The 69,921-nt window shown below is 51.9% G+C and overlaps 1 protein-coding gene and 2 long non-coding RNA genes across 8 annotated transcripts in view; all 3 read left to right on the forward strand.

The window, feature by feature from the left end:
- The window catches only part of GRXCR2 (glutaredoxin and cysteine rich domain containing 2), a 3,241-nt gene extending 2,367 nt beyond the window's left edge, over nucleotides 1-874 (forward strand). Inside the window, exon 3 of the mRNA XM_014888292.2 lies at nucleotides 695-874. Coding sequence (XP_014743778.2) covers nucleotides 695-874 — 180 coding nt within the window. The remainder of the gene's footprint in view (nucleotides 1-694) is intronic.
- A 3,520-nt stretch (nucleotides 875-4,394) lies between these two features.
- Nucleotides 4,395-8,551, forward strand: LOC148221940 (uncharacterized). The gene is made up of 4 exons (XR_015807088.1): nucleotides 4,395-4,495; nucleotides 4,876-4,940; nucleotides 7,452-7,522; nucleotides 8,330-8,551. It is a non-coding gene; the product is annotated as an uncharacterized LOC148221940 (long non-coding RNA).
- Nucleotides 8,552-25,005: 16,454 nt separating this feature from the next.
- Nucleotides 25,006-57,945, forward strand: LOC148221941 (uncharacterized). 6 transcript variants are annotated; one of them, XR_015807090.1, is made up of 6 exons: nucleotides 25,006-25,578; nucleotides 25,698-25,780; nucleotides 41,181-41,317; nucleotides 50,890-51,051; nucleotides 53,762-54,035; nucleotides 54,606-57,010. It is a non-coding gene; the product is annotated as an uncharacterized LOC148221941 (long non-coding RNA). The 6 variants fall into 6 exon arrangements; XR_015807092.1 differs by lacking the exons at nucleotides 25,006-25,578; nucleotides 25,698-25,780 and adding an exon at nucleotides 57,428-57,945 and having other exon boundaries at nucleotides 40,067-41,317; nucleotides 54,606-54,975; XR_015807093.1 differs by lacking the exons at nucleotides 25,006-25,578; nucleotides 25,698-25,780 and adding an exon at nucleotides 57,436-57,945 and having other exon boundaries at nucleotides 40,067-41,317; nucleotides 54,606-54,975.
- The last annotated feature ends 11,976 nt before the right edge of the window (nucleotides 57,946-69,921 follow it).

The following is a 69,921-nucleotide window of genomic DNA, read 5'->3' on the forward strand; positions in this document are numbered from 1 at the left end:
CAGCTGAAATAAGGTTGTGCCTTACATGTGCTTTCTCACGGGGGAGTCTTTGTTGGTCAGAATCTCAATTAGTCTGACCATGATTTGATCCCACAAACCCTGATGCTGTCATGTGGAGCTGGTACAGTTTCGTGGGGCTGAGTCTGGTCTGTACTGAGCACGGGTCACCTCGGTCCTTCTGCTCCCAGGAATTTCGAGGTGGGGTTTGAGAGAGGCAGGCACAAAGGACAGCTCAAAGAAGGTGTGCAGGGTGGTGAGGGGACAGCTCAAAGGTGTGCAGGGTGGGGATCAGGGATCAGCTCAAAGGTGTGCAGGGGGGTGATCAGGGATTTGGGGGGAGAGGATGATGGACAATCCCTGGAGAAATGAAGTGTGGCTCAATCCTGAGGCTGCAGAGTGGGAATGGTGTGGTAAGAAATGACAGGAGGATGGGTGGAGCTGTGCAGAGCAGAAGGAGTTTTGGAGTATTGGGTGTTTTATTCCCAGTCACACGAACTTCTCATTTTCTAGCAGTAGCCACAAATTGTCCCCAAGCACGTGGGAGCCCTTTGGTCGAGGTCCTGGCTGTGGAGAGCTGGTTGTCACAGGCACAGCGGTGTGTCGGGAGCACCCGTGATGGCAGAGTTTCCATCTTTCTGGAATGTTCCTGGCTGTGCTATGTCTCTGACGGGATTTTCCCCGCTGTGTGTTGCAGGAGGGCAGCGCTGCACACGGCTGCTCCCAGTGCCGAGGCTCAGGCTGTGCTCCCTGCTCGCTGTGCCATGGAAGCAAGTTCTCCATGCTGGCCGACAGATTCCGGGAATCCTACCGGGCCCTGCGCTGCCCGGCGTGCGACCAGAGCGGGCGGCAGCCGTGCCGGGTGTGCGCCGCCTGAGCGCGGGGGGACACTGGGGACAGCTGGGGACACTGGAGACAGCTGGGGACACTGGGGGTGTTCAACCTCCCTGGGGACAGCTGGGGACACTGGGGGTGTTCAACCTCCCTGGGGACACTGGGGACAGCTGGGGACACTGGGGGTGTTCATCCTTCGCTGGGGACTCTGGGGACAGCTGGGGGTGTTCAACCTCCCTGGGGACAGCTGGGGGTGTTCATCATTCACTGGGGACACTGGGCGTGTTCAACCTCCCTGGGGACACTGGGGACAGCTGGGGACGCTGGGGACACTGGGGGTGTTCATCCTTCCCTGGGAACAGCTGGAGGTGTTCAACCTCCCTGGGGACAGCGGGGACACTGGGGACAGCTGGGGGTGTTCAGCGGTCCCTGGGGACAGCTGGGGGTGTCTGGGGACACTGGGGACAGCTGGGGCGTTCAGCGGTGCCGGCAGTGAGCGCTGTTTACCGGAGGGAAAGGCGCTCTGTTCCAATGTCGCTGTGTCGCTCTGGCCCTGCCCAGGGCTCCGCAGGGTGAGCCTGTCCCTGACCCAGAGGAAAAGCAGCTCTGTAAATGTCCCCGAGCCGGAGCTTGGCCCAAACTGTGGCCCCGTGTGCTGCTCTTGCTCCACACTAATCCCGTGCTGACATCTGCAGCAGCTAAACTGCAATTAGTGACGTGAAGCAATGATGGGGATCCTTGCAGGCTGCCAGAGCACAGGGGCTGTGAGAGCCTGGGGCAAACAGACGAAATGGTATTTTTTCTCTAAAGCATTAACTTACTACTCTTTTACATTCAGGGGTGATGTCAGTGCAGCCTTAACTCCCGTGCTCCCTCTGACACCCTGGGGAGCTGGAGGCTGCAAGCCCAGGCACGATAATTTACAGCCGAGCTTCTCTTTTCCTGTGGTAGGTTACACGGTTTCTCTGCAATACTGAAATTATTCAAAATAATGCTGTTCTAGCTCCTGCACTTCCACGTGTCTTCTGCTGGAATTGTGCTGTGGGTGCTGAGGGTTTCTTTTCTTAAAAGTGCATCAATCTACAGGAGATACTTGATCAGCTTCATTCATCAGATCAGTATCCACAGTGTGAAAATATGTTGTCCTTGGGGTATCACTGAGGGCAGGTGAGACTTCCCAAATCAGAAATTGCTGCCAGGCAGACCCCTTCCCTCAAATACAACCTGACTGATCTCAGTTTGTCGGGCTCGATGGAGACTTTGCTGGCTTAAGGTAAGAAAGATAAGAAAAAAGTAACCAGGCAAAATTGCCTGATAGTGTTTACAACAAAACCAGACTCAAATATGCACTTATAAAATCAATATTTATTGTTCTTTGGTGATGGTAATGTTTGTCAGGCAGTGTCACTCCTCCTGGCTGTGTCAGCTGTTCCCATGGTGTGGAGCTGTCCCAGGGTGTGCCCGCAGCAGGAGCCGAGCTCTGCCCTGCTCAGTCCTGCCCCACAGCTCCCACTGTCCCGCACTGAGCCGAGCAGGGATTGCCTCCCAACGGGCTCCTTTTATTTTTGGCGATATGCCTGCTGGATTTACCCAATAAATGCTCTTATTTCACATGGCAGAAGTTTGAGCTTTCCTGCTGAGCTGACTGCAATGGGCTCCTTGTCACGTTTCTGGTTTTATTTCTGCTGCATTCAGAGCCCCCATCCCTCCCCACTGCTGGCACAGGGTGCAGGGCACAAACTGAGCACAAACCTGGCTCTGGCCACGGCTCTGCCCACCAGAGTGTCACAGTGCCCAGGGCTGGCATTGTCACAGTGCCCTGCACGGTGCAGCCTGGCTCCTGCTGCCATCCCTGGCTAACCTCCTACCAAAACCTGGCAGATCTTTACCAGCTGGATTACTTTGTGGGTCAGGGTAGGAGTGGAAGATGATGTGTTGGGCTTCTGCCAAAAAATAACAAGTTTTTCCAGTTTGCTGAGAAGGTGGCACTGGATTTGCTGAACTCACCAGGCTTCTGCATGTGATCTCAGTGGGGTCAGCTGAAGTGTCTGATGAGAGTGGTGGATGAAATACAGGAACCTCTAAAATATGTGGTGGCAAGGCTTTGGTTTAATTGATCACCTATGTTTTCTCTGGTGTTTAATGGCTCAATAATAGAAGCAGACCCCTGGAGTGCTGGTGAGCTCTGTACCAAACCCCAAACTTCCTGTGTGTGGCATTCTTTTACAAAGGCAAAACTCAAATCTCACAACTGCCAGCACTCTGAACAGTAAATACAGGCAAAGATTTTTAGTTTGCAGTCTATTTCTCTTGTTAACTCTCTACAGCTGTTCTCGGCTTGCCTTAGAACAGGAGCACGCAAAAAGGCATCTAAAGTAGAAAACAAACCCAAGAGCAAGAAAGCAAGCATTTCGTGTGCTGCCCTGCTGCGGGAGTGCAGAGCTGTCGGGAAGGCTCGGGCAGCCTCTCTCACTCGCTGTTGTTGGCTGCCACTCCATGGTGAGCCCATGGATGTGCTCCGAAACGCCTGGGAAAACGTGGAGCAAACTTGGAAAAGAGGAGTCAGGGCCCCCTCCTGCTGACTTTCTGGAGTGTTTGGCAGCTCAAGGGGAAAGGAGAAGCAGAGTCTGGGCTCTTTGTTGTGAAGGGTTTGAGCCAAATCAGCTGGAAATGGAATTGTTTCCTGTGTTACACATCCATGGGAAGCAGGGAGGGTCCCTGGAGCTGAGCAGCGCCAGGAGAGCAGAACTGGGAGGTGAAATAATCCTGGTTTGGACGTGGTTGCAGAGTGTTCTGCATGGCTGGAGCCCAGAACAGAGCAGCACTGCAGAGGAGATTCCCAGAGCTCCTAATAAATGCCCTGGCTCTCCCTGCTGGGACTCTGCAGGTGGAGCCCTGGAATGTTGTTTGGCTGCAGAACAGGGTGGGGAGCTGTGACCAGACAGGTCTCAGAGACCAGAGCCGAAGCTCTTGGGGCTCCTCAAGGCTCTGAGTGCCAAGACATCTCCTGGCCCACAGAAATCCATGTGTGGCCTCAGATTTTGTGTTTCAGCTCCAACTTGTCCGTGAGGACGGAGCACAGAGGTCCCTTGGAGAGTGGAAAGAGCCGTTGTGGGGTTTGGGTTTTTTGGGTGATTGCAGGGGTTGTTTTAAAGTGAGTCCATGACCTGGGAACAGAACATTTCGTTCAAGTGCGATGAACTGATCTGTATTTGAAATATGCACATCTGTATGTGAGAGGCTTCTGTACTTATCAATCTTTATCACAGTGACTAATCTGTGCAGTGGGTTTTTAGTTTACATTTACTCACAGCCAACACCCTTCCAAAGCAGAAAACAAGTGGAGGAATCTGGAAAGCTTTAGCTGAATTTGCAATATCACTGCCTTATTTCCTTGCAGTTAAAAAGGAAAGAATTGGAATATTTATAAATTTAGACATTATTATTTTTGCAAGTCTTTGAGGCTGTCGTTTTGATTTATGTGGGCTACATTTGATTTGCATGTAAACCCAGCCCTCGATTGCTTTGAAATCTTTTGATTTTACACAAACTGTTGTGTGTGAGCTGCAGTGATGCCTCTGCTGCAGAACTCTGTGCAGCCCCAGTGACTCCCAACAACTTCTGGTTCCTGCTGCTGCTGGAGATGATGGCACAGCCAACAAAGGTACGTGGGGTCTGAATTCCCAGGATCTGCAATAATGCCCAATGCAAGCAGTCCTGCTTAGTGGAAAACGATGCATTGGCTGGATGATGAGGGAGAGCACAGAAATTCTTGTTTTATTTGCTGGGTTTTGTAAGTGGGGAATTGCTGGTTCTGGGTGGAGCAATGTGAGGATTGGCCCTGGAACCACTGGGACCCCCATGCTGAGGTGCTGAGGGTTTCTGGAAACGCTCAAAGCCAACAGTGGGGTGGGAAAAATAATTCAGATCTGTGGGTGGGTTACAGGCAATGTCAGCTTTGTGGTTGCTTTAGGCTGACTCCGTGTGATGGAGGAGAAAATTCTTTGAAATAAGCAAATCACTCTGGAAATAAATTTATTACAGGAGCTCTTTAAGGACTTTAGGAGAAGCGTGCACGCTCTGTCAGGATCCTGTCCTTGTGTCCCAAGGTTTGGCATCCCGAGGGATGGAGAGCGGGGCGGGGGGGACTGAGGCGGCCGAGGGAGGGGGTACCTGAATAGGAGATACCTGAGCCGGGGGGTACCTGAGCAGGGGTGTCTCTCCCTCTCCTGGGGTGTCTGTGTGTCCCGGGCTTTCTCTGTCTGTCTGTCCCGGTCTGTCTGTCTGTCCAGGGCTGTCCCGGGCTGTCTCTGTGTGTCCCGGTCTGTCTGTGTGTCCCGGGTGTCTGTGTGTCCCGGGTGTCTGTGTGTCCCTCCCGGGGTCCCTGTGCGGTGCTGCGGGGCGGCCACACGGTGGCGCTGCTGGCCGGGAGGTGCCGGGAACCGAGCGGGGACAGAGGGGACGGGAGGGACGAGGGGACACGGGGACAGAGAGACAGAGGGGACAGAGAGACGAAGGGGACAGTGGGGATAGTGAGACGAGGGGGACAGAGGGGACACGGGGACAGAGAGATCGGGGGGACACGGGGATAGAGGGACAGTGGGGGCAGAGGGATAGAGGGATAGAGGGACAGAGGGACGGGGGGACACGGAGATAGAGGGGACAGAGGGACACGGGGACAGCGGTGTGCAGAGGGCTGGGGCTCCTCCCCTCTCGCAGTGATGACACCTGCTTGTAGAGCTGTGCTGCTGTTTCTTTCTCCGTGAGCTGTAGCAAATGGAGCCTGTTTCAAGCCTGGCTGACACAGGCTGCTGTCCAGGGAACGTTTCTGTAAATGGCTCCTTGTCTGACAGGACTGGGCCCCGCAGGGTGCAGGGTACATCCACAATGTGCTGCTGCCATTGCAAAGCAGCACGTGCTGCACAAACCTCCAGTCTTGGTATAGAACAGGCCTTGAAACCCTTGTGCCTTTTAAATCAACTTGTATTCTGCAGCAAGAAAAAACAGTAGAGCTCGGTTTATTGAACAGTTTTCTTCTGGAGTTCTCAACCTTTTTAGCTTAGAACACAGGATTCCTTTTACATCAGAATTTTGTTATATCGGAGTTTTGGAGCACCTGTGATTGCACATCATAACTGCACGATGTAACTGTGTTAGCCTTAAAATGCAATTTCCCTGCCTCTCCTAAAGCTTCTGTTTTCTTTCCTGCCAGGCTGATGGCAGTATTTCTTTAGCCTGGCATTTGCATTAGTATGGAAGTCACAGTAAGGTTCTGGTGTTATTTGAGATCACTGAATTATCTTGTGCTTTACAATGCAGTTTGTCATCCAGGTCAATGCTGATTCCTTTTGCCATAGGGAGTCAGGTCCCTCCTGTGTCTCACTGCTGGCAGAGTGCTCATCCTCAGGAGTCCTGCTTTGTGCACGCTTTCCTCACACAGGAGAGTGCCCTACAGCAGCCTGCACAATTCTGGGATGCATTAACAGTTGTGGAACCACGTGGGAAACGAGTGCTTAGGGCTTGGGGGGAACAGCCCACACTCCTCCCACACTCCTGCAATCAAATACTCATTTTGGGTCAAGCAGCAACTCTCAGGCATTATATTTTTTATATGATTTAATCCCCGGAGTTTTAGCCCCTACATTCTTTGTCATACATTTCGAGATGCCTTTTGGTTCAGGGGTGGTTTTTGTGCCGGGTTTGTGCTGTCTGAGGGTGCCCAGGGAGGGGTCACACACCAGCACTGCCCTTCTCTGCAGCTGCAGGGAGCTGCTCATCCCCAAAACCACCCCTGTGCTCATCCCCAAAAACACCCCTGTGCTCATCCCCCAAAACACCCCTGTGCTCATCCCCAAAACCACCCCTGTGCCCTCTGCTTCACGACATCCCCACGGTGTGTTTGCTCCAGCTCAGGAACCAGACCCAGTGGAGTTCTGTCTCCCAGACCCCACCAAACGCAGCTGTGGGAGAAGGTGCTCCAGGATCCCAGAGAATTCTGAGCCCTGGGCTGCCTGCCAGCTGGCTGCTCCTCCAGGAGCGTTCTGTTCTTCATCTGGGTCATTAAATATTAAAAGGCAAAGTGATTCTAAAAGCCAGCCGTTTTTTAGAAGTACTAAATAACTGTAATTTGTTTCCTAATAGATAGTTTTGTCCTTGTCACGGAGTCCAACTCAATAGGAAAAAAAGTGTGTGATGAGGCAGGACTGCTCTGGAAATCCCGTGCACAGGGTGAGAACAGCAGCTGGGTGGGGGCAGGATTAAACTAAAGCTCAGTCTGTGTGCTGGGGCTGCGGGAGGGCTCCTGTCCACAGCCTGGCACTGCTGCAGGGCCCAGGGGTGGCTGCCAGTGCAGTGCTTGTCCCCTGGGCTGTGTCAGGGCCTGGCTGGCACTGCTGGGTGCAGGTGATGCCTCCTGATGCCCACAGGCAAAGCAGCAGCAGCAGCACTGAGTTATGCTTAAAAAAACAAAAAAAAAGCCTTCCCCAAGTGCTCTGTAATTTGCCAGCGTTTCTGCTTGTACATTTGCTGTGCTATAAAGTCTCCCAATTCTTTGTTTTTATTTAAAAAATGGTAATATATGCTGCTGTGACTCTTCCCTTCTGATTCTCTTGTCTCGTCAGGTTTGCATTTGGGGATTACTTACTGGAGACTTGCAATGTGCCAGAATGTAATTCCTGAAATTGTAAGGAAGGTAATTTAGTCAAGTTGTAAAACCTTAATGTTTTGCTGTGGTTTGTCTTGTTTAAAGGGATCACATTTCCTCAAAAGGCTTTTTTTAAGACTTAGAGGAGCTGCAGTTGAGAAGTCCAAGCCTTTCCCCTGGTCCCGTGGGTTCCTGTCCCAAACTGGCTCCTGTGCAAGGGTGAGCTGAGCTGCAGGGTCTGGGCAGTCCTGGGCTGGGGGCCCTGGGTGGGGACAGCCCAGCTGCTGTGCCCTGCAGAGCCCCCACTCCTGCCTAGGCCAGGACACTGCCCCAGTTCTGCAGCTGATTCTGCCCTGGCCTTTGTTTTCTTTATTTTTTGTTTGCTTGTTTAAAGCTGTGATTCTTCCATTCCCCAGATCAGGCTGTTAATCCAACCCTAACCCAACACCTACTGGGAAAAAGAACTTGACTTAGAAAAGAAACTCAGCACTGCAAACTCACTGACATGGACACGGGGTGTGCCCTGCAAGTGACGAGTCTGTGAACTGGGAGGACTGGGAGGGAACTGGGAGCCCCCAGCCTGGGGCGTGCTGGGCACTGGGCAGCCGAGCCCCTGTGCCAGACCCTCAGAATTTTTTTTTTTTTGGTGGCCTTTAGAATGCTTTGCTAGGGGTGACAGGGGTTTGGGAAAGATTTCTGGGGCTCCTGAAGGCGTGTGGAGCAGCAGCTGCAGGTGTCCCCTGCCTTGTCCACACCCAGGGCTGGGCTCTGGCCAGAGCACAAATCATTGCTGCAATGAATTTTCTGTGCAGCCACAGCAGGGGAGGCTCAGCTCTGCTCTGCTCTCCTGTCCAGCTGCAGATGCTTGCACAGAAGTTTAAAACTCATCGACTCCCTCCTGTTTGCTCAGCGTGCTCCTTCCCAAAGCCTCTCCTCTCCTCTGGGGGTGCCTGCTGTGCCCACAGGCTCTGCCGGAATCGTCCTTGTGACAGTGGAACCTGCAAATGTCTGCATGCACATCTATGGCAGGATCAGAGTGGAATTTCTAATTCCTGTAGCTTTGAAATGAGCAGGTATGTGATACATGTGACTGTCTTTAAAAAAAAAAAAAAAGATTTATTTCCAGCTGATGTCAACCCCATTAACTCCCACTTTGTTCTGGTGTCTCTTGTAATTTGTCGTTGCTGTTCCCTGGGAAGTGTGGCAGGGCTGTCCACAAGCTCCACGTGACTTCAGAAAGCTCTGAGGGTATTCAAGAAAAAAAACTTCACAAGAAGTTAAAGCCTTGTGGCAGAGGCATTTTTGAAAGCCCACCCTGGGATGCTGAACACATTCCTCTGGCTTTGTAAATGGTTTTGTCTGCAGGGACACCGTGTGCTCTCTGTGCATGGTGGCCCTGGGGCTGGAGGACTCTCAGGGCTCACTCACCCCGGCCTGTTCCAGGGATGTCCAGTTTGGGAAGCCACTGTGCCCACTGGGGGCTGTGCCTGCCCCTCTGCCCAGCCCTCACCCCGGGCGTGGCTGAGTTTATCCAGTTTAACCCTCACATCCTTTCTTATTCTCAGCTAGAGACAGCAAGTCCTGCTGTCCCTGATGGAACTGGGGCAATTCAGGTGACACTTGCTCAGTCCCAAACAGCCAAGTGAACCACAGCACAGCTCTTCCTCTCAGGGACAGGTGCAACTTTATCCTAAATAAACGTGGATGTGGTGCTGCCAACTGCTCCATGTTCTAGCAAAGAGAATTCTTGAATTCTTCTGCTTCCAGGCAGGACATATAAACATCTGGAAATACCTAGTGGCAAGTAGGCATTACCATAAATAAATGATAAGCCATGGAAAAGGCCTGAGGAGGCAAATCCGTGTATCTGGAGGCCAAGGAGGCACCAGAGTTAGCACCAGGCTGGACTCCTGCCACTGCCCCAGTGCTGCTGTGGGGATGCAGCCTGGAGAGCTCCAGGGCTCCTGGGCCCCACTGCTGCAACATCCCCAAACCAGATAATCCCCAAACCAGATATCAAACCAGAAATCCCCCAACCAGCTATCCCCAAACCAGAAATCAAACCAGATAATCCCCAAACCAGAAATCAAACCCGATAATCCCCAAACCAGATATCAAACCAGAAATCAAACCAGATAATCCCCAAACCAGAAATCAAACCAGATAATCCCCAAACCAGAAATCCACAAGCAGGTCTGTGTTTGGCAGCTGCTCCCCCTGCTTGCAGGTGCCTGTGTTTGGTCAGGGGCAGTCTCTGGAGCACCTGGGCTGTGCTGGGTACGAGCTCACCTGGGCAGGTGCAGGGAGGGATTTGGGAAATGCTCTCAATGCCAAACCAAAGGTGAGGGATCAGACTCTGCTGGGACTGCCTGGATTCGTGCTGAAGTTGTGTCCTGTCAGATTGCCCTGGGTCTGCACGGCTGATTCCTGTCTTTCTGCACTGGAGAATTGTGTGCAACCTGAATTTTTGGTGTCATTTGCTGTCCCTCAGTGTTTGGGTCTGGCTGCTTTCCCCCTCCTCCCTGGGAACCTTCCTTCACTTTCCATTTTGTGCACCTCCTTTGCCCTCAGATTTCCCTTCCTGCCCAGCACTTCCCTGGTCTCACAGCAAGGTGGGTGCAGGGTGAGAAGTCTCGGTGCTGGGGAGAGGGACCCGTGGCTGGAGCTGGAGCTGGGCATTAAAGGGCTCTTCCACACAAAAGCTCCCTCTTTTGAAGAGCTTTGCATTGGATGTAACTTTTAATTTGGTTTTGAAAGCCAGGCAGGCTTTGGAAGCTCTCCCTGACACTATCTGAACAAGGATATTGCTAGACTTTTTATACAAAAGACACTTTAATTAAACTCCCATCATGAAAACAATTAGACCAAATTTGCAGTACTTAACTAGTCAATAATTTAGTAGTTGGAGCTCATTAATAGACTTCTCCCCGTGCCTGTGTTGTGCTGCTGCAGGGCTGCCAGCTGCCTGCCAGGGGATCAATCTGGGGTCAATATCTCCCCAGCCTCCCTCTCCTGTCCCCTGCCATGGTGGCACTGCGTGAACACAGGAGCTCTGCCACAGCAGCTGGTGCAGGGCTCAGTTTTGTGCTGCTCTCCCTCCTGCAGCCCCTCTGGTGGCTCTCGGGGTGTCCCTCTGTCCCTGCCCTGTCCCCTCTCTGTGTCCTGTCCCTCTGTCCCTGCCCTGTCCCCTCTCTGTGTCCCCCTGCCCCTGTGGCAGTGCTGGCCTTGCCAGGGGACATCCCAGCCCCTCACTGCACTGATGTCCCTCTGTCCCCTCGTGTTTGTCTTTGGGGCTGTTGTGCAGACGAATCCCCTGCTCAGGGAGGGAGCAGCAGATTTCTAATGCAGTTTCCTCGATGTTCACTGAGCAGACAGGAAAAGGAGCAGCTGCTCTGCCCTGTCCCTGTTCCTCAGGACAGGCAGCTGGAAACTCACACAGTCAGTTTTGGAAACAAGGTGTGAGGAAGGTAAGTCATTTATTACTTGAATTTCTTCCTGAATTAGTTTCTATTTTTTTCAAATCACCAGATTATCTGCGCTCAAAATTAAATTGATGTTTTGTGTCTTGATTCTTTACATCTTTTAATTGATGAAAAAATGCTTGACCCTTTCTTTTGTCTACAGAGAATAAGCAGAACAGAAATGGATTACTTTTATTATGGTAATCGTTTTGTTTCAAATACATTTTAGAACAGGGCATGTATAAGTGTACCAGTTTCTGTAATTCATTCTCATTCCTGATTTCCCCCAGGCATTGAGGCAGTTCTTCTTCCTAATGCCTCGTTGTAGCAGCTAATACTGCAATAACAATTTGTGCTTCTATAGCACCTTTACACTGGAATCGTCAAAAGCAGGCCCTGGGAATTTACATCATGTCAGCATCTTCCCCCAGCCTCAGCTGGGTTTTGCAGCTGGATGTATTTACTGCAGCCCCAGTCTGTTCTCCCAGAGGTGGGCAGGTGTAGGATCCCAGAGCCTGTGCAGACAATTCTGCACTCCCTGGGACATTCCATGGCCCTGTGCACACCCCTGTGGTCTGTGCAGACAATTCTGCACTCCCTGGGACATTCCAGGGACGCTCCTCTCGTTGGTGCTTCTGCAGCTGCTGGTGCTGCTGATGGGAATGTGCTCGGGTTCCATGGCTGGTTATCCCTGTGCTCGGGTTCCATGGCTGGTTATCCCTGTGCTCGGGTTCCATGGCTGGTTATCCCTGTGCTCGGGTTCCATGGCTGGTTATCCCTGTGCTCGGTTTCTGTGGCCCTGAGATGTTTGTGTTGAGGCTTGGAAAGGCTGAAGGAGCAGTGGCAGCACAGAGCCACGGGTGAGCCGTGGGTGGAAGCTGCCCTGGTGTCCCCGGGGCTGCAGAGAGCCCTGAGCAATGGGGGCTGTGCCTGCAGGCTGGGGAGGGGGCAGCACGGGCACACCTGGCCAGGTGAGGTGAGGGCTCTCAGCAGCAGCAGCCGGGTCTGGGCACCCCAATCCCCCCCGGCTGCTCCTCGGGATCCTGCCCTGCTCAGACACACAGATGCCATCAGTGACAGCACGCTGGGGACATTCCCAGCTCTGCAGTGTCCCCTGCAAGAGTGGCAGTGATTGAGAAATGTTCTCCTGGCCTCTGTTCACTCCTTATCTGCCCCTTTGCCCTCCTGCTGCAGCAGCGCTGCTCCCTCCCCTGCTGCACTGCTGGGACGTGTGAGCCCTGAGCCCGGCTCAGCACTGAACCCAGCTCAGCCCTGAGCCCGGCTCAGCTGATCCTGACACCTCTCACTCTGGGACGTGTGAGCCCTGAGCCCGGCTCAGCACTGAGCCCAGCTCAGCTTTATCTGCTGATCCTGACACCTCTCACTCTGGGATGTGTGAGCCTTGAGCCCAGCTCAGTTTTATCTGCTGATCCCGACAGCTCTCACTCTGGGATGTGTGAGCCCTGAGCCCAGCTCAGCCCTGAGCCCAGCTCAGTTTTATCTGCTGATCCCGACAGCTCTCGGTGCTGCCTGGGCTGTGGAGAGGGGGCAGATAAGGGAGTCAGGGCTCAGCAGAGTGAGAGCAGGAGATGGAGCAGGGGATGAGCTGCGTGGTGAGCAGGAGAAAATACTGTGTGAATATTAAATCTTGTGCATGGCTGTGATAAAGCTCGGTGTGTTTACACAGTCCAGATTAAATATCTGTATTTTATAGAAAGGGAAAAGTTATGCTTCGTAAAACTCCTCAAGGACACCAAAGGCACTGATTTGTTTAATCGTTATTTTTGTAACTGAGACATGAGCCTGTTCTGTGGGTAGGGTGGGGGTTTTTTAATGCCTAAAGGACTGCCAGTGCCATTTCACAGCTCCTCACATTTGCCACATTTCTCTTATTTTATTCCAGCTCTGAATAAAAATATATGAGTAAAAGTTGTCCTGCCCCACTGCGGGGTTTTTGGTAGAAGTCACAGTGCATTTGGGTGGAAATCACAGCATTTATATTTATTTTTTATTACATGCTCAGAAAAGGTGTTAATGAATGATGTGCACCCACATTATTGCCAAAACCTTTCTTTGTGAGTAGTTTGTGAGTCTGAGCAGATGTGTCAGTAAATCCCAGCCCAGCCCAGCCTGGGTCTGTGGTGGGAGCACGATTTCCTCCTGAGAGGGCAAAGGAAGCTCTGGGACCTGCAAAGTTTCCAGCCCAGGACGGGTTGTGGTGTCCCAGACAGCCAGGCCTGTGTGGGGCAATTTTTAAACTTTATTCCAACATTCACTTGTCCAAGGTCAGAGCTCCCGACCAGGGTGGGGCAGGGGAAGTTGTGGGAGCAGCTCTGAGCCAAGTTAAGGCCACACAGTAAAGAATCCTTTTGCAGGAGGAACCTTCTGCTGTGTTGATTCATTATTTATCCCCTGGAAGTGCTCCAGCATTTCTCCCATTTTCACTTGGTTTCCTTTTCAGGTTCCTTTTGCTTGACTTGAACACATGGAGGTGGCAACTGACTGCAGGGTGAGGTGTTTGTGAAGAGCTGAGCTCAAAAAATTAATATTGAACTGGACAATGGCGTCAGACAGGGACAGGGATGGAGCAGGACAGGGACAGGGATGGAGCGGGACAGGGATGGAGCAGGACAGGGATGGAGCAGGACAGGGATGGAGCAGGACAGGGATGGAGCAGGACAGGGATGGAGCAGGACAGGGATGGATCAGGACAGGGACAGGGATGGAGCAGGACAGGGATGGCAGTTTGGCTCTGCAGGAGCTCAGTGCTTCCTCCAGGGCTCTGCTCCAAGGCCTGCCCACCAGGGAAGCTTTTAGCTGCAGCACTGGAGTGCAGTTTAATGGGCAGGTGATGTTTGTTGTGCATTGCAAGTGCATCCTTGCCCTCTGAGCACTGCAAATTCAGCTCCCTCAAGCCTGGCCTCCTGGGGCTGGGATTTGTGTTTGAACTTTAGTTGAAAGGAATATATTGATTAGGTTTGATTTAGTTGTTCCTTGCTGAAAAGACACCAGGTAATGACTTCACCTGCCCTTTCCTATTTTATTCATTTAATGGAGTCCCCTCCTTCCCCTTCTCCTCCCGAAGACTCTTTTGCCTGGAAGTCTGCAGGGAAGAAGAATTGGGAAGAAACAGAAGAAAAAGCAGTGGTCACAGTGCCCAGGTGATTGATTCCATAGGAAACTCCCTTGGCAAACCTGATGTCATTCAGCCTGGCAGGGGCATGTCCAGCTCGGGCTGAGGGACTGAGTCCTGCCTGTTTTCTCTGCTCAGGTGTGTTTGGTGCTGCTCTGCTGTGCTCTGGGTCCCTCTGGGCCAGGTGTGCCTGTGGAGCCCAGCAGGGTCCGTAGGAAATGGATCTGTTTTGTATTGGCAGAACAAAACACTTCCCTTCACACTTCTTGTTTGGGTTGGCAACTGATTCTTGTGAATTGGGACTCTGAATACTGAGCAGTAAATATTTATGAAATGTAATGGCCAAGACTAAATACATTCATTAGCATATTTATTCTTATTGAGTTGCTGCTTTGTGTGCCTGAGGAAATTATCAAATTGCTTCTATTTGAACTGCTACACATCATTTTAGGACTGGCATTTTCAGCCTCACATCACTCTGGATTTTGGAATTAGGGTGAGGAAGCATTTGTGTCCACCCCTAGCCCCAAAGTAAGTTTATGAATAATAGAAGTTCCAGAAATGCCTTCTGTTGCCAGAGCCCCAGTTCCCCAGGAGCAGGAGGTGAGTGCAGTGCCCCTGCTGAGGTGGGGCTGCCTCTTCAAAGTCCCTTCCAGCCATCCTATGACTCTATGGCAGTGTTTTCCTCCCTAATGAAAGTCACATTTTCCAAAAAAAGAAAGTGTGCCCAAGACTGGATCCTTTCAAAGGGAGAATAATTCGATTTGCTCCCGAGATCCTTAGGCAGGATCTGTCCAGAGCTGAGCACTACAAAACTCCCACGTTTGCTGCTGCCTTGTAGCAGAAGGTGGTGAGAACATTTGTGACATTTGGAGGGACATTGCTGCCACCTCGGGTCACCACCCTGGCTTTGGGACAACACACACACTACATTTCACTGGGTTTTTTTAACTGCCAGACACCCTTCGTGTGAAATAGAAATTGTTGCAAAAGTCAGAATCACCTTTCCTTCGTGCAGGAATGCAATGTTTTGTTTCCTTCGTGCAGGAATGCAATGTTTTGTTTCCTTCGTGCAGGAATGCAATGTTTTGTTGCTCACAGGGTCAGCCCTGTGCCTGCTGCCTCTGCAGGGTGTTCTGGGGTTCTCTGGGCTGGGGGCGCTCCCCTGCCGGGGCTCTGTCCCTGCTGCAGACACAGCTTTGAGGAAGGTTTTATGGGCAGAGCCGGGGGCTGTGCACAGACTGAGCTCACACTTGCAGTGGTGACTCCTCTGATTTCTCCGTAAATTCCTTCATGCTAATTTTTCTCTTCCTTTGGCTTTGGCTCTCATTTGCTTCATCACCGGCAGAGGCACAGCCAGGCTCCCTCTGGCCCCTCAGCCCCGTGCAGGGGATGCCGGGGCTGTGGAAGTGCCAGGGTTTTATAACCTGGGTTTTATACCCTGGGTTTTATACCCTGGGTTTTTTACCCTGGGTTTTATACGAGATTCCCATTGACACCACGGGAAAGACCTCGCACCCCAAGCGCTCTGCCTTGATTGATTCCTTCTCATTACAGCCCTGAATTATGTGCAGAGGGAAATGACAAGGCTTTATTTCGCCTGGTGCTTCATCTTCCCACAAAACGCCCCCGATGAAGCTGCTAATGGAAAAGCTTTTAACCTGGGGCAGGGGGGCTGCGTGTCCGTGCGGGTGAGGGGAGATGTGCAGGGCCAGGGGGGATGGTGTGCAAGGCACAGGGGGGATGTGCAGGGCTCAGGGGGGATGTGCAGGGCTCAGGGGGGATGTGCAGGGCTCAGGGGGGATGGTGTGCAGGGCTCAGGGGGGATGGTGTGCAGGGCTCAGGGGAGATGGTGTGCAGGGCTCAGGGGAGATGGTGTGCAGGGCTCAGGGGGGATGGTGTGCAGGGCTCAGGGGAGATGGTGTGCAGGGCTCAGGGGGCTGCTGCCACCTCCACTGCTGTCCCCAGGGCACAGGGACTGGCACAGCGCTGGGGAGGAGCTGCCTGCACTGAGGAGAAGAGACAGGACAGGCTTGGGAGGCAGGGATGCTCCATCGTGCCCTGGATTCCCCAGTGGGCTCCAGAGGGCAAAACAAAAAACTGATTCCCAGGGGCATGGGCGGAATTATCAGGCAAAGCTTTCCCTTCCCAGCCAGGCAGAGCACAGAGGGCTGGGGCACTTCCAGCTGCATCCTGTGCCAGCAGTGCTTCTCCCCTTCTACAGCTTGTTGGGTTTTACTTTTTAAGCCTACAGCGTTTTCTAATGATGAAAAAGCAGGCTGGCTGGGCATCTGGGGAGAGAGATGCAGCTCTGAGGAAAAAGATAAAGAGCTTCTGCAAATATTTATGTACAGAAAATCGAAGGAATGGTAATGAACCTCATTTCCAGAGGAGCTGGATGTGTTTGTGTGGCTGGAGCAGGTGCAGGAGGGGGCAGCAGGCTGGGCTGGGTCAGGGGACAGCCAGGGACATTCTGGAGGTGAGGGGACAGGTTTTGTGCTGTTCCCTCCTGCTGCAAGCCCCAGGGCAGTCCCTGCACCGGGCAGGAGCCTCTGCCCCTATGGGCTGGGCTGGGGGATGCTCCAGGGCTCCCTGAAAGCCAGGGCTGGATTTGATATTCTGAGATGACCCTGAGCCCATTTGCACCCACAGTGTAAATTTGTTCCCTCCAGTGTTTCTACTAAGAGGTGCAAATATCTGGGAAATTCCATATTGTGCAGTGACCTACTTTACAGCTTTTTAAAAAGTACTGGGAAAGCTGCCAAGGAGTCAAGTCTTAATTTTTGTGAGGCAGGGTGTTTGGTGCTGCCTGTGTGCCCGGTTCAGCTCTGGGGTGAGTGTGCTGTCCCTGGGGACCCAGCACTGCAGCCTGAGCCTGCCCAGCTTTTCCACCTCTTGCTTCTCACCCAGCTCCTGGTGAGAAAATCCAAACTGTTCTCCTCAAAGCCTGTGTTTGGCACCCCTCGGGCTGTGGGGGTGCTGTGGCTGTGCTGGGGTCTGTCCCCGTGTCCATCCATCCATCCTGGCCACTGCCCCAGGCTGCTTTTCCTCTTTGGTCACTGCAGAGTTTCCACCACTTGGAAGCAGGAGCAAGTTGGGCTCCTCAGTCACATTAAATTAAATTTTTCCTGGGTGCATGTGCTTATCTGGGTTTAGAGGGAAGGAAAAGAATTCAACTGAACGTGGCAGAGTTGTTTTCCAGAGCCATCTCTGAGTCCTGCTGGAAACATAAACAGGGAGTGGGAAGAGCTGGGGGGGGCTGCAGCTGCAACCAGAGGGGATCCAGCTGCAACCAGAGGGGATCCAGCTGCAATTGCAGGAGCTGCAGCTGCAGTCAGAGGCCCCGTGCTCAGTGCATGGGCTGCGGGTGATTTGTACAAACACTCGCAGGGCTGTGGATGCCTCAGCTGGCAGGGCAGGGAAGGAGCTCAGTGCTCACCTGGAATTTGCTGTTGCTGGCTGTGCTGCTTCTGGAAGGCTTCGTGTAAAAACAATTCTCCTGAATCGCACCGTCTGGAGGGAGGAAGAAAATCGATGAGATATTTACACGAGGCTGGGCACTGTCCCCACCTCGGGGACAGCCCGGGCTGAGAGCTGGGGCAGGACAGCAGGACTGGGCTGTGCCAGCTGCTCTCACTTGGCTCTGAGCAGCAGCCTTGGCTTCTCCCACTTGTACCTGTTAATTACTGACTTTCCTCAGTTAATTACTGACCTTCCTCAGGTAATTCCTGACCTTCTTCAGCTCCTCTGTGGTTAGTTACTGTCCTGGCAGTGCTCAGTGGCTTTTTCCAGACACACGAGGCTCCAGAATTTCCTCCGTGATGGAAGGGAAGAAGGAGCACGCCTGGCTTCACGGCATGAGGGCAAAGCCCGGTGACAGGAGATGCTCGGGCTGGGGCTGCTTTGGTGACAATCGGGGCACTCTGCATCATTTTTTCTCTTGAGAGAGCTGTGCAGGGGCAGCACAGGTCTGCAGTGCTCCTTGTGCTGCTCTGTGCCTCTTCCAGCTCTCACCAAAACACCGCTGCTGTGCGGGATTGCAGTTCTGCCGGAGGTGCAGGTAAACTGCAGGCTGGCAGAGCTGTGAACACGGACCCTGCAGCTCCAATTGTCCCGAGAGCCCGTCCTGGAGCTGGGAATCGCTGCTGAGCTGCCCCTGGAGCAGCTCCTCCTTCCCTGTGCCCCAGCCCCGTGCTGATGGCCTGGGGCTCCCCCAGGACCCCTTTCCGTGGGATGTGGGATCCAGGTGGGGGGCAGGATTGGGGGGGCAGGATTTGAGGGGTAGGATTTGGGGGGCAGATTTGGGGGCAGAGGGGCTCTTTGCTCTCTGTGTGAGAGCAGTGACACAAACAGCAAACACAGGGGGCTGGCCCTGCCCTGGCACCCGTGGGTGCCACGCTGGTTTTTGGCAGATGTGTGGATGTGGCACCCGGGGACGTGCCCAGTGCTGAGCCCCCTTGGGCACTGCTGGGAGGGGATGGTGGTGGGGGCTGTTCCAGCCCGGTCCTGTGGTTCTAGGATTGCCCGAATATTCGGCTGCTCAGTGTCACTGGCACTGGGTGAGTGCAGCAGCAATTCTTCTCCTTTCCCATCCCCCTCCCTGCACCCTGCTTCAGGCTGAGCCGGGCAGGGCTGGGCTGGGCTCAGCCCAGAGCCCCCGGGAGATGTTTGTCCGTCCATCCTCAGCCCCAGGAGATGTTTGTCTGTCCATCCTCAGCCCCAGGAGATGTTTGTCTGTCCATGCTCAGCCCCAGGAGATGTTTGTCTGTCCATGCTCAGCCCCAGGAGATGTTTGTCTGTCCATGCTCAGCCCCAGGAGATGTTTGTCTGTCCATCCTCAGCCCCAGGAGATGTTTGTCTGTCCATGCTCAGCCCCAGGAGATGTTTGTCTGTCCATGCTCAGCCCCAGGAGATGTTTGTCTGTCCATGCTCAGCCCCAGGAGATGTTTGTCTGTCCATGCTCAGCCCCAGGAGATGTTTGTCCACATCCCCATTGGTGTGGGAGCATTCCTGGGAGCCAGCAGTGAGCAGATAAATGCTCCTTTGCTTCACTTGCAGGAAAAAGTGCCCAGGAAGGAATGGCCTGCTCTGCTCAGTGCTACCTGTGCTTTTCAGCTGATTGAATTTCGTTGACCAGGTTAATATTGAGCCCTTGTGCAATTACTGGCAGAGAATGGAATATCATTTTTTTTGCCTTGCTTTTGAGCTGTGGAAGGAAGGTTTATATTTCAAATGTTCTTTTAATCGTGTAAGCAGGCTCTTGAAAAAGTCCCTTTAATTTAGGGCAGGCTGGGAGAGTGTAGTTCATGAGGCTTTTCCCCAAGTAAAACTTTTAAATTATTTTTTTTAATGCTGAACTATAGCTAGAGCAGGCATTAATCTTCATTACAGAATAAGCTTGATGTAAACCTGTGTGGCCCCTGTGACCAAAGCATGGCTCAGGGAGCAGGGCTGGGAGGGCTGGTGGCTGTGTGTACCTTTGGGTTTGGGTTTCTTTTCATTCTTGGCTTTATGGCTGGTCAAAATCTGACTGTAGAGGTGCAGGTTTGTTTTTAAAATGGAAATAATCCCTGCCTTCAGGTGTCACTGAGGGTCCGTTGGCAGGCTAAGGGTGGGCTGGGTCTGCACAGGGCAGGGATTTATGGAAAGGACAGGTGGCACCAGGCAGGGAAGGGGAAGGTGTTACTGAGGTTTCTGTTGCTGGGTACTCCCAAAAAGGGTCTCAGACAGGGTCTGAAAGCTGCTACTTTGGCATGACGTTGAAATGTTGTATTTAAGTGAAATTTTGAACATCTAAGATCAATTAGAGTATTTTCTGTGATGAATCTGTCGCATTAAAAATAACAACAAACACGGAAATTGAAAACGATGGGATGCCTGTTTTGACACTTGTGACAGTGTTTGATGACATCTCGTCAATGGATTGGCTGAACGTGCTTGGAATGCAGGAGCGTTCCCGGTGGGAATGGCCCGGGCAGCCTGCGGGGAGGGGGAGCTGGGATGATGCTGGGATGGTGCTGGGATGGTGCTGCAGGAGCTGGGATGGTGCAGGGGTGCTGGGATGGTGCTGGGATGGTGCAGGAGTGCTGGGATGGTGCTGGGATGGTGGAGGGGTGCTGCTGGGATGGTGCTGCAGGGGTGCAGAGGTGGTGCTGGTGGTATGGGATTTTTTTCCAGCTGTAGTTGATGGAAAAAGTTTACTGAGTTTTGTGTGAAAACCCCCAACCTGTGAATTCCAATTTCAGAGCTCACTCCCCCGTGGGAGGGGAATTTGGGCTGAGAGCAGCTGAGGGGCTCAGGCTGGGCTCTGTGTGTGCCCACAGGGGCTCTGGGGTCCCTGCCCTGGCAGTGCCCCTCTGCCGGGCTGGGCACGGCAGGGAGAGGGCACAGACACAGCAACAGCCAAAAATCCCTGACAGGTTTGGCATGGAAGGGACCCTGGAGCTCATCCTGGTCCAACCCTGCCCCGTCCAGCCCAGCCTTGGACACTTCTAGGCATGGGGAAGGTTTTTCTGGACAGGTTTTTCTGGACAGGTTGTACAGGCTGGGAGACCCCTCGAGCTGCCTCTCTCCTCCATATTCAGATCAGGGAATTCACACTTCGGTTTTAGGATTCCTGCCAGAGCCTCAGTTCCATTTTGTCCCCCCCAACACAGAACAGAGAATGCCTTTTCATGTTTATTACCCAGGCAGTTGCCTTGGCTCTCCCAAGATTTTATCCAAAGTGACTTGTTCTAACCTTGTGGAAATTGCAGTGATGGAAGATGCATCAGCAATTTTCAGTCCTGTTTGGTTTCCAGGGGTGCCCATCAGCTGCTCAGCAGAGCAGGGAATGAGCTCAGGGGCTCCTCTGCTGCTCGGGGAGGAGCAGCCCTGGCTCAGTGAGACAGGTGGGAGAGAGCAAGGTGAACGAAAGTTTGCCTTTGTTCATACATGTCTAACAGGACACGATTAAATATTAAAACCATGCAGTTAATTCTGCTGTATTTACCAAAAGCAGATTTTCTGAGGAGTGGTTGTTATGGAAACAGTGGCCCTCTGTCCTTCCACTTGGATAGGATTTATTTTAAGGGAGCTAAAACCCTTTAAATATTCAGCAAGTATAAAAAGGTGAGATCATAATATTCATCTTAGATATTCTGTGCAAAGCTTCAAGAACTTCCCTGACACGGAGGCAGGAGAGGCTCCAGAGCCCGTGTGATGTGGGAAGGGGCAAAAAGGGATAAATGAGGGAAGAGTGGATAAAGGGAATGGGGCTCCTGGGGGGACACGTGGCTGAGTAGGAACTGCCCAGGAAACCCCACTGGGAATTGTCCTTCCCTGGGGCCTGAGCCCACTGCCCCTGCTGGGACGTGCTGGGGGACCCCCCTGTTTGTGGGGACACCCCCTGTTTGTGGGGACCCCCCTGTTTGTGGGGACACCCCCTGTTTGTGGGGACACCCCCTGTTTGTGGGGACCCCCCTGTTTGTGGGGACACCCCCTGTTTGTGGGGACCCCCCTGTTTGTGGGGGCTCAGTGGCCTGGGAGCTGGGTGCTGCTGGGATTTGGGATGTGGGATGTGGGATCTGGGATTTAGGATCTGGGATCTAGGATGTGGAATGTGGGATTTGGGATGTGGGATTTGGGATTTAGGACGTGGGATCTGCTCAGCCTTTCCTCGTGCTGTGCAGCAGCTCAGAGCGGGTCCCTGTGGGGTGTGAAGGGAATTTTGTGTTCAGTGAACCAGAAATCAGCACCACGGTGTCTGGGATGGCAGCTGCAAACACTGTCATTTGCTGAACAATCACAGGCGTTAAAAAACCCAACAAACCAGTTCTGGACTAATGGCAAAATAACCCACCTGAAGCTGCAGCAGGAAAATTGTTCCCTCAAGGATTTTCAAACTAAAAATCAAGCTTCAGCTTTGCTACATTCCTGTTTCTTTTGTGCTGGCTTTCAAAAAAACATTTAGAGCTCAACTATAGGTTAGAGAATTCATTTTTTTTCCTTCAGTGAAAATGAATTATAAATATATCTTGGATTGGAATTTTCTATTTTTTAACCTTTCTTTGGCTACAGCACACGTATTGGTATGTTGTGTTTCTGACACTTCCCTGGCTGGGATTTCTTCCCACAGCAGTTATTTTCAGGTTACCCCACGGATATGGTGAATCTGAGCATTACAATGAGGCAGAAACCTGGAATTGCTTTTTATTTTGGAGCAAATCCATAACGATTAACTGCACTGATGGAGCAGCAGGACTTTGGGTGCTGGGTGGGCAGTGGGAGGGGGATTGAGGAGCCAGCACCGGGTCTGGGATTGCTGCCAGGACCGGGAGAGCCAGGGGAGAGCCAGGGGAGAACCAGGGAATGTCGGGGGAGGCAGGAGGTGCCTCCCTGGGAGCAGGGGCTGCATGAGGAGCATCCCCTTGCCCGGGGGTTCACTCTGCTGGATCCACGGTGAGTGGGATCCCGCCCCCAGAGCCTCTCCTGCTCCATCCCAGGGCTCTCCTCCAGCCCGTGCCAAGCACACTCCTCTCCTGTCCAAGCATTTTGATTTTAACTAAGGGAGACACTGCTCACAAACTCTCATCTGAATTCAACTGGCAATATTTCATTGTGTGCCAGGAAGAGTTTATTAAACTTCCAGATCCAACAGGAGCTGATGAAGGGATGGGAAATCAATGCTGCTTTAAGAAGTGTTTTGCATTTGAGAAGGGGGACATCACTTTCAGTGGGAAAAATTGAAATGACCCCTCTTCCCCAAAACTCCCCCAAAGGCAGAGCTTTTGGTAAAATCCAGCACTGCAGGTGGAGGAGGAAAATCCTGGCCCCAGCTCTTGGGGTCTGCTGCTCCCCCAGGGCCCTGGCACAGGTGACCCAGTGCTGCTCCTGTGCCTGGGGCTTGGTTCTGACTTCTCCTGTTTGGCTGCAGGAATCACTGGCAGGGCTCCATGCACTCCTTTGCAGTGTGGATGTCACCTCCAGGAGCAGGAGAGCTGCCAGCCTGGGGAGGGACAGGGATTCAGCTCCAGCTGAGCTGTGCTGGGCTCTGCTCCTGGGGAGGTCTGGGAGGCACCAGATTTTCCTGTCAGGTTTTACACAGGAGAAATGGCATTTGTGTGACTTTGACGACCTTTGTCCTGTCAAATCCATTCCCTACATCTGTTAAACCATTTTTAAACACTGCCATTTAGTGTTGAGGATGGATTTGAAGAGTTTGGTGATAGGAAGTGTCAGCAGCCCGTGGCTCCTGCTCCCAGATCCAATGGGAACATCGTTCCCTGGTTCCCACCCCAGTGCTGGGCACCCCTGGGCACATCTGGAGTTCCCTGGGCACATCTGGGGCTCCCCAATGGCTGCAGGGCCAGAGCCCCTGTCCAGGGCTGGAGCTGTGCCTTTGGTCAGGCAGAGGAGCTTTGCCATGGACTGAGCAGGTGAATTTTAGCAGAGTCTGTTTTCTCCTGTGCTCCAGTGACAAATGACTCGCTCTGAAATCCAGGATAACTGCTCTGGCTACTGCTGGGCTGATCTTCCCAGGCAGGCAGCATTGAAATCCAAATTCCACCCAAGGTGCTGATTCTGCAGAGAACTGCAGAGTTTTACAGCCCGTTTGCTAAAGTCCATTTTGGAAACTCTACAACAAATGTATTTTGCTTCTCTGCTTTGATTAGTTTTTCATGAGAAATAAAATACAATTGTTTCTCCTCTAAAGACAAGGTGATCAGAGAGACAACTGTTTTAATCAGAAGAAAAAGTTTAAAAAACAAAATGTTAAAGATAAAGGATTTTTTTGTACCTTTCTTAAGAGGGAACAGATGAGAACAGAGAAGGGAAAACCAAACACCTCCAGGGTTAATAATTCTGAAAAACCAGATTGCTCCAGGGCAGCCTCTGGGGAGAGGAGGAGGAGGAGCAGGAGGAGGAGGAGCAGGGATGCTCTGGGTGTGCCAGAGTAACTCTGGGGTGGAGTCTGGCAAGTTTGGCACTTTCTGTTTCTTCCTTTTGGTTTGCAGTCTCTGTTCTGCCTACAACGAAGAGAAATCCCTGCACAGGCTGAGCTCCTGACTCCCAGGATGGTTCGGGCTGGAAGGGACCTTAAATCTCATCCCATCCCACCCCTGCCATGGCAGGGACCCCTCCCACTGTCCCAGGGTGCCCCAAACCCCAGTGTCCAGCCTGGCCTTGGGCACTGCCAGGGATCCAGGGGCAGCCACAGCTGTGCCAGCCCTGCCCACCCTGCCAGGGAAGGATTTTGCAGTAATTTTCTGTCCATCACCCCTAAAAAGCTCAGAGCTGCTCCTCCCGCGATTTCTGAGTGAGGAGCCCCTTGGGGAAGGACAAACCCAGCAGGGCACTGGAATTCTGGTAGACAGCAAAAATCAAAATCTTCCAGGGCAGGGGGATGAAAGCAGGAAAAAGCCGTGAGCCTGATTTGGGGATGTGTGAAGGCAGGGAGGGGCAGGGTGGGGCAGCCCCAGCTGCTTTTGTGCCCCTTCAGGAGGAGGAATTGAGGAATTGCAGCCGAGTACGTGAATGGAACATCAGCGTGCAGGGGGGACCACCAAGCCCTGCTTGCCTTATGAGATCTGACAGCAGCCACACATAAAATCTGCTGGCTTCAGGCAGGTGATTAGTGCAAGCACAGTGAATAATTAGTGAAGATGTTTATCGTGCAAATTAATGGAAATGAAAGCTTTACTTGTGCACGTTAAATTGAAGTGTTTGTGTGGGTATGGATGGGCAATGAATTCTCTTTTATATATGGGTGCAGTGAATTCCAGTGTTCTTATATAGATATGTGCAATGAATTCAGTTTATATAGGTGTATATAAAACGTGCAATGAATTCAATTTTTATATATACACACACACATATATATATACATACACACACGTATATATTTATAAATATATATATATATACACACCAAGGTGCTGTGATAAGGCATCCCAGCAGCTCCTCCATTCTGGGATTAAACTTTCAAACATGCTCAAAGCTATTTTTGTATTTTATCTTATTTTGGATTAAAAACTGGGTGGAGGAAGAGAATTTGGAGAAACTTGTGTGTTTATAATCCATTCAGCATTGACCCTTCTTATCTTGCACATGCTTTGCCTTGGGAGTCAGGAATATTTTATTAGTTCTTAGGGTTTTAGACACTTCCAAATAAAGTCCCAGTGCTGGAAAGCTGCTGTCCAAGCACCCTGCTTGTATCACCTCCATGAATGTTGCTCCAGGAAAGGAATATACTGAAAAAAAATGAAATTCGGAATGAAATATGAGACGTGGCAATAGACTCTTTGACCAGAAAATAGGTTATTTTTTAATTCCTTCATTCCCCGGTGATAAAGTCATACCCAAAATAACTGCTCCAGACAGAATTTTGGCTGTGACTCAGAGAACTGCAGGGAACTCTCTGAGAAGTGAGGATGGAGTTATTTCTATTGCTTTCAGGGGGGATGGACTTGGAAGACACCGTGGTGAAGATGGATAAATAAACTTTTATCTGAGTTAGGTGCAGAATTCTGGTGAGTCCAGCTGTATTTTCTTATCATTTCCTCTTTTCAGAGGAATGGTTTTTAATTGCTTCTTAATTTCTGGATTTAGGTTGTTCGTTTCCTTTTTTAAATTTATTTTTCTTTGCTAGTCTACCTCGAAGCCCAGCAGAAGGATGCTTTGGGGTGAAAGAGCATAAAGGTGCCTTGTTGCAGACTTCAAACAAACTGTGCCGTGAGTAAATCCATATCAAATTCACGTCAAATTGGTTGGCTGGGACGCTTTTGATGTTCTGGAGTTCGGGCACAAAAGTGCTCAGCAGAGATGATCAGTGAGGAGCTGAGGTCAGTGGGGGCTGCTCTGAGCACAGGCAGCTCTTTGATCTGGGCTGCCCTGCCAAGAGCAGCTCCTGCCCTCTGACCTGCAGCTCCCAGCTGTGCCAGCCATTCCCAGTGCGGGGGGACTGGGATTTACTGGGGGGGATTGGGATTTACACAGGTATGAGCTGTGTGTGTGTGACCCTGCTGGTCCCAGCTCTGTGTGTGTGACCCTGCTGGTCCCAGCTCTGTGTGTGTGACCCTGCTGGTCCCAGCTCTGTGTGTGTGACCCTGCTGGTCCCAGCTCTGTGTGTGTGACTCTGCTGGTCCCAGCTCTGTGTGTGTGACCCTGCTGGTCCCAGCTCTGTGTGTGTGACCCTGCTGGTCCCAGCTCTGTGTGTGTGACCCTGCTGGTCCCAGCTCTGTGTGTGTGACCCTGCTGGTCCCAGTCCTGTGTGTGTGTGACCCTGCTGGTCCCAGCTCTGTGTGTGTGTGACCCTGCTGGTCCCAGCTCTGTGTGTGTGTGACCCTGCTGGTCCCAGCTCTGTGTGTGTGTGACCCTGCTGGTCCCAGCTCTGTGTGTGTGTGACCCTGCTGGTCCCCGCCCTGTGTGTGTGACCCTGCTGGTCCCAGCTCTGTGTGTGACCCTGCTGGTCCCCGCCCTGTGTGTGACCCTGCTGGTCCCAGCTCTGTGTGTGTGTGACCCTGCTGGTCCCAGCTCTGTGTGTGTGACCCTGCTGGTCTCAGCTCTCTCTGTGTGTGTGTGACCCTGCTGGTCCCCGCTGAGCTCTGCAGTGCCAGGGGCAGCTCACAGCACTGAAGCTGGGCCGTGTGTGGGAGGTGTCCCCGGGGAGCTGGTGCTGGCCCCAGCAGAGTCCCCTGGGCGCTGGCCCGGGATGTTTTCCACCAGGCTGCACTGCTCTTGCTCTATTACATGGTCCCTTGCCTCCCAGCTTGAGTTATTGCCTACATGCATGGGTAGAGCCTTTGGAAAAAAACTAAGCATGTAATTAAGAGAGTCAGTGTATTTTACGGGGATAGTGACTAAAGGAAACAGCTTTTCACTTTAGGATTTGTGAGCGCCTGTCAGAAGAGATTTGTGGTGGAGGGAGGTCAGTCGGGAGGAGAGGCAGCCCCTGCTGCCCGAGAACACCGGCATTCCTCTCAAATGGGTGTCACTGTGTCCCTGGCAGTGGTGTCACTGTGTCCCTGGCAGTGGTGTCACTGTGTCCCTGGCCATGGTGTCACTGTGTCCATGGCTGTGGTGTGACTGTGTCAATATCAATGGTGTCACTGTGTCCATGGCCATGGTGTCACTGTGTCCATATCAATGGTGTCACTGTGTCCATGGCCATGGTGTCACTGTGTCCATGGCCGTGATGTCACTGTGTCCCTGGCCATGGTGTCACTGTGTCCATGGCTGTGGTGTGACTGTGTCCATATCAATGGTGTCACTGTGTCCATGGCCATGGTGTCACTGTGTCCATGGCCGTGGTGTCACTGTGTCCATGGCCGTGGTGTCACTGTGTCCATGGCCATGGTGTCACTGTGTCCATGGCCATGGTGTCACTGTGTCCATGGCCAGGGTGACTTTCCCAGCTGCTCTTTGTATCAGTTCTGTTCAGTTTGTGGCTGGGTGGAACCAGGGATCTGTGCTCGAGCTCTGACCATTCTCTGCTCTCCTTGGACAGAGATCCTCGCTGGTCCTGCTGCAGGCTCTGCCCATCCTGCTGGGTTTTCTCTAAAATGCCCCGAGATGTCACCCCAGGGGTTGGTGTCACCCCAGGGGATGGCTGGAAGCACAGGGTTGGTGTCACCCCAGGGTTGGTGTCACCCCAGGGTTGGGTGTCACCCCAGGGTTGGTGTCACCCCAGGGGTTGGTGTCACCCCAGGGGATGGCTGGAAGAACAGGGTTGGTGTCACCCCAGGGGATGGCTGGAAGCACAGCCTGGTGCCAGCTGCTCCTGGCAGCCTGCTGAACTTTGAGATCTGCAACAGCTCCTGGCTCTGGAGTTGTTTTTTCAGAGCCTTGCACTGCTTTTCCCTCTTCAGTACATTAACAAGTGCTGTGAGGTCACCAGACCTTTTATTTTTCGTTAAACAAACAAATTGGCCCATTTAGCAAGGAAGGAGGAGAAGGGACTTCCAGGCCCTCTTGTGAAAGCCACGTGGAAACCAGCAGCAGTGACTGGATGAAATTTAAAATTGGTTTCTTTTTGAGTGGATTTGCTGCCATCTATAAGCAATGGCAGACACACAGATACACAGAGAAATAAAGACAAGGTAAAATAAGGAGCTTGCTGCACATTTAGGTGGTTGTGCTCTGCAAATACCCAAAGAAGTGGCATATTAATGTATCTTACTTGTTTTCCAGTAAGTCATTAGTCGCTTAAGTGAAGTTGCTCATGCCATTTTTCCCTTTCATTAAATATTCATGTTTACTAATGGAAATTGCCTTGACAAATTGGTCAAACTGAGCAGCTTATGAATTTATGCCATAGACTAAAAAAAGTTGTTTTGAAACTCTGAGTGAGCTGAAGTAATTCTTAAAATCATTAACACTTCATTGATTTTATAATTAAAAAAAAAAAAATCCCTAGAATAAATAGAGCATCTTTTAAATGTAGCATGGCTGTTTATCTCAATGCTTAGGATTAATATTACTTTTTTTTCCCCTGAAAATATCCATGAGCTTCTAAAGATTCTTTTTACTGCCAAGCCTTAGGATTCAGCCCTTGGCCAGCAGCTCTGCTGGAGCTGTTACCATCGCTGTCTTCAAGGGGCTCCTCATTTTTGGGGTGTGCCCACCCCAGTGGGAGGGAGCTGCAGGTAATTTGGGTGATAATTTGGGTGACCCGGGGCTGTGGGATGGGACCCGCAGGGGGAAAGGAAGGATCCTGTCCTAAAGTGGCCCCAAGTGACCCTTAATGACCTTAGATAACAGCAGAAAATCTGCTGGGGCCTGGGGAGCCCCTGGGTGTGGGCACAGGAATATTCCATGGGAATAAATTCCCTGGGAATCCAACAGCTGGGGCTTGAGTGAAACAAAGGCCACCCGAGGCAGCAACAATGAGCACTAATTAATGCACCTCTATCTCCAATCACTAATTAATGCACCTCTATCTCCAATCACTAATTAATGCACCTCTGTCTCCTCTCAGTGTGTGTGGCCAAAGGCTGGCCATAAAGTCAAACGGGGTAATTTTTCATGGAGAATAATTGATCCCATTAGCCAAGAGCCCGTAACCAGTTTCACACAGACCAATATTTCAATGCTCTGCCCAAGGTGTGGCTGCTGGGCTGGCGGGAGGAGAGGTGAGATCTTTTCAACAGAAAAAAAACCCCACAGTTAATTTTTATTTCAGCTTACACCTCTTTGGTGTCACCTGCTACTTCAACCAAGCACACAAAGAGCTCAGAGTTTGCCCTGTGGTGTCCTGGTGTGGGGCACACGCTGTCCCCAGGCTGTCCCCAGGCTGTTCCCAGGCTGTCCCCGGGCAGTGGGAACAGGGGATGCCCAGGCTGTCCCCAGGCTGTCCCCAGGCTGTCCCCAGGCTGTCCCCAGGCTGTCCCTGGGCAGTGGGAACAGGAGATGCCCAGGCTGGAGCTGCAGCCCAGCTCTGGCAGCAGCAGCTGCCGGTGCTCGTCTTGCATGGAATGGCCAAAGACCAAGAATTGCTTTTGCAGCCGTGCAGAGCGAACTGGACCCGCTGTGCCAGCCCAGCTCAGCCCTGTGCCAGCCCAGCTCAGCCCTGTGCCAGCCCAGCTCTCAGCCCTGTGCCAGCCCAGCTCAGCCCTGTGCCAGCCCAGCTCGGCCCTGTGCCAGCACAGCTCAGCCCTGTGCCAGCCCAGCTCAGCCCTGTGCCAGCCCAGCTCGGCCCTGTGCCAGCCCAGCTCAGCCCTGTGTGTGCTCAGAGCCCCTGCAGAGGCGCAGGGCAGCGAGGGCTCCGTGTGTTTCACTCAGCTCGGGTTTCCTGCCATAACGAGCGCCTTTGTCACCTTCATATCAATCTATTTTCTCTTCTAATTGGTTTTCATCTGCCTACAGATGATATTCTAGGGGCAAGCCTGGAGCAGCAGTGCCAGCCCCTTGCTGCAGGCTGGAACAATCACAGACCCTTCAAAGCCCCTTGGCTTTCAGGAGCCAGGACTTGCTGGCCAGGGTGACCACGGGGAGCTGCTGCTGTGGGAGGGTGTGTGCCTGCAGCTGCCCAAAGAGCCATGAATTAATATCTCATGGTCAGGAAACTGGTTTTGATAAACAATTGACTTAGATTCTCTATAACACGTGATTAGGGGACAAAGCATTCTTCAGTAGACAGGGACAAATGCTGCTGAAAATCTGTTCTGGGTATTTGATGGAATGGAAAACATGAACTTATTTTACTGGTGTTTGATATTTTCTGGGGTGGCTGGTTTGTTTGTTTTTCCTGAATTACTTTTTCCTTCAGACACTTCCATCTAGATTGGCTGATAAAGACCTCATGGGGTTCACAGCTTTCCCAAGGTCGTCTCTGGCTACTCAGCCTACCCGGGGAGGTTTCCAAGGCAAAAATGTCAGAATTAGGCTCAGCATTAAGTTTTCATTTCTGTACTTTATATTTGGGTTCATCAGGATTTAGCCAGGAGTCTCAGGATCCCATAAGGCTCAATATGATCTTACTAACCAAATACTCCTCAGTGTTCTATTCCTACACAGCTGCCATAATCCCATGATTTGTCTTTGCTTCTGTCTTCCTACAGTTTTGGGATCTTTAGAGGAAGCACTTTGCTGAGCTTAGTCTGACAGAAACAAGTATTACACAGAATTGGTTCTGGATATAAATGTGCCCCAATTCCAAATCCAGGAAGATTTAATCTAGATTTTCTCTTTTTCACTTACCTTTCCCTATCAAAAGAAGGAAATTGTTGCTGGGAAGAGGCTGGCTAACCCAAGCAGAGATTGCACACCCTGGAGGAGTCTGAGGCAGGAAGCTGGTGAGGCTGAAGTCGCTGGAAGGTGTGGCCAGGTCAGGGTCTCCTTGTCTGGGCTGTCCTGTGGGGTTCTGTCATTTAGGGTGGCTTAGGGACCTGCCCCTCTCTGCTGACCCCAGCCAGTCTGGACTGGCCCTGCTGCTCACAGCTCCTGTCCTGCCCCTCGAGTGCCTTCCCCTCATGGCCACGAGAGTTCATCTATTTCAACTGTGGCAACGTCAGCATTTAACTTGAAATCTTAAAAATGAAAAAAGAAAAGGCACAAGGGTACAGACAAAGAAAGAGGAATTTCTCCCCGGCCTGAGACACTAAATGTCAGAGTTATGTAAGAACTTTGTCTGCAGTGAATCAGGACAGAAGTGATGTGGAAAGTCTCAAATGCCATCTGCTTCCAGTTCAGTCCGTGCCTGCTGAGGCTGGAGTGAGGAGCTGGGGAGCAGCCAGGGCTGTGGCTGAGGAGGGGCTGGGTACAGGGGCTCAGCCCCGAGCCCAGGGGGGCACTGGGGCTGCCTCTGAGTCAGGGGCCTGTGGTTGCCCGTGCCTGTTATCCTGTATTGTTCTGCCTGACTGCACTCCGTGGTTTATCTCCTAACATGAGGAAATGATCTTTCGTTTCCTATGAGCAGGTGGCAACCTGAGCAGCCTGGTCCAGTGAGGGTGGGCACCAGCTCCAGCAGCAGCAGCTGCCACCCCCTGTGCCAGGGACCATTCTGTGTTTAGGGATCCCTCTGTGTTTATGGATGATCCTGTGCCAGGGACCATTCTGTGTTTAGGGATCGTTCTGTGTTTGTGGATCATTCTGTATTTAGGGATAATTTTGTATTTAGGGATCATTCTGTGCCAGGGATCACTCTGTATTTATGGATCATTTTGTGTTTAGGGATCACTCTGTGTTTATGGATCATTCTGGAATTAGGGATCATTCTGTGCCTGGGATCATTCTGTTCTGCTCTTTCAGCCAGCACAACTTTCATGTCTCACAAATTAAATTCCTGGGCAAAATAATTACATGGAAATGCTGCTGGGCTGTTATTCACAAGGGGCCAATTTTGTAGCCATTTGTTGGCATTTGAAAAGTCAAATTTCTCGTGCTGTAACATATGCAACATATAATTCAGAAACAGAACATGAAAGGCTCCAATCCAGGCAGCAGATGTAAATTTTGAAGAGAGCTGGACATCAGAGAAGAAATAAATTACCAAGTTTAGCAGAATGAACACTTGATTTCAGCTGTACTTTGTGCCCCCGAGTGCTGCTGGGCTCCTGGAGTGTCCCACTCCACCCTGGTGAGTGTTTTTCTGGATGTCTTTTCCAGCTGGAATGCTGCCTGTGCAGCTGGTTCAGGAGCTGGGGCTCCCTCCCCTGCCCTCCCAGGGGTGAGCAGGATGCTCCTGGCAGCTCTCTGGGGCTGGTGATGGTGAGGAATGGTTTCCCACTCGGGTTTGCAGCCAGAAGGATCTCAATTAGAAATAAAGCTGCACTGAGAGCAGCAGTGCTGCTGTCTGCAGAACCTCCCTTGCTGCTGGAAGTTCCATGGGTACAGACTCAATTCTCCACGTGTGTGGATCAGTACTGTGAACAAACTCCTCAGGAAAAGCAACACCTTTCAGTGAAAACAGCTTGGCCTCTGCTGTTCCTGCTATTGTGGGAATTCCCAGAAAAGGCCAATTGCTGCCCAGGCTGGATTTAAAATATTCCATGTTATTTAAAATCCACTCTTCTCCATGCAAAGGAAAGCTTTAGAGGCACCCAGGGAGCTGGCACAATGCACCTGCTGCTATTAACAGGAGAGAATTTCATCAGCACACATTTGTGTGATGTTCCTGTGTGGTACCAGTGCCCTCTGTGTAAATCCAGGACGTGTCTGTGTGTGACCTGCAGAGCCAGCAGTGGGGCCCTGCAGCAGGGTTCTGCTCTGGGGGTGGCCAGCCTGGCCTTCACTGTCCCCCCCGAGGCTTTTGTTGAGTTTTCTGAGGAAACTCGGGTTGATTTTTGCTCCCACAGAGCGCAGTCCAGGCTGGGATAGTCCCTGGTAGTGTAGTGACAGCCACCCCTCTGGTTTTGGCAGCTGTTCTGCCACTGGCACGTTCAGGAGGAGCTTTGGTGTGTGGGGTGCACAGGGATTGTGGGGACTGTGGCTGTGGGACCCCTGTGAGGGGCACCTGCCTGGGCTCCTGCTCCCATCCTGGTGCCCCAGGGCAACACAGAAACCCCCCAGGGCAACACAGAACCCCCCAGGGCAACACAGAAACCCCCCAGGGCAACACAGAACCCCCCAGGGCATCACAGAACCCCCCCAGGGCAACACAGAACCCCCCCAGGCTGCTCCTGCTCCCACTTCTGTGTGTAAATAGAGATTACAGAGCTGTGCCTGTCTCTGCACCCCAGCCTCTCACCCGCTGCCCTCTCCCCTAACAGGGACCCCACACCCTCCTGTTTTCTCTGAACAGGGACCCCACACCCTCCTGTTTCCTCTCACGGTGCTCCTGCAAAAGCGATGGATGCCGACCCCGTTGTGTCTGTGCATGGCAGAGCACTAATGAGCAGTAATTGCTCCCCAGCCCCACAGGAAGCTGACTTCAGGAGGGGCTGAGGATTATCCAGCTCTGTGTCCCTGGGAGGTTGTTATTGTGGGAAATTAATTAGCTTAGAACTATTAGAATATAGAGGGAGACCTGAGGATTGGGAGGGCAGAGACAGAGCAATGTGTTTGTTAAAAGATGGTAAAGTCTGAGTGAACGGCATAATTTTAACTTAAAATTGCTTCTTCCTCCTTTGGGACGTTATTGTTCTGAATATAAAGCTCTGTGCTGAAGGTTTTGAAGGCAAACAGCTTCATCCTCTTCTGCTCCTGGACAAGGAGTGTGCAGGGATGGGAGGTGACCCGAGTGCCATCCTGCTGCTCCCTCTGGGGTGGCAGAGCCCTGGGACAGTGGCTGTGACACAGAGAGGGGCCAGGCAGGTCCCAGTGTCCCCCAGGCGTGTCCAGCTCCAGCTGGGCTCAGCTCTTTAAACTTGCAGAGCATTTTGGATCCCCGTGGAATTCCCCTCCGTTGTATTTGCCCAATTTCCTTTCCTCTTGTTTCACACGAGGCCCGGCTGTGCTTTGCTGTTGGATGGGTTTGAATGCAGCATTTGGTGGTGTCTGATGCTCAGGCTGTAACTGAGTGGGGCTCACCTGCCCCAGGCCCCTCATTTCACCCTGCACACGGGAAATGATCTACATTCAGAGGGGACAAGGGAAGGAGATGGAAGTGGGATCCCTCCATGGTGTCCTGCTGGGAGCAGCTGGCCAGTGAATCCAGCTTGGTTTTGTGCTTTGTGGAGCCAATTTCCATTTTCTTGCTTTAAACTTTGAGGAGAAGAACTTGTGTGAATGTAAAACGTGGCTGGACAGGGTGCTCAGGCCCCTGCTCTGAGAGCAGCTGTGCCAGGAAAATAACAGGCTTTGGGGTTGTTTGTTTCTGTAGGAGATTTAAGCACGCTCAGGAGGGGTTTATCTCAGCAAGGGAGGAGATAGGGCCTGAAATGGATTTTCATGCTCAGAGCTTCCAAACACAAGCACTGTGCAGCTTTCTGTTTGTTTTGCAAATCCTTATCATCCCACAGTTATTGCTTGTGAAGTGGAGCAAAAAATGAAAGCCAGTGAGGGCTGCATGGCAGGACTCTGGTTTTTCTCCTGGCTTAGCTGCTGTGCTCTGGCAGAGCACACGTGTGCCTCCAAAAGCCTCCCAAGCAGGAATCTCCCCAGAATAATTAGTTTGCAGGCTGAGCTTTCTGGGAGCTGGGTGTGCTGCATTACAGACAGATTCTTTCTTGGGGTCCTCAAAATGATTTCATGTCTCAGTATTTCACTGAATTCTCATTGAATCCCAGAAAGGTTTGGGTTGGAAGGGACCCTAAATCCCATCCAGTCCCACCTCCCACTGTCCCAGGGTGCCCCAAATCCCAATGTCCAGCCTGGCCTTGGGCACTGCCAGGGATCCAGGGGCAGCCACAGCTGCTCTGGGCACCCTGGGCCAGCCCTGCCCACCCTCACAGGGATCAATTCCTGCCCAGAATCCCATCCAGCCCTGCCTTCTTCTGCCTCAGGTTTTGATTTGCCTTGACTTGAAGGCAGAAGAGGAAGAAGCAGAATTCTTGTGGGATGTCACAGCAGAGCTCCCCTGGAGGGGCTGAGCTGGCAGGTGGAAGGGTTGGTGTGTCAGAGATGGGAATGTCCCACAGCCCTGCTCCAATGCTGCCAGGCATTCAGGTTTCCAGCTGTGGCTACCAAAGGAGGCTCCACATGTGCCTTGGCCCAGGGGGTGCTGCCTCGGGGGCACAGGGGGCACAGGGGGCACAGGGGCTCCTGCCTGGGTGCCCAGTGCTGCCCTGGTGCAGCCCCTGCATCCCCCCTGCTGCTGCCTGGGCTCTGCCTGCTCCTGCTGCTGCTCAAACCTGAGCAGGAGGGGTTTGGGCCGTGCCCTTTGCTCTCCCTTTGCACCTGTACAGGGCAGGTGTTCAGGTGTACCTGTGCAGGTGTACAGGTGTACAGGTGTACCTGTGCAGGTGTACCTGTACAGGGCTGGCCAGGGTGTGCCAGCTCCGACCCCAGCTGGGCACCCTGTGATTATAAGGATAAAATGAAAGTGGAACTAGGAATGCTCACATTCAAGGTGAACATTTGATAGGCAAGGCTTTTGTTTTCGTGTATTTTGTTCTTTCTGAGATGTCTTGAGTAGAACTTTTTTGTGGGTAATTGAATCATAACACATAATAACAGCACAATTTTACCTGCAGTTTAAGTTCCATCATAGCATCGTTATTGTGGAGAAATGTGCCTGAACATTTCCATGCCAGTGTTCTTTATCTCATCCTACCCTGTTGGTGGTTCCTGCCTGTTCCCAGTGGCCGTGGCCTTCCTCCAGCTCAGCTGCTGCTCCTCTTCAGGGCCACGAGGACCCAGCACTGCCAGGGCATTGCTGCTGACAGGGCTCGTCACACAGACTGGGACATTCAGGTATGACACTGCATGGAGAATGGAAAAGGATGGCAGGGGACAGAAGAGATTTCTGCTCCCTCAGCTGACAAGGCTGCAGCCCCCATTAGAGACAGGAGGAAGCCAAAGTTCAGGAGCAATTCCAAAGTTTTGGTGTCTGGGAATGAAAGCAGCAGCAGGGAGGCTGTGCCAGCTCTGCTGGTTTGCTGCTGGTGTGTGTTTGTGGTGGCACAGAGGAGCCTTTGGGGATCTGAGGATCTGGAGCACTATTTCTCAATGGAACAATTCCTTTGGGACAAGAGGGATTTCTGGGCTTTTCCAATCAAAATTACGTTTGTCTGACAAAGGCAAAACGATATTCAGTTTACAGAGTGACTCAAGGCATCATGGAGTACACGTCAATGGAAAGTAGGTCACTGTGGCTTTGCAGAGCAGTTGTGCTGTGTTTGTGTGTGAATTCAGCCCCAGAACTGTGAGTGCTGCAGGGAGAGCAGCACGGGCTCCTCACTGATCACTGCTCTGCTTTCATCTCGCCAAGCTCTGACTCTGGGGACAGCTTAATTAGAGTCAGTGGCAATAATTCTGGAAAACACCAGCCTGGACTGCTGGCCTGCCAGCCTGCCTGCTCCCTGCCATCCATCTGCTGCTGTTTGCTTCTCTGACTGACAGCAGAACGTTCTGGAGCTGGGCAGGCTCAGCTGGGCCAGGGCTCTGGTCACTCACTGGGCTCTGGTCACTGCTGGGCTCTGGTCACTGCTGGGCTCTGGTCACTCACTGGGCTCTGGTCACTCACTGGGCTCTGGTCACTGCTGGGCTCTGGTCACTCACTGGGCTCTGGTCACTCACTGGGGCTCTGGTCACTGCTGGGCTCTGGTCACTCACTGGGCTCTGGTCACTGCTGGGGAGGGTCAGGACTCAGCCTCAGGTGATCCTGCCAGGCTCAGGTGACCCTGCCGGGCTCAGGTGACCCTGCTGGGCTCAGGTGACCCTGCCGGGCTCTGAGCAGGCTCGGGGGCAGACCAGGGGCTCCTGCTCCAAGGCTGCCCTCTGGTCCAGGGTGTTCTGGTGGGGGTCCCTGAGCAGGGCAGGGTCTGAGTGAGGAGTGGGACGAGTGAGGGACGGCAGTGGGGCAGGGGGCAGCAGAATTGGGGCAGGGAGCAGCAGAATTGGGGCAGGGGCAGCAGAATTGGGGCAGGGGGCAGCAGAACGGTGACAGGCAGTGGCTCAGGCACAGGAGGAGCACGAGGAGCTCCTCTCTCTCAGACATGGGAAAGATGAAAAGTGCCGAGGGATGAAAGACTGAGGAGAAGTGAGACTTCCCCAGCAGCAGCGCTGCTCGCACCAAGTGTGACAGGAAAGCAGCTCCAGCCTGTCCCCCTCCCCTGGCAGCACAGGCAGTAAATCACCCTGCTCATCCTATCCCTGCTTATCGAGTGCTTGTAAGATGGAGTCAAATTATTTGCATGTTCAAAGAGAGAAGATAAAACTCGACTGCAGCATATTTTATGGCTTTTATAAAACGTTGGTGTATGTTGTTGGAGTAGATGGAAAGGCACCACCAGAGCTCGAGGGCAGAGCTCCTCTCTGGGAACTGCTGCTGAATTAATGTGAGCACAGGCAGGAAAAAGCAGGAATAGGCAGTAAAGTTGGAAGAAAATAAATGCTTTATATTTATATTTGGACTGCAGAGAAAGAAAGGCACCTGAAAAAAATCTGATTTCAGTGCAGCCTTAAGGTTGTGTATTTAGCATTTATAACTCAAATTTGGGCAGTGGCTCATTAGAAACCAGGAAGAGAGAGTCTCAGGAAAATGGGAAGAGCAGGAAAAGGAAATAAAACAAACAGTTCAAACAGTGTGGGGGTTTGAGTGTGCCTGTGGATTTTTAAGCTAAAGTTTTAAATGTGCTTTTCAAAGGCCAGGGTTCTGCTGTGGGACTGACACCTTGTGAGTGTTGTTGTCAGCTGTCAGCTGTAATTATTTCATGTGTCCATCTGCTCCAGGGCTGCTTTGTGCCTGGACTGGGACGGCTGCTCCTGCAGGAGCACATCAGCCCTTCCAGCACAGCCACTTGGGGCCTTGGCTTGGTTCAAGTGAGGAGAGCCAGGCATAAACAAATACCCCAATCCCTGGGTGTGAAGTGCCCCAGGTGAGCTCCAGGTGAGGATGGAGTGCTTTGCTGAGGTGAGCCAGGAGCAGCAGGGATGGATGGATTTTGGAATTGTTCCCTGGCAGGGTGGGCAGGGCTGGCCCAGGGTGCCCAGAGCAGCTGTGGCTGCCCCTGGATCCCTGGAATGTCCAAGGCCAGGCTGGACATTGGGGCTGGGACACCCTGGGACAGTGGGAGGGGTCCCTGCCATGGCAGGGGGGGATGAGTTGATCTTCCAGCCCAAACCATTCCATGGTTCTGAGACTCTTGGGGAGCTCATGGAGCCCTGAGTTCTCTGCTCCTGTGACCTGAGCACTGAATGAGCCCCCAGTGACTCCCTCGTGTGCCTCCTTCTCCAGCTCATCCCACAGCAAACGTTTTGTGCTTAAGAAGATACCAACACTCAATATTTGGGATGTCTGAGTTCCATCATACTTCATCCATGGTAGACACCATGAAAAATAAAATAACGTTATTTTCAGTTTTACTGTAAGTTGTTTGAAATATCATACCCATAAATAAACAGGATTTATATATTTATATATTTATTTATATATTTATATATTTATATATACATATATTTATATATACATATATTTATATATACATATATACATACATATGTACATATGTACATATATACATATATAAATGTAATGTTAATTACAAAATAATTGTCATTATACAGGCACACACATGCAGCTGCTTGGCTGTACATACAAACAGGTTCCAGGATTCTGAGTGCCTATAAATCTGTGACAGCTGCACATGCTGGTTTCAGGGTAGAGGAATTGAAATGCTGGAGAAAAGATGCAAATGCCTGAGACACAGGAAGAGCTCCGAGTGCTGTTGAGGCAGAGAACAGAGCCCGTGGTGCTCCCCTAAGGCAGCACACGCACAGTGCCCAGGCAGCTCTGCGGGAATTGTTCACAGGAGCAGCTCTTGTTTTGTTTCCAGCTCCGAACTCCCAATCTGCCCATTTGCATCTCTGAATTCCGCGGAGCTGGAGCTGGAGCTGGAGCGTGGCTGCTGCCGTGGGAGCGGGGTGTGAATGGCTGAGGCTCTGCCTCATGGCACGGTGCATTTCTGCCGCTGCTCCGGTGCATAAATTGCAGGCGGTGCAATCAGTAATGAGGGCAGGGGGAGGCACTCACTCGGTGTGAGGGACTCAGAACCTGCAGAGCCCCAGCCCAGCGTCACCACACACCCGAGGGAATGCTGGCAGTGCTCCAGTGTGTGCCAGAAAGGTTCCTCTGGAAGAGGGGAATGCATTGGGAACGTGGGGATTGACTGTGACACCCCCACCACAGGTAGGCAGCGAGGGGCTGGCCTCGGGTTTAAATAGATGGAAAAAATTCCGAGCAAGTGTTAAACTGTTCTCCACGTGAGTATGTCCCTAAGTGGCTCACCACAGCTCCAATAAACCTGGCAGCTTCTCCCTTCAGAAGTGACATCTTCATTTTGTTGCTTTCTGGAGGAGGGATGTCTGTGCTGGCTGGGAGGACTCGGCCTCCTGCTTTCAGGTGTGGGAAGTGGAGCCCAGCTCAGGGTGGGAGGATGCTCAGGGACCAGGAGAGCAGCTGTTCATTCATGCACAGGCTGTCTGTCTGTGTGTCTGCACTGTCTGTCTGTCTGCACGTGGCCAGCTCTGAGGTGTGTGCACACCTACAGCTGTAGGAATGGATTTCCTAAAGCATTTCTGTGTATCATGATTGTCCCATCCCTGTGAACTGAAACACACCTATGGCTCCTGGGTAGTGTACTTCAGCTTTTAGAAAGCAAAATATTCTGAGGGGTCTGTTCTTGTCTCTGGCAGCTTCTGGAGCTGAGAGGTGAGCCCTGGATGCTGGGGCTGCAGGGCTGGATCTGCAGGGCTGGGGCTGCAGGGCTGGGGCTGCAGGGCTGGATTTGCAGGGCTGGATTTGCAGGGCTGGATCTGCAGGGCTGGATCTGCCGGGCTGGGGCTGCAGGGCTGGGGCTGCAGGGCTGGGGCTGCAGGGCTGGGGCTGCAGGGCTGGATTTGCAGGGCTGGATCTGCAGGGCTGGATCTGCCGGGCTGGGGCTGCAGGGCTGGGGCTGCAGGGCTGCCCTGGCACACGAGGTGCCCCTGCTGCTGGCACCTCTGCAGTGTGCCCATGCAGTTCCTGGTGATGCAGGGCCATGGAGCAGGCAGAGGCCAGCACTGGGGAGAGCAGAGTGCCTCAGCCCTGGGGTTTGGGGTTGGAGCATTCCTGCATCCACCCACGGGGGTGCGGGCAGGCACTGATGCTGTGCTGGAGCCCCAGAGGATTCCTGGTGGCACCCACAGTGCCAGGGCAGAGCTGATGTGTGTGGGGTGCAGCACAGGGGCAGTTTTGGGCTGGGAGCCCCGTCCCTGGTGTGTCCCTGCAGCCCCAGCACAGGAGCTGCCTGTGTGCTCTCAGCCCCAGGGTACAGGAGTGATTTTCCTCCCCCAGCTCCTCTGCCTCCATGACCCAGTTACCAGCTCAGCACATGCAGGAAGCCACGGGAGAGAAAAACGCGTTTCTATTTGAATGAGAAAAGTTGATCACTATTTTAAGCCCCTTATCACGTAAAAGCATTTCAAACACCCCACTCATCCCTAACTGTGGGGTAACCAGAAAGGCTTCGCCCTCCTCATCCTCACTGGGACAGCCCCAGAGTGTCAGGCAGCTCCAATCCCTCTGGTGGCTCTGCTGTAGTCGCTGTGTTCTCAGCCTCTCTCAGACCTGGAGCAGAATCTTAGCTCGTTTGGAGGTTGTTTTACCCAATTGGTGCAAGGTGAGTATTACAGATGGATTAATGGGTTCCGTTTGCTGATTTCCTGCCTTGCTTGGGGACAGAGGCAAGGAGAGCCCCGGTGCCTGTACCTGGTGCAGGTGAAATGTGTAAAATGCTGGCTCTGAGTGCTGGGGGGCCCTGGCTCCTCTCTGGGGGTGTCACTGCCTGCAGGGTCCGGGGGCAGCCAGGTGACCTGGGATGGGGTCCCAGGGACAGGAGCAGCTGGGGGACACCTGGAACAGAGAATGTGAGCAAGGAACACAGGGAAACACAGGAGGGGAAATCTCCTCAGTCCCACAGCACTGCTCCCTCTGCCCTCCTTGCTCCCAGAGAAGCAAAGCAGTTTCCAGTCACTCCTGCTGTCCCCAGGGGATATTTCTGACTGAATGAATCTGTTCTCCCCTGCAACCTCTGCTTGTGTTTGTTCTCCCCAGCAGCTGCACATCTGTTCCAGGGCAGTGCTGCGTGTGGAGTGACAGCAGTGATGTCCCTGTGATGTCCCTGTGGTGTCCCTGTGATGTCCCTGTGCCTGTCAGCAGAGAGGGACAGCAGGACCCTGCACCTGGACCAGGTACATGGTGTTTTTGGGACAGTGCCACTGACAGGGATGGCCTGGGAGCTACAACACAGTCCCCAAAATATGGACTGTGGGGGGACGTTTTTGGGGACGTTTTTGTCCCTTTTTCAGTGCTCCCACCCAATAGTCAGGGTAAAATGTCTCCAACCCCACTGCAGGACAGCATGGGGGTCCCCTCACCCTGCAGAGGGTCCCTTGGGAGCAGGTGAGGCAGGAGCTCTGCCTGGGGGAGGGGGAAGCTCTGTGCATGTGCCACGCTCAGCATGTGACAGCAGGAGCAGCCAGGGTGCCTTTGGTGCTGCTGATGTGCTTTGAAAGCTGTGCACAGATTGACATCAGCCACGGCAACGGGCACAGGTGCACCGTGCTAATTCCATATTGCAATTCCATTCAGATAAATTACTCCTGTGAGTTCCTAATAAAAGCACATGTTGGCTTGTGTCAGAATTAGTGAACAATTCTGATAACAGGAGCAGCTATTTTTAGTGTGGTGTTATCCTAGCTCAGCCTCCCATCAAGTTGTATTAAATGTGGAAGATACAAATTGGATCCATGCTGGGTGTTCATTTCCTTCAGAGCTTTCCCGAGGCATCTCCTGGGATGGGGGGGCTGGGATGGGATACAGGGATGGGATACAGGGATGGGATACAGGGATGGGATACAGGGATGGGATACAGGGATGGGATGGGATGGGATGGGATCCATGGGATGGGATCCAGGGATACAGGGATACAGGGATGGGATGGGATGGGATGGGATCCATGGGATGGGATGGAATGGGATACAGGGATACAGGGATGGGATGGGATGGGATCCATGGGATGGGATACAGGGATACAGGGATGGGATACAGGGATGGGATGGGATGGGATGGGATGGGATGGGATGGGATGGGATGGGATGGGATGATGGGATGGGATGGGATGATGGGATGGGATACAGGGATGGGATGGGGTGGGAGCAGTTGTGTGTCAAGGCTCCAGCAGCACTGGGCACTCTGCTCAGAGCTGCTGTGGGAGCATTAATGAGAGAACGAGCTCCAGGAGGGACGAGCAGGGCAGGGCAGAGCAGAGCCAGCAGGGCTGTCACCCTCCTGTGCCACCCTGCCCTGCCACCCTCCTGTGCCACCCTGCCCTGTCACCCTCCTGTCCCTGTGCCACCCTCCCAGGGTGCCCCAAGCCCCAGTGTCCAGCCTGGCCTTGGGCACTGCCAGGGAAGGGGGATCCCCCCCTTGGCCTTGCAGTGTGTTCAGGATCTCAAATTTTATTCAATCAAGTAATTATCTGATTTATTCCCAGCCCTGTCCAAGGGGAGCTCGCTGTGGGTTTCAGGCACAGCTCATCCAATGCAGTCCTGAACTGTTCCAGACCACAGCAGCTTTTTGGAAACTTCATTTAATAATCTCAATGGCTACCATTTGGAATTATATAATATAAAGTTTCATTTTCTCCCAAAGCAACTTAAGTGAGGAGAAATGCAATGTAAACACAGAAAAAGCCATTTCCCCCCTTAGTTTAGAGCCCAGAGAATGAGCTTTATAATGATTCTTGAATTCAATTTCACTCACTCCCTTTCCCAAAATTTTAGATTTTATTGACTAATAGTTGCTTTGACATTAAGGGCGCTGCTGCAAACAATCTATTTCTACCAGTTCTTCTTTGTGGAAAAATTTTATTTCAGCTCTTCATTATTTGAAAGTGATTTGAACAAAAATTGCTATTAGGAAAATGAAGCTGATGGCACTCGAGGTGAGCTGAACACGCTGTTAAGCAAATCAGAAATTAGTGAAAGTTTCTTTCACTTGGCCTTGCTGTGGATCAAGGATAAAAACCAGATCAAGCTTTTAAAAGTATCGAGTAGTTTCTGTGCCATGAAACTGAAGTGAAGAAAGAAAACTTTTGATATTTTATTTTTCTGATCTAAGTTGGAATAAGTTTAATAATTCTGTTGTCTAATCAAGGCAAAGTGTGCTCTTATCTGAGAAGAAATATCAGAAGCTGCTGCTGACTGACAATAAATATATAAATATATACGATACATATATAAATATATAATACATAAATAGAACATATTTATTATATTTATTTATATTTTTACAAAAATATTTATTAAATATATAACACAGGAGGAGAGGGAAACATTCAGAAGATTTTGGGAGAGCCCAAGAATGGTCCTGAGTGTGGTCCTGGGTGCTCCTCAGAGGGGTTTGGCTGCAGCAGGAGCCAGTGGGACCCTTCAGGCCCAGAGATCAGGGCTGTGTTTCCAGGGTAAAGAATCGTTTTGTGTTTCCTCCCAAGCCCTTCAGGTCAGGCAGAAGAGACCCTGGGTGCATTTTAGGAGCCTGGGCTGCCCCAGCTCCTCTCTGCCCACACAGGACAGCCCAGGACCATTGCTGGGGTGATCACACCTGCCTGGGATGCTCTGGAAGGTTCTGGGATGCTCTGGAAGGTTTTGGGATGCTCTGGGATGCTCTGGGATGTTCTGGAAGGCTCTGGGATGCTCTGGAAGGTTCTGGGATACTCTGGGATGCTCTGGGATGCTCTGGAATGCTCTGGGATGCTCTGGAAGGTTTTGGGATATTCTGGGATGCTCTGGGATGCTCTGGAAGGTTCTGGGATGCTCTGGGATGCTCTGGGATGCTCTGGAAGGTTTTGGGATATTCTGGGATGCTCTGGGATGCTCTGGAAGGTTCTGGGATGCTCTGGGATGCTCTGGAAGGTTCTGGAAGGTTCTGGGCAGTGTGTGAGGGCTGGGGGCACACCCAGGGTGGTGCTGCAGCCCCAGCTCCATCCCGGGCTCAGGGATCCCAGGGGGCTCAGGGGGCTCAGCAGCAGGCTGGGCTGGGTCAGAAGGGGCTGCAGGTGAGGCACAGGACCAGCCTCATCCTCACCATTCCCCACCTGTGAGGGGCTGCTTTGCCTTGCTTTCCTTCCCACCCCTCTGTCACGTGTGATGGGACAGGAATTCTTCCATCTCCTCTCCCAGTGTAAAACAAAATGCTCTTTGGTTGGAGAATGGGATGCAATTTTAACTGGGATAGTGGAAAGCATGTCACTAGTGTAACAGCTGTAAAATTAGAAGGAAAGAAAACCCCTAAGAGACAGGAAAATAGCTGCTATTAAAGTGATAGAATAATCCCAGCCTGTGCTGGTGTTCTGCACTTGAAGCAGCTCTCTTCAGCCCGTGTCTGTCAAAGCCTACCAGGCTGGAAGGTGACAGTTTGAAGTCCCCAGATGTATTTTCATGTCATTTAGCTGATTTGTGTCATTTGATAAATGCCGTGTTTGGAAAGTCCCTGTTCCTCACTGTGTGTCCTCCTGTGCTGGAGGCAGCAGCAGAGCTTTGGGACAGGTCTGGGACCTTCCCCCCTCACGGTGGCAGCCCCTGTTCACTCCCTGCAGGCTTGGTGTGGAAATTAATGAGACCCAGCAAGGTACCCGAGGTGAGCCTTCAGTTTTGGTTACTGACATCTCTGTGATTTCTAAAACGTGAGGTGAGGAGGAGAAGGAAACCTGGGGAGAGGGGAGGGCAGGTCCTGGTCTGCAGGTGGCACAAGGAGCAGGGCTGGGCTGGGCTGGGCTGGGCACAGGTTTGGGCTGGGCTGGGCACAGGTTTGGGCTGGGCACAGGGGAGGGGGCCCAGCCTGGCCCCCAGGGCTCCCAGCTCCTCCTGGGGCCAGCACAGGTGAGTTTGGACCCTGGGTGTGGGGGATGTTCAGCAGAGCTGAGCTGGAGCCACAGCTCTGGGGTGCTGGGCTGAGCTCTGGGCTCTGTCTGCAGGGCTAGGGGAGCATTTGGTGTTGGCAGATGAATGCCATAATTAGTCCTGTGAAGGTTTAAATGAGTTTGTACAATAATGACTTGGAGAGGAATTTTTAAGTGTTCTATTTTAGCTCCAGTTGCAAAATTCAATGGCTTTCCTGATGACCCAACTCAATGCCTGACTTGTTTAGTAAAAAAATCCCCACAAAAATACAGTTCAAAAGCGAATTCCTAAATGCTTGTATCAGGAATGGAGTTTGATCACAGATAACATGTATTAAGTAATAATAGTGTGCAGCTCTGGGCTGGCTAATTTTCAGCACACCAGTGGTGGGTGGAGGATTTTAACAGCATCACTTGAGCTGTGCTGCACAGTCAAGACCACATCTACTGAAGAAAAAACGCTCCATATAAATAGTCCAGATGAATAGATTTGGTCCCTTATTGTAATTTAACAGAAGTTTTGAAATGTATCTTTGTTATTGCAGAAAGGGAGAACAGTATCAATACCTCAGCGATGTGACATTGCATAATTAAGCATATTTCTGGCTGTATCCATCTATCTAGCTGTCTATCAAACCCCCAGCTTTCCTTCCCTGCAGCAGCAGAAGGCTGCCAGTGCTTTCCACGCCAACGTGCTGGAAACCTTGGCTGGGCCCCTGCCATCCTGGGCTGGGTGGGAGGGAAGGCACAACAAATTTGGTACCACGGCTCTGCTGCCAGAGAGCTGAAGGAGATGAAGTTTGTCAGCCCACTTCTGGGGAAAAGAAGCTGAAGATATTTAGAAGTGGATTAGAATTCATCATGGTGACCTGACTCTTGCAGGGAGGAGTTTCCTGTCCCTCAGTCAGCTGCTGGTCCTGGAGGGTGCAGAGAGGGGAGAGGGGCCTTGGTGCTGTGTCTGGAGCTGGTTATAAAGGTTATAAATCCCAAAGATCATATAAATCACATCAGTCACAGCCTGATGATGAGGGAGTGTCACTGGGAAATGCAGATTTCCAGAGAGCTCCCAGTGGCAGGTCCAGCTCTGGTTCTGAGGCTGGGTGGGGTGGAAGCACAGCCTGGTCCTGGGTCCCAGCTGCTGCTGCAGTTGTGTCTCTGAGCATCCCTGGTGGAATGGGAACTCTGAGCTGGATCCACCTGCACAGGGACTGAGGCAAATGGAGATCAGGCTCAAAGGTTGTAGTGGATTCAGGTTTTGGTTTTGTTTTTGTTTTCTGAAGCTGATGGGATGTTTCCATTGCATTCCAAGGCTCTGGAATGAAATCTCCTGTAGGGCTCTCCCTTAAGCAGTTCGTATTTTTCCCTCTGTTTTTCCCTGGCAGCCTTGCTGCACGTTTCCCATGTCCCCTTCCCCGGCTGCAGCCCCTCCTGGTGCCAGGGCTGTGGGCAGTGCCCAGCACTGCCTGGGCCAGCCAGGCTGGGGAGGAAAGGCAGCCTGTGCTGGGACAGAGGGGCAGGAGGAGATTTCTGCTGGCAACAGCTCTGCAATTGGATGATTTCTGGTGTCTGTAGAAAAATGAAGCTCCCGCAGTGATCCTGCCCCTGAACACAATTGTCAGCAAATGCCTTTGGCTCCAGGGCTCTGGTGCCGTTTCTCCTGAGCTGTCCATAAATGAGCAGTGAATTCTGTGTGCCCAGCTGAGGTGCTGAGGTCCAAACCTGTCCTGGGAGCAGTGACAGCCCTGTGCTGGTGACAGAGCTGTGCAAAGGAGAGCCTGGGCTGATGGAGGTGATGGAGATGATGGAGCTGATGGAGCTGATGGAGATGATGGAGCCAATGGAGCTGATGGAGCTGATGGAGCTGATGGAGGTGATGGAGATGAAGCAGGTGATGGAGGTGATGGAGGTGATGGAGATGATGGAGCTGATGGAGCTGATGGAGATGATGGAGCCAATGGAGCTGATGGAGGTGATGGAGATGAAGCAGGTGATGGAGGTGATGGAGCTGAAGGAGCTGATGGAGGTGATGGAGATGATGGAGCTGAAGGAGCTGATGGACCTCATGGACCTCATGGACCTCATGGACCTCATGGACCTCATGGATCCTGCAGGGCCACCCAGGACCCTGCACCACCACTCCCCCCCCCCCCATTTCCTCCTGTCAGATCTTCAGTTACAGTGACAGGGTCCCAGACTCTCAGAGATCTCTGTTTAGTCTCAGAAGATTAAAGGGTGGCAACTATTTTCAATATGGTTATCATCATTATCTCTGAGAGATTTTATACTTCACAAGTCAAAGTCATAATAGCCCAACTTGCTGCAATTATTTCCAAATTGCCTTAATGTATTTTCCAGAAGCTCTTTTGGCACTTTGTAATTTATTTATTTGCTAAGCCAATAACACATTTAAATGCTAAAATTCCTCAGAACCTCTGTGATCCAGTCTGGTGGGAGCTTGCATGGACTTTGCCAGCAGACCCCTGCCCACCCTGTGGGTGACCCCACTCTGTTTTTGTTAAAATACCTCTTGGTGCTCTCTCACACCTGGAAGGACTTCTCCTTTTCCGGTTGAAATTAAAGAGAATTTGTTAATGTAGCAATAATTCTCCATGCTGATGGAAATGCTTATGAAAACATAGACTTGAACCAACATAAAAAAATATTCAGGCACAAAAAAAATGCACAGTTTCTCCGAAAATGGGATTTTGTTCTAGAGGCGTCTTTGAAAAAGAAATTGTTGATGTGCCAAGGGCTGGAAGTGCTGCAGTGTCAGAGGCAGGGAGGGCTGAACTCCATCCTCACCTGCAGGAGTCTCAGCAGAGGGGCTGGGATGGGATGGGATGGGATGGGATGGGATGGGATGGGATGGGATGGGATGGGATGGGCTGGGATGGGCTGGGATGGGATGGAATGGGATGGGATGGGATGGGATGAGCTCGGCTGGGTTGAGGTGAGCTGGAATGAGCTGGGCTGGGCTCAGCTGGGCACAGTTGGGGACGCAGCTCAGTGGATCCCAGCCCCATCTGGTCCCTTCCTTCTGGCCCCGGTGCTGAGGAGAGAGCAGAGCCCTGCCCAGAGCATCCATTGTGAGGAGCCCAAATTGCTCCAGAGCAATAATTGTGAGTAATGAGGAAACCACGGCAGAAATGGCAAATAGCTCTCAGACATTTTGGGAACAGAAAATGAGGCTAAATTCATTGAATAAATTAATTGCTATGGATTATTCTCTTAGCTTTAATCTGCTGCCTGCTGAAGGAGCTCTGTGCAAATGGCAAAGCTGGCCCACAGCTTTCGTGGTGAAACGGGGCTGCTCCTGCTGAGCAGAGGAGGAAAGAGGCTGGAGGGGAATTTGCTGCGTTGTAAAAGTGAATCTTGCTTGTTCTGCAATGTTCACCTTCCCGGGTTTACTTGCCCTTTGGGAGGGGGCACTTTTACAATCCCGTTTTATTTGTGAGCAGCAGATGGAGGTCCTGCAGGGAGGAGAGGTGGTTTTTTCCCAAGGCCACGTTGTCTCTGGCAGAATCCAGGCTGGAGCTTTGGGAGTTTGCAGTTCCTGGATGATGCCTGTGATATTTTTCTCTTTGAAGGCTTCCCCTTTCTGCAACAACATCTGTACTGGGGGCTGAACAAAACAACCCTGAGCAGATTTGAGACTTTACCAGTGAAAATGTAGAGGAAAAAAAGGAATGAGGAGCCACATCCCCCAGCCTGTTTTAGAAGATCAGTTCTAGTAAAGAGGAATTATATTTTAAGAAGCAGACAGTTTGTCTCAGATTTACTATCTTAGAGGCCAGCAGTGAAGGTGAAGTGTTTTTCTGTCAGGATTACGATTGCCTGACAGGGTCTTACCATTTCCAGGAGAAATGACCCTGATTTAGAAAAGATCTGTTCATTTGTAAGCAGCTGTTGCTTTTTAATAGCACAGCTCCTTCTTACAGCTATTAGTAGTAATAAAAATAAAACTAAGGCCTGTATCTTTACTTGCATGAAATTTGTGATTTAAAATGAAGCTTGGAGAGCCTTGTAGATCAATCCTGGGATTTTATAAGCTGCTGGTGGTGATTTATGTGGGTGGAGACCACAAAACCCACCCCAGTTCTGTGCACAAGCCATTTATCAGGTTTAGCTTCTGGCAGCTTTTGTGTCCCTCCTTGATCTCAGTGTCTGCTGCCAGCCCAGGAGTGGGGCTCAGGGAAATGTTTGGGCTCAGGGAAATGTTTGGGGTTCAGGGCAGTGTTTGGGGTTCAGGGCAGTGTTTGGGGTTCAGGGCAGTGTTTGGAGCAGTGTTTGGGGTTCAGGGCAGTGTTTGGGGTTCAGGGCAGTGTTTGGAGCAGTGTTTGGGGTTCGGGGCAGTGTTTGGGGTTCAGGGCAGTGTTTGGGGCTCAGGGCAGTGTTTGGGGTTTGGGGCAGTGTTTGGGGCAGTGTTTAGGGTTCAGGGCAGTGTTTAGGGTTCAGGGCAGTGTTTAGGGTTCAGGGCAGTGTTTGGGGTTTGGGGCAGTGTTTGGGGCAGTGTTTGGGGCAATGTTTAGGGTTCAGGGCAGTGTTTGGGGTTTGGGGCAGTGTTTAGGGTTCAGGGCAGTGTTTGGGGCAGTGTTTGGGGTTCAGGGCAGTGTTTGGGGTTCAGGGCAGTGTTTGGGGCAGTGTTTGGGGTTCAGGGCAGTGTTTCTGGTTCATGGCAGTGTTTGGGCTCAGGTTTTGCCCTGACCATGGCTCTGGGGAAGCTGCAGCTCAGGCCCAGGAGGATCCCAGGCTCTGGCTCTGCCTTGGTGTCATCCCAGGTGACCCCGAGGGTGCCCTGGCCCCCCTGGTGATGCCCTGGCCCCCCTGGGCCCTGCTGTGCCAGGACCATGTCCCTCCTCCAGGGCACGAGCAGGGGTTGGGATCTCACAGGGGCTGGCCCTGCATTCTCCTGCTCACAAATCAAACTTCCTGCCCTCCCTTGGGACGACACCGACGTGAAGAAAACAAAATCCTGGAGCTTTCAGGACGTGCCCGAAGCCATCAAATGGGTTGGATGTAAAATCAGAGCAGATAAATCAGAATGCTTTCCTCCACGTTTGGGAAGGTTAAACCTCCAGCAGCAATGGCAGCGACACATCGTGCTCCATTTTGCAGACATAATGTCAGTCTTTTATTTTAATATACAATGCAGTTCACCCTAAATTACATTTTCTTCTTTTAATTTATTTTCATGAAAACGATAGCATGGCATAAATCATCTTGTGGAAGTTGCTGGGTTATTTGCATTTCAGAGGTTGGCTTTAACTTTGTATTATAAAGGAATTTGCAAGCGAGAAGCTCTGGGAGGCATTAATGTGCAGTGATGGGGGCTCTCCAAAGGTGATGAATGACGTTCATTTGGCTCAGGACAAACAGCCTCCAGTTTGTGTCTTTGTGAAAAAGCTTGTCAGAGGCAAAGAGTGAAAGTCAGTGAGTGATGCTTTCATCTCTGCAATGAATCCCTCCTGGAAAAGCAGAGTTTGGGGAGAGGCAGCTGCTGAGCACAGCTCCTGTGGAGGGGATGGCAGAAATTCATGGCCTGGGGGTTGGGGCTGCCCCTGCTCCAGCCTGGGGCATCCTCAGGGTGCTCTGCCTGTGCTTGGTGCTGCTCTTCACCACAGCTCTCGTCTAATGGCACCTGGCAGAGGGCAACTGGAAGCCTGGAGGACTTTAATGGGTCCTCAGATGTCTGTTTTCTGCTAAGGAATGTGGCAAGGAGCTCTGTCTGAAATTCAATACAGCATGGAATGCTCGGGGAATGGAAGAGCAGAGTAAAACGGGTTTTATTAGTGATGAACTGAGGCTGCACATGAAAGAGCCCTTTAAATATCTGACATGTTAAATGCATTATTTTCCCTTCAGGAGAGAAGGAGTCAAAGGCACGGGGCTGATGAACTGTGCTCATTAACCCGAGTGAAGGGAGGGGATGGAGCTGGGGCTGTGCACGCTTCAAACACGGCCCCTGCAGCTGGGCTGGGAGCCCTGCTCCCAAAAATGGGTGGAACCACTCCAGCACTGGGCAAGGTGAGCAGAGAACTCGTCTGCAGGTGAGTCAGGGGTCAGACGGGGCAGAGCCCCTGCAGAGTGTCCAGCCAGCCGTGCTGCAGGAGGGGGTCCCTCTGCTACTGAACAGGGACACCCAGAGCCCCCGACACGTGGGGAGTTCACTCCCTGCTCCATTAGCACGGAATCATGGAATGCTTTGGGTTGGGAGTGACCTTCAATCCCACCCCTGCCACGGCAGGGACCCCTCCCACTGTCCCAGGGTGTCCCAGCCCCAATGTCCAGCCTGGCCTGGGACACTGCCAGGGATCCAGGGGCAGCCCCAGCTTCCCTGGGCACCCCGTGTATCAGAGGTTTTGTGCTGGAGGGGTTTGGTACAGGGAGTGTTGTTGTCCATTCCGAGCAAGAGCAAACACATCTCAGAGCTGCAGCTGAATGCACTGCCCATATTTTAGACAAAAACTTCTACGTGTCTTAACATTCTGCATGTCGTTGGCTGCCTCTAAAAGTGATTCACAAGGTTGTCACAAAGGAAAGGACTCTGAAATTTGTAGGAGACGAACCCGTGTACATCACTGTGGGAAACACAGGCAGGAAACACAAACCCAGCAGTGCCCAAGGCCAGGGAGGTGCAGGCACGTTTAGCTCACCCTCCAGAGCAGTGCCCCCTCTGTTCTGGCATGGCCGTGTAGTCCTCGGGTTACTGTAGAGCATTCACCGAGGTGCAGCTGTTATTTTTCCATTTTTCTGATTTTTTTAAGGTAGAATTAATATTCACTGATGCGAGTTTGTGCTTTCTGCTGCCTGGGGCTGTTGCACTTCAGTCTTTGATGTGTTCAGCTCTTGCAGACTCAGCTGCTGGGGGCTGGTCAGGCTTGGTGAGAGGTGTCACAGGCATTGGTGTGAGGAATTGTTTGTGCTGAGGGTGGCACTGCTGGATCCCCAGCAGCCACAGGATGAGTTCCTGGCCAGCCTCGGGTGTGGGTCAGTCCTGCAGGCAGATCTGTCAGGGAATCTGGTGTTACCTGTCCCTGTCCCTGTGTCCCTGCCGGGGTTTGCTGTGTTGCTGCAGTGGTTGGGGAGGATGGAGGAGCAGCCCCTGCCCTGTGTCCTGTGAGATCCCACAGGAGCTGCTGGCCATGGCCATGAGTGCACAGAGAGGCTGGGACACACCAGGGGACCCTGCAAATAAATCCCTGTTAAACTGAAAACATGGCCCAGGGGATCCCAGCCTGCTGGAAATGGGAATTTCACAGTGATCATTTGAGGCATGAATATGAACATATTTCATATGCTGAAATATGTTATATATTTATATATAACATAATATATTTTATATATTTATATATAAAATATGTTCATATGAACATATTTCAATCTAATGCCATTACAAAGGGGTTTTCATCCACCCCATCTCACCTTGAAGATGTTTGAAAGTCGCCTGTCACTGGATTGTACTTTGGAGTGCATTGGAAGGGAGGAGTCACAGCTGATGAGATCCAGCATTTCCTAGAGGAGGAATCCTTCCCTGGCAGGGTGGGCAGGGCTGGCACAGCTGGGGCTGCCCCTGGATCCCTGGAATGTCCAAGGCCAGGCTGGACATTGGGGTTTGGGCACCCTGGGGCAGTGGGAGGGGTCCCTGCCATGGCAGGGGGGGATGGATGGGATTTAGGGTCCCTTCCAACCCAAACCGTTCTACAATTCTAGGATTGTGGGATTGTTTCCAGTCAATCCTGCAAGTGCCGTGGGACTTGGCCGTGGCTGTTGGGGTGCTGCGGGATCCCCTGCAGCAATCTGCCACGGGTGACCCCATAACCCTGATCGTGCCCCGACTGAGCCGCGCACAGGACGGGGCTGCACCGCCGTAATTCAGCAAGTAACTCCTGTTCTGTAGGGTTTGAATGCTTCTAATTGATGTGGAGACGGGAGGCGTTTCCTCCCATTCCTTAAAGACAGCATGGTGTGAATTATCACTTAACATCCCCGAAAAGGCGGATTCCGAGCAGCACAGCACAATAAAGGGAACAATCTTTTCTCCGTGTGAGCGCACAGATTTTCCCTACTTGAAGTTTAATGAAATGCTGGGGTCTTGAAATTTCTGTGAGGCTTGGAAGTGGCACAGGTTGCCTGAGGAAAAATTGGGGGGTTGTTTTTCGAGCTTTTAAAGGAACTTCCCGCTGCTTTCTGCTGGTTTGTGTCTCTGGAATCTCAGCTGGTGAGGAGCAGGGTGTGGTGACAGCGCTGTCCCTGCTGTCCCCAGGGTCCCAGGGGGCTGAGCCTGTGCTGGGCACAGGGAGCTGGGCTGGGCTGGGCTGGGATGAGCTGGAGCTGGGACCTGCTCGTGGTTTCCCATTCCCGAGGTGATGGAGAGGGGCAGGTCCTGCTGTGACACCGCCCGAGGTGTTGGGGTGGGATAGGGGAGAACCCAACCCCTCTGAGCCGAGGAGGAAATAAAGTGATGAACCAGGAGCAAAAACCGGCCCCAAATGTTACCAGTGCACGGGGCACAGGTTCAGTGAAGCCCCCGTTTGTTTATTTTGGTTTTATTATGGAATGTTGATTTTGTTTCTTTCCCCTCTATCCCTGCCATAAATGCAGTGAGGGCTTCCTTAATCAGGGAAGCAGAAATTTCAAAGAGAAGATTGATTCCTTGCCAAGGCATTCCTCCACACCTGGAGGATGGACCCCTTTTTGGTAGAGCTCTAATTTTTTATTTTAAATTGTGTTTCAGCTGCAATTCCTGCACAATCTCCAGAGGAGTGAGGGGAGAGTTTAAGAAGGAATCTCTGCAGAAACCCAGGGAGAAACACAACCTGTGAACTCCTGACAGATTGATGGCTTCTGCCTTCACCTAAATCTTCATGGATTAGCACACCCATTTCCCTCTCGTGGATATGTTTGTTAGCACTGCAGGGTCTCCCCTCATCTGTGTGGGAAGTTATTTATCCCAGGGCTGAGGGGCATTTGTACCATTCACTTGTCACCAAGAATAATAGAGAGGACAGGTGAGTTAATTCCAACTGTATTAAGGGCTGAGAGATGGCTGCTTGTGTTTTGATAATGGGACACTCAGAGTGAAGGATCTGAAATGGTTTTGTAACATATTTGCTGGAAACAGACATTTAAAATGTGTTCTGATCCTTTCATTCCTCTGTTTCATGAGGGTGCCTGGGGTTGCTCTGGGAGAAGGAGACATCAATTGGGATTTAGGGGTGGCCCGAGAGACTTGGGAGGAAAGATGTGAGAGTGCCTGGGAGTGTCCCCTGGGGCAGGGGGGATGTCCTGGGGCAGGGGGGATGTCCCTGGCCATGGGGATGTCCCTGTCCATGGGGGATGTCCCTGTCCATGGGGGATGTCCCTGGCCATGGGGGATGTCCCTGGCCATGGGGATGTCCCTGTCCATGGGGGGTGTCCTGGGGCACGGCCAGCACCGGGGACTGTTCCTGCTGGGTTCCAGCTGAGCAGGGGCTCGTTCCCAGCCCCGGGCTGATCCCCAGAGCCCTGTCCTGCTCCTTGTGCTGTGGCAGCTCCCGTGCAGGCCAGGCTCTGTTTCAGAGCTGCTGTTTCCTATGCAGGCACCAAAGGAGCCTTTCCTGCCACCCTGCTGCTGCACCAGATGTTCTCCATTTCCTGCCTGTGCAGTGATTTCTCCTCTCTGTAACTGCCTTCATCTCCCTGATTTCTCAGCACTCCCACGGCATCAAGAGCACTTGGAATTCTGCTGCCGTCCTGCAGAGCTCTCACAATCACTGCCAGCCTGCTGTCACCCACAAACGCCAGCAGCATCTCCTGTGCTCCAGCCCAGAGGGAGCAGGAGCTCCCTGCGGGTCCCCACCAGCCTCATCCTCACAGGGGACACCAGGGACTGTCCTTGGGCTGTGGCAGGCAATGGGCTTCACTCTGACCCCAGGGGATTTTATCCACACTTGGCTTTTCCAGTTTCCTGTGAGTGTTTGAGCAGCTCGTGCTCGCTGTGACACGCCGGGTGTCACATGTGTCACATCCCCTGCTGATGCTCCCTTGTCCCTCCCCTCCACTGCCCTGACCAGCCCTCCTTAAGCTGCATTTAATTTTCTATTATTTACTCTTGAGAAATTGATAAACTTCTGCTGCCTCTGTCTCCTGGGCCACCATCTAATCTTCCAGGTGATGACAACTTGATTGGTGAATAATAGATTCCAGTCTCTTCCCAGCTGCTGAATGGAGCTATCATTTCTAAATGCATCCTTGAAGATGGAACTGAGCCTGTCCTTCTCCAGGGGTTGGTCTTTAATCAGCCCAGTTGTCTTTTCAGAATTGAGAACTTCTTTTCATTGTAATAATGTAAAAAAACCACCTGGAAATGAGCCATTTACCTTGTATTAGTGTGTAGATTAGGGGCCCAATGTTTTGGGTGCTGCAGAAATCCTGTAAGTGATATTCCCTGATCTGGAAAACTTTAATATTAAGCAGGCAAGGTAAGCAACTGAAAGGACTGAAAACAGACACCAGGGGATTAAGTGAATTGCTGAGGCATAGATCAGTGCCACGATGGAGATTAAAAGTTAGTCTCTCTGAAATGCAGAACAAAACTTTGCTGTTGCTCTGATGGCTTTTGTTGATGGGCTGTGGAAAATACAGAAAAATGAAACTGGTCCCTTGAAAACATTCCAAGTTGAAGAATAACATGAAATGTGGTTTTTATAATTTCAAAGATGGAGATTTAAAAAATTCACTAAAATCCCAACAAGAACTCTCAGAAGAGATTTTTTTTGTTATTCTATATTTGTACTTTCAGTGCAGAAAGAACCTACTGATATACTTGTCTCATAATATTAGCAAAAAAAAAAAAAACCAAACTTGGAGAAAGCTGAGTTTCATCTTCCTCTACTATTGTGCATACAAACAAAAAGTGGTTATGAATCACTTTTCCTTGATAGAATGAATTTATTTGTGCCTTTATTTTACTGGAGTGTCTGCTGGAGCTGGAGTTGTTGATTAAAGACCTGCAGGAGGCAACGCTGGAGGAAGTGCAGGGCACAAACACTGCTGGCTGTGGGGACAGGGACGGCTCTTGGGTGAAGTTATTGACAACCTGCTGGCAGCAATAATTGTGACAGGAATTCTGCTGGGATTATCAACAGGTGCAGTTTAGGTGTAGGTTGTCACCGGGGTCTCCTGTGTGTGGCAGAAGAACGGAGCTGGTGCAGTCCAGACTTTCAGCCACCAGGGAAGGAGCCCAGGGTGGTGGCCGGGGACGTGCAGGTGGCCCAGGCTGGATGCCCATCCCCGGCACTCTGCTGCTCTTGGCTGTTCCTTTCCATTTCTCCTCCTTCCTCCTCCGTCTGTGTCCTTGCACAGCTTGTCCTTTGCCACTGAGGCTGTCACTTCTGCCTTCTCCCGACCTGCCCCTTCCACTCGTGATCCCAAAATACAAAACACAGCTCTGCCGGAGGCACTCCCCTCCCCTCCTCCCTGCCGTGGAGCCGGGATGCTCCTGGAACAGCTCCTGGAACAGCTCCTGGAATAACTCTGGAATTGCTCTGGAATAACTCCTGGAATTGCTCTGGAATTGCTCTGGAATAACTCCTGGAATAACTCCTGGAATTGCTCTGGAATTGCTCTGGAATTGCTCTGGGATTGCTCTGGAATAACTCCTGGAATAACTCCTGGAATTGCTCTGGAATAACTCTGGAATTGCTCTGGAATTGCTCAACTCCTGGAATAACTCCTGGAATTGCTCTGGAATAACTCCTGGAATTGCTCTGGGATTGCTCCGTTCTCCTGCCGGACTGGGCCCTGGCACAGAGCAGCCTTTGGGGGGCGCTGCCACACGTCATGGAGAACACACATCACCCTGTGTTCATACAGCCCTCCCAGTCCCTCCCAGTCCATCCCATGGGATAGGATAGGATGAGATGGGATTTGGGATGGGATGGGATTTGGGATGGGATGTGATTTGGGATGTGATTTGGGATGTGATTTGGGATGGGATGTGATTTGGGATGGGATTTGGGATGGGATGTGATTTCGGATGTGATTTGGGATGGGATGTGATTTGGGATGGGATTTGGGATGTGATTTGGGATGGGATTTGGGATGGGATGTGATTTGGGATGGGATGTGATTTGGGATGTGATTTGGGATGGGATGTGATTTGGGATGTGATTTGGGATGGGATTTGGGATGGGATTTGGGATGTGATTTGGGATGTGATTTGGGATGTGATGGTTTGGGCTGTCCAGCAGGAGCAGCCACAGCTCCATTGCAGCCTCTAAGTCTCCTGTTCTCAGGCTGCCATCCTCCAGCAGGGAAGGAAGTGCTCCCCTGCAGAAACCCTTTCTGTGGGAAAAGGGCATTCACTTGACAAGCCAATTTGCTGTTGAAAAAAAAGTCTTGACCTTAAAAAATTAATTAGTTTTGCAGGTTTGCTGAAAGTTCTTCCCTAAGTCCTGCACTGGCTGAGTCCACTGGGATCCTTCCTTTGACTTGAGCAGGAGTTCAAGCAAATCTTCTGTCACAAAAATAACTGGAATCAATACTCAGACTTCATCCTGGAGAATGGGAAGTGTGATCATGTGGTAACTGCAATTTTCACTCCTGATCTACTTTTTACATTGTCAGAACTGATGAAGCATTTTATGGGAGGAAAGAGAAAAACCAACAAATCAGGGAGTATTCCCCTAGGCTGATGAGTGCATGTGGTGTGATAAACTGCTGTTATTAATCTCAGCTGGGGGCAAATAATGGCTTCAGAGTAGAAAAAATGGCCACAAAAACAACCCCCAACCTCTTGGAAAAATTTCCTGAACATAAGCAAATATAATGGCAGCTGTTCCATGAGGCTTTGTGTGTAATGGCCCCAAATACTCCCAGGCACCGAATGAGGGTTTGGGTGCAATTATTTCTGCATATTAAAAACAGCAAAGCATTACATGACAATATTTACACGTTGTTTATTTGTGTGTCTGGGCTGGGAGGGGCTCAGCCAGGACAGAGCTTTGAGGGATCTCCATGGATGATTAATTTAATCTTAAATCGATTTACAGTATCAATAATGAAGCACCTAATGGGCTTTGGACTGGTCAAGTGTCGAGACAGATTGTGCAGCCTGGGGGGAAGGAGAGGAGCATCTCCCTCCTTGGAGATGATGAATAAATCATCCTCTACTTGGAAACTCCTTCACCCTGCTCGAAGATTTCTGAAGTAACTTCTAATTTAACTGGTGCCTGAACTTTCAAAGCAGCCTCATCCTCTAAAGAAAAAGCCCCTGATTTATGTGCTGCCCTTAGCTTTTGTTACAGGAGCAGAACAGAAGCACAGAATCCAGAACTGCAGAACCCTTTGGGACCCTGCAGGGCAGTGCTCCCCACTGGAGCCCCAGAGCTGAGGCTGTGCTGGGCTCTGAGATCTCTCTTCACCTTCCCAGCTGAGCTCCCAATGCATTTCAAGGCCACGGGAAAATGGCTTTTGCTGCTCCTTCCATTTCATATTCATTCATCATTTCCATATGGTAACTACGCCGAGTTGTGCCATGTGTTATTCAGCACAGCCACACAGAAAGCTGCTAAAGATAAAAATCGATTTTTTCCTCAGAACCAGAAACTGGGAGCTGTTTCTTGTCACGCTTCAAGAGAGTGAAAAGTAGCACTGGCTCAGACCTGTGGGCTGCAGTTTTCCCATTCCTCATATGTCCTTGAGATATCAGAAAGTTTTCTTGCTCATTCTGGATTGAAAGTAGGAGCCTTTGAAGATTTTCTTGAGAAAACAAAACCAAAAAAAAAAAAAAAAAACAAAACCCAGAAAACGATGGTGGGTGTGAGGTCCCGAGCAGATTGGTTCTGGTTTGGTTCAGGAGCAGCAGCCTGGGGGCACTGGGGGCACTGGGGGCACTGGGGGCACTGGGGAGGTCTGGCTGGGTTTGGCATTTCCTTGGTGCCAGCCCTGGGTTCCAGCAGCCCAGGGGGGCTCTGGCTGCCCCGTGAGGGCTCAGGCACTGCTGTGCTCACCTGGGAGCAGGTGCCTGCTCCTCCCGCAGAGGGAAAGCCCCTGCAGCCCAGCCAGGAGGGCTTGGGGTGTTTTTCCTCAGCTGAGAAGTTTTGTCTTTCCCACATGCTGGGGCTGAGCCCGGTGCTGGATCCCTGAGCCTGGCCGTGCCTTTGTCACTCTGCAGCTCCCATGGCCCCGGCTGGGGCTGCCCCCCAGGAGCTGCTGCTCCCGGAGCCAGCCTGGGGGGAAGCCCAGCAGCGGCTGCAGGAGCACCACGGAGGGGTTCTCCCATCTCAGCATCGTTCGTGGGCCGATAAGGAGTCTTAAAGACACTTTTTTTTTTTTTTTCTGGAGAAGAGGCAATGGGAAGGAAGGTGGGGAGTGTGACGACAGAAGATGAGTGGTGAGTGCTTCTCACGGGTTTCCAACACAATTCCTCCCTGCACCAGCCCACTCTGGGGTTCCAAAGCTGCATGTGCAGCTGAGGTTGCTGCTGGGGAGGAGGATGAGGAGGGATGGGCTTGGCAGTGCTGGGCTCATGGTTGGACTGCTCCATCCCAAAGGTCTTTTCCAGCCTGGAATGGCTCAGTATTCTCGGCTGCCCATGGCCAGGGAGTGCTCTGGCAGCACCAGGCACTCATTCCCAAACCAGGAGCTTGCCCAGGCTGTGTGTGGGAGCTCAGCCCCCCCAGGGCTGCTGCTTTTGGGACTGGCACCCTGTGAGAACAGGCTGCACCACACGGACACCTCAGAGCTGCCATGGGGCCCAGCAGGGAGACAAATGCTCTGCAAAACACAGAGAAGCAAAGACAGAAGATGTAGAGGAAAAAAAGAACATTTACATTTTTTACTTGGAGGAGTAAAATAAACATGGGAACGTTTCCCAGGAGAAGAGCTTGTTGTGGTGCCCATGCAAAGCTGCACTTCTGCCTGTGAGTATTTGCAGAAACCTGTCAGTCTGTGCTGCTCAGGCACCCCAGGCTCAGCTGCCCCAAACTGGCCAAGGGCTGAACCTTTTTCTAAGCTTTTAAGGTCAGGAAAGATCAATCAGGGAAAGACAGGTTTCAGTTCCTTGATGATTCTTTTGCTGGTATCTCAACCAAGAATGTAACATCCTCGAGTCTACTGGAAAAGCAGTGGATGCTGTTTGCAGCAGCTCAGCCCTGCTGGGCACAGGGCTCCTCACAGTGCCAGAGCTGCCAAGGCAACTCGGGCTGGGCACCATGGGCATCTGCTCCATCCATCCATCCATCCATCCATCCATCCATCCATCCATCCATCCATCCATCCATCCATAATTCATCTAACATCCATCCATCCATCCATCCATCCATCCATCCATCCATCCATCCATAATTCATCTAACATCCATCCATCCATCCATCCATCCATCATCCATCCAGGTGAGCTCCTGTGCTCAGGGCTCAGCACTCACTCCTGTCTCCTCCTTTCAGTTTGTTGTGGCTGTTCAGTGCACTTATCTAATCCAGGTAATTATGGGAATAATAACTTGGGAAAGGTTAAACTTGATGAACTGGGGCTGACTGTGGCTTTTGGCACTGACCTGACGAGCGTGGTGCAGATATTTATTGGTAGGAAACGTGCAGATTCTGTACATTCTGACCCACAGCACATTTCTGGCTCTCCCAGCAGCTCTTTGATTAGTGGTGTTCACCTCGGGGTCAGAACGTGCAGAGAAAATCGTCAGTGAGAGTCTGAGCTGGGCTGGCTGTGAGCAGGCAGGGGACAACGAGGGAGGTGGGGACCCAGGGCCACTGGGGCTGCCCTTGGGCCAGCTCCTCTCCCAGGCACTGAGGGAGGAGCTCCATGAAGTGCTGAGGTGGCCCAGGCTGATTGATTTGCTCTGTTCTGAGGCACCAACACCAAGGAGCTCTTGGCTTTGACTCCTTCGGTGCCCACCTGGGTGATGGTGTCAAAACTGCTGGAACCAGCTGGGGGGAAATGGGGTTCCCGTGTGGGATGGGAGCTGGGGGAGCAGGAACTGTCCCAGGGAGGAGCAGGAATTGTCCCAGTGAAGGTTCTGCTGTCCCAGGGAGGTTCTCACTCAACTCCCACACCTCACATCTCCCCCACTGCCTCCATTAGCACGGTTTTTGCCTGGAGTTTTCCTGCTTGTTTTCTGCACACACTCACACATGGCATTTTCTCAAAGCGTTCTGTGGCAATGAGCTCCAAATCAATTACATCTATTTCTTTTTGGTTTAGAACTGCTGGAGTATTCTATTGCTATGTCCCTTTTTCTTGTGTTACATGAAGGACTAATTTTTTTTTCCCTACTCATCTTTAATCTTCAATTCTTAATTTTACAAAGTTCATCAGTCCCTGCCCACTCTACGCACAAAATGATGATCTACAGCTCACGTGGCTTTAGCATGTGATAGCCATCAAATGTTAAAATAAGAAAACCATCCCCATAAGCCACAGCATCGAACAATCCCCAGTTGAAAAATGCTGGAGATTTGCACTGACTCCAGCTATTCTGGCCCAACAGCTGAGCCTCTGGGCAGATTTACACCTGCAATTACAGAAATAGATCTCCCTGTGTGCAGGCAGTTTGGAAAAACAAAAAGCAGCCCTTGATGTCCTGGCAGCCGGGCTGTGCCTGTGCCCAGGGCAGGGCTGGGATGGCTCCTGGGTGTCAGGAAATGAGCAGCACTAACCGTGATTAATATGAAATAACTAATTGGAGCAAACCTCTGGGGAGAGAGGTAAGGATTAGAGATAAGAGAAGCACAAAGCTTTCTGTTTGTTCTTTTCAAATGAAAGACTCCTGGTGATGAAATTCCTCCCCATTGGTATTCCAGGTGGGGACTTCCCTCTGCGGGTTCTTCACAGACGTTTTAAAGGGTGACCTTTCAAGTCACATAATGGATGTGCCACATACCTAAATATCAATTGTTTCTTCTAATGAACCACTGCTTCTGCTCTGCTTTGCCTCTGGGAAGGGGATGTTGGAGCTGCTGGAGGCAGCCAGATGTTCCTGGCAGCACAGCTGGGCTGGGGACACTGCAGGGTTTGGAAGGCACTTTCTGAGGAACGGGGATTGACATGAAAATGTTTTCTTTGCCAGTGAAGGCTGTGGCCACCTGAGTGTGTTTGTGTGCTCAGATTGGATTTGGAGAGCTGGGAAGCTGCTTGGCTGCCTGCTGGACACTGAGACTGAATGGTTTTCCTTGGGTGCAAACCCAAAGCCTTTGCAGAGCTGGAAAGGCGAGGAGGGACGGGCTGGCCAGGGTTTGTTTCTTGCTGGAGAGGTGCCCGAGCCCATGCTGGGGGCTGTGCTCGTGTCCCTCGTCCCAGCTGGGCCCAGGGCTGGGCTCTGAGTCTCCTCAGTTTCACCAATGCTTTCAGCCAGCAGCTGGGAAAAATTTCCAGTTGAAAGAGCTGTATTCTCCCAAGCGTTTCCAGTAGAATAAATCAGCTTTTGAGGCAGGAATAAAGGATCTGCAGTGTCTGCTGCTGCTGCTGCTCTGTGCCCACAGTCCCCAGGGCCAGCTCTGGTCCCTGGGCTCCCTGCCCAGGTGCCTGCAGGTGGCCCCAGCTCTGCTGAGGGGCAAATCAATAAAGCAACACCACTATTTAAGTGGGATCTAGCTGTAGTTTTCCTATTTCTTTTTTTAAAATAACCACGAGAGTGTAAGCTGCAGCCAGCAGCACAGAGCACAGATGATGAACAGCATTCCCCTGTGGAAGCTGGTATTTTGAAGTGCAATAAAAATAAGAACAAATGCATTGAAAATGCCCAGGTTCAGAGCATTCTGGCCACTTTCCTGAGCAAGGGGAGCTGCTTGCTCCTTAATTATAGATGAGGAGAGAATCAGAATTTTCAGCCCAGTGCAGATTTGTGAACGCTGGTGGTGGAATGCAGGAGCAGGTTTGGAGGACTGTGCTTGAGCAGGTCCTGGCTCTCAGTGTCCAGTGGCAGCTCCAGTTCCCATTTGGAGCCAGAAGAGCTTTGGATGCAGCACTGGGACTAATCCTTCCACCCCAGGGCTGGTCCCAGGAGTATCCTGTCATGGGCTGCTGCAGGTCCATGAACTCACCACTGCAAATGCAGGTCATTCTCTGCAGCCTGCAGCAAATGCAGTTGGACAGAAAAAGGGAAGTGCTGCAGGGTCTGGGCAGTCGTACCCTGAAGTGCAGCCTGAGCCAGATGAGAAATGCAGCCATGCCCTGGTAGCCCTGGCAGTGCTGGTCACTCCCAGCTCTGGCTGTGAGGAATATTCAGGGATTGCTGAAGCGCTTCAGCTTCAGAGGATAAATAAAGTATTTCAGCCTCCCCGATCACAGAGAACATCTCTAGTTACCATCCTGAAAAATATTCTTCAAACAAAAACGTGTGTTTACTCCGAAGGAAAGAAGCTCAGGTGGTGGGAGAGTAAGAGCAATTCTTTACTCTTTTTTTCCCCTGAAAAATAAAAGAGCCCATTTGTACATTGATTTATCAAGCTTATCCCAACTGTCTTCCAGCCAGGATTCACAATCCTGGCTTTTTGTTTCTCTACATGCTCCAGCACACAGATATGGCTTTCAGAGTGGAAATCAATACATCTGCAGGACGCCTCTGGTGCTAGCAGAGTCCACGGCTTCTTTGATTAAGCTCTACTAAAGCATAATTATGTGGAACGCCTTGCCATTTCCTTGGCACTGCTCACACAGCTTTCCAAGCAGGAAGCATTTTATTCAGGGCATTAGAGCCCCACAGAACACAAGCTGGAGAGACAAAATGACCATGCTGGGGACCAGGAAACCTTTGTGTGACACCCAGTTCAGCAGCCCAGGGGAAAGCAGCCCTGGAGCTGAGCTTTGCTTCAGTCCTGGGGCAGATCCTGCCTCCCCTGGGGCTTTATCAGACACCAGGGTTTGGGTTTGCTGCGGTTCTGGGGCAGATCCCAGCTCCCCTGGGGTTCTATCAGAGACAGGATCTGGGTTTGCTGCGGTTCTGGGCAGCCCCAGGGGTGGTGGCAGGTGATCCCAGGTTCTGCTCAGGAAGGGATGGATGTTCTGGGATGTGCAGGGGCAGCCCCTGGGCTCTGGTGGGGACACTGTGGTGCTGTCCTGGGGCTCAGCACGCCCTCCCCAGCCCCCCCGGTGCCCCAGGACCCCAGGCCTGCTGTGCTCCGTGGCTCCCATTCACACAATATGCTCATAGTAACAAAACAATTGCCAAAGTGACATTATCCTCTGGCAGTGCGGGCTCAGGCTTGCTCCAGCAGGAACAGAAGGAGAACTGTCATGTTAACATTTCAGCTGACTCCAGCCTCCCCCTTTTCTCCTCTCCCCAGGGCTGTGTGTAAAATCCGCCTCCTCTCCCTGCTGCCACATGGAGCTGCTGCTCAACACTCCCCTGCTTGTGCCATCCCTGCTCTCCTCCAGGGCCTGAGTCACCCAGAGGCACAGCAAAACCCGAGGCAGGGCTGAGTCAGGATGGCTGCCTGGCCACCGTGGGCTTCAAAGGAGGGGGCTCAGTCCCGGGGGGCTGTGCCACCTCTGAACGGTTATTTTGGGAGATTTCTGGCTCTGCAGAGTGGGTGATGCTGGCCAGGTGCCCGGAGTCACATTTCAGCCCCTTCTTTCCTGTTTGGAGGATAGGTACAGATCAGATCATTGGATCAGAGCTCAGTGCCTTGTCCTGTGACAAGGGGACAGAGCTGGAGCCGTGGACACAGGAGGGGAAATTTCCATCCAGGCAAACCCTGCGGGTGCTGAGCACAGCAAAGGTGGATCCTGCAGGACAGGTGTGAGGGGGCGTCCTCTGCTCTCAGGTGTGCTCAGGACAGGCTCTCTGACAGAGAGACCACCCCAAACCTGTGCCAGCAGTGAGGCCCCGTGGCTGGGCAGTCACTCAGGGCAGCTGTTCCCCGGGGATGGCACCAGCCCCACGCTGTCCCTTTGGCAGCTAATTCTCCAGGGAGCAGCCTTTTCTCTGCCACAAAGATCTTTGCTTTGCTTTCCTTGGGTGAACAACCCAGCCACTGAGGGGCTGGAGGTCCTGGTGTTCCTGACCCCGTGGGCTCACTTGGGACAAAGGGAAATCCCTCTCCAAGGGATCCCAGTGCTTCATGGAGGGGTGGGAGCATCTGCCAGCCAAGCTCCAAACCTCTGCTGCCAGCCAATGGGGCTGTTCCTAGGCTCCCTCCTATTGCCAGGTAAAGAGAGGAAAGTAAAAGAACTTGTTCCTGGGCCCAGCCATGAGCCAGCCCAGATAATCCAGAGCAGCTGCCAGCAGAGGATGAGGATCAGCACAAGCAGGGGATGAAGATCAGCACCAGCAGGGGATCAGCACCAGCAGGATTGCCCAGCCCAAGCACAGGAGCAGGCTCTGAGCCCCATTCCTGCTCCCTCCAGGGAGCCTGCAGTGGTTTCTTCAGATTTTTGGGAAATCATCTTACTCTGCTTTCATTCTGTGAGGCTTTAAAGCAATTCTGCTCTAGAGCTCAGTTCATCCACTGCAGCTTCTGCAGTCTGGACTGCCCGAATATGATTTATGAGAAATCTTAATGGTGAGCCACTCCAGCCTGCTTGGGGTTTAAACTTTACTGAAAAGGGATATAAACAACTCCATAATCAGCAAAATGAGCTAAGGGCCTTTTGCAGCTGAACCTCACTGCACAAGGGGCACAGGGACTGCTTTCCTGCTGAGGTTCACTCATTTCTTGTGGACACTCACTATGTGAGGCATCAAAACCTGAGTGTCCTGCAGAGAGAGGGACCTGCAGCCAAAAGCAAAACTCAGGGCTCGCTTCAGGATGCTGGAAGAGAATTTGTGGTGCTCATTTTGCCTTTGTGGGTTTTTTCCAATTGACCAACACCAGTAGAAATAATAAGTAATTAAAGTGTAATGGAAAAGGGAATACCCAGGACCTGGTTTTTGCAACCTGCAGTGTGTTGATGGTGAGATGCTGACAACAGCTCACAGAATTTGAGGTTTACTTGAGCTACTTCTCTTTCTTTCTGATCACACAGGCAATTACACAGGGACAATTTGGCTGAGGCACATTTGTTGTCTACCATGGGCACAGCTGACCCAGGGTCGAGCACAGCCTCCTGCTGTGGATTAAACACTCCAGCTGTTTTCCTGCCCAGGTCCATCTGTGCTGCACCTTCCTCGTGTCCCTGCAGCTGCAGAGGGCAGAGGCAGCCAGGAATTCAGGGGGAGCTCTGCATCCTCCACTGCAGCCTCGGCCATGGCCTTCGTTTGGTGTGCTGGCAAACATTTCCCATGTTGGAAACCTGCACTGGGCACATCCTGCAATGGGGACATCCTGCACTGGGGACACCCTGCACTGGGCACATCCTGCATTGGGGACATCCTGCATTGGGGACATCCTGCATTGGGCACATCCTGCATTGGGGACATCCTGCACTGGGGACATCCTGCATTGGGGACATCCTGCACTGGGGACATCCTGCATTGGGGACATCCTGCACTGGGCACATCCTGCACTGGGCACATCCTGCATTGGGCACATCCTGCACTGGGGACATCCTGCACTGGGGACATCCTGCACTGGGGACATCCTGCATTGGGGACATCCTGCACTGGGCACATCCTGCACTGGGGACATCCTGCACTGGGGACATCCTGCACTGGGGACATCCTGCATTGGGGACATCCTGCATTGGGGACATCCTGCACTGGGCACATCCTGCACTGGGGACATCCTGCACTGGGGACATCCTGCATTGGGCACATCCTGCACTGAGCCCATCCTGCATTGGGCACATCCTGCATTGGGCACATCCTGCACTGGGAACATCCTGCACTGGGGACATCCTGCATTGGGGACATCCTGCATTGGGGACATCCTGCATTGGGCACATCCTGCATTGGGGACATCCTGCACTGAGCCCATCCTGCATTGGGCACATCCTGCACTGGGGACATCCTGCACTGGGGACATCCTGCACTGGGAACATCCTGCACTGAGCCCATCCTGCATTGGGCACATCCTGCACTGGGCACATCCTGCACTGAGCCCATCCTGCATTGGGCACATCCTGCACTGAGCCCATCCTGCATTGGGCACATCCTGCATTGGGGACACCCTGCACTGAGCCCATCCTGCATTGGGCACATCCTGCATTGGGGACACCCTGCACTGAGCCCATCCTGCATTGGGCACATCCTCCCACTGCAGCTGTGCTGGGAGCTCCCTGCCCTGCTCAGCTGAGGGTCATGAGAGCCCTCACTCACCAATCCCTTCATCCAGGAGGGATTTCCTGAGGCCAGAGACTCCCTTTAAATGGCCTGGGGCTGGGCAGCTCTGGGGTTGAGCTGGACACACAGCAGAGCTCAGCACTGGGGCTGCTCTGAGCCCACCCACAAAGGAAGCTGCTCTCTGTGCCAGGTGATCCTTGCACATCCAGAACAGCCAGACAGGAGCACCAGGAACCTGAGGATGATCTTCAGCAAGCCCTGGTGAAGGTAAGGATTCTGTAAGAGCTGCTCATGGAAAGGCAGAATTCAGTCTGGTGTGTGAGGCTGGGAGATACAAACAGCCCAGTCCAGTAAACCATGGCTCCTGTTTGGGAGGATGTGTCTGCACTGGGAGATGTGAGGAGAAGCTGCAGTGAATTAGCCCAGAGCAGCTGAGCCCCTGGGTCCTGTCCCTGTCCCCTGGGTGACAGGACGTGCTGGGGACGCTGATGGCACTGCCAGCAGCCTGGCCCTGCTGTCCCCTCGGGATCCCTCCTCTCCAGGACAGCCCAAGGCCACTGAAGCTGCTCCTGCTTTGCTCAGGCTGTGCCTTTTAGAAGCTCTTTCTGTCTCTTCTCTTGACTGCAGTGCTTGGCCAAGCATCATTTTAGGGACCATTAGGTTGTGTTTGGGATATTCAGTGCTTTAGTAGTTTCCTTCTTGACCTTTTCTCGACCCTTTTCTCTGGGGTGAGTGTTATGCAGGGAGAAATTGCCGTTCCCCTTTTCACAATTTCTCTATCTGTGAGCACAGTAAATGGCAACAAGCTCTGGTAATTCTTGTTAAAAGCCCTCGAGTCCTCAAGTGAGCCCCCAGACAACAGATTGAAAAGGCAACAAATTAGGGGAGAAGAGACAGGGACAAAAGGGATATAAACAAGTCACTGCTGCAAAAGCCAGAGCAGCCAGTGAAAGCATCACAGGAGCACGGGTTCAAGAGGCTGCAGGGTTTTGGATGTTTTTGGATGTTTTTGAAATATAAGCTTAATAAATATTAGAAGTCATCTCTAGCCACATGCTAGGTTTCTCCACTTTGTGTTATTTTTTGACATTGGATCTTGGCCCAGATCCTTCATTCATAGCAAGACAAACTCTCCTAATCCTTGTTTATAGCTTGGGAGAGACAAGTACTTTGTGGTGGTTATATTTGTGAGGGATTATTGCTTTGGTCTGTGTGCTTTCAAATACTGTTCTCTGCTCGTTACAGACAGCCAGGGACGATTACAGCAATGAGAATGTTCACAGCAACTAATTCCAATGGCTTTCCATTTGCCAGTGCTTAACTTTCCCGTGGCCAAGTAAAAATCTTTGAAGGAGAACCAAGAAGCGTTTTACAGTCCCATGCAATGGCAAGAGCTCTCAGTAGCTGAAGCTGAGGATGTTTTAGACAGAAATGTTGGTTTTCTTTGGGCCCCCACAGCACCTGCTGATCCCTGGGGGTGCCCCTGGGCAGCAGCTGCTCCTCAGGCCCTGTTTCAAACACTGCTGCTCCTTCTGCTTCCTTGGGGAGCTCATAGCCATGAACCAGTTCGTGTCCACAGACCAGGACACGTTTTGGACAAAACAGACCCGGGGAGCAAACGGAGGGAGGGACGTGGGACCCACCTGGCTGAGCCTCTCTTCCCCTGGGGTTTGTAAAGCAAGTGTGTGCTGTCAGCCAGCTGGGAGCAGAGGCAGAGCTGAGTCCAGTGCAAATCCTTTCATGCAAGGACTGTGCTTTTGTATTGATTTTGTAAAGCACCAGTTAATATAGGAATAATAGCTGGGTGTTTATTCTTAAAAGGGCCAGACTGTTCTGCCAGGAAAACTAGGATTCATAACAGCCTTGAGATATTTTTCTCGTTTTGTTCACAATATAAACGATACTTGAATTAATATTCATGTTGGAATAAAATCTGAGGGGGCCTTGGTAGTAAACCAGTAAACAATGAAAGGAAAAATGGCTTTTAATGGTTGCATAAAGATGCAAAATGACAGGGGGATTGGGAGCTTGTTTTCTTCTGTCACATCTCCCAAGAAAGCAGAGCAAGTGCTGTGTGCCTGTTTTGTTCTGCCTTTGCCCAGGGACATTCATTGTCCTCACACGGAGCAGGGGGTGACAGAGCTGTGTGTCCCCAGGTGGGACAGGGGACACTGGGGGCGAGGAGCCCATGCCAGGGACAGGAGGCACAGAGTGGCCAAAGGCTGGGCCAGCTGTGCCAGGGCACTGTGGCCCTGGCAGAGTGTGGCACTGGCAGAGTGTGGCACTGGCACCACACGGGCTGAGCTGCTGGAAGGTTTGGGGTGATCCCCTGGGAAATGGGGAGCAGCCCCTCCCTGCCTGGAGCCCGGAGCTGCAGAAGCACAGCCTGGCCTTTGCTCCCCTCTCTCCTCCCCTCCTGGGTCAGCAACAGCTCACCAGGAATTGTCACTGCTTTGTTTTGAGCCACCTGGAGAATTCCTGGGAAGTTCCCCCAGCAGGCAGGAGCTGCCAGCTCTGGATGGAGTTGATGAGTGCCTGGCTCCCATTCCATTGCCCCAAAATAAGGGATGAACCCAGATTAATTACAACAGAGCTCGTTTGTGCAGAGCAAACAGCTCTGAGGAGCTTTGCATTTGCTGGTGGAGCAAACCCTTCCCAAGGAAGGCATTTTACAGCAGGAATGCAAACTGAACAAGGATTGTTCTTCCAGTAACTGTCACAAACTACTGCAGCAGCTCCTT

This window comes from Sturnus vulgaris, chromosome 15 (assembly GCF_052056855.1).
Source record: "Sturnus vulgaris isolate bStuVul1 chromosome 15, bStuVul1.hap1, whole genome shotgun sequence".
NCBI classification, from domain to species: domain Eukaryota; kingdom Metazoa; phylum Chordata; class Aves; order Passeriformes; family Sturnidae; genus Sturnus; species Sturnus vulgaris.